The sequence below is a fragment of the Theobroma cacao genome, chromosome 1 (assembly GCF_000208745.1).
Source record: "Theobroma cacao cultivar B97-61/B2 chromosome 1, Criollo_cocoa_genome_V2, whole genome shotgun sequence".
NCBI classification, from domain to species: domain Eukaryota; kingdom Viridiplantae; phylum Streptophyta; class Magnoliopsida; order Malvales; family Malvaceae; genus Theobroma; species Theobroma cacao.
The window spans coordinates 28,498,518-28,570,606 of NC_030850.1; the positions used below are offsets into that span (position 1 = coordinate 28,498,518).

Sequence of the window (72,089 nt, forward strand, 5' to 3'; positions counted from 1 at the left end):
AACAAATTCAAGCTGTCGGTTGAAAACACAGGGGTGATCTTTCCTTTTTGCTTTATAAAAAGCAACTTTACTGGTTAATTCAAACATCGTGCTTATGATTTTTTTTTTCTTTTTCTTTTCTTTTCTTAGTCTACATATTTATCAAAAATTCATGCTTACAGAGAGCAAAGGAAATGGAAATATTTCATTAATTAAGCTTTGGTGACTTTGTATTCCACTTTTCTTTTGTCCATTTCCCTTTCTTTTTTTAATTCTGATGGTCCTATATTGTAGCTTTAATAGCCAATCTGTGCTAAGCTTGGGATTTAAGCTTGGCATCACACAAGCTGCATATGCCATCATTTTGGTGAAGGTTCTCCACCTTCCACCATCCCTTTCCCTTAGTGGCAAGCAAAAGACATATCCTTTACTTGAGACCTGAGAATAAACACAAGGTCAATGCCCTTAACAAGTAACAGTACTATCTGAGATTAATCAACTCCACCAATTAAGGCTTCATCACACTTGTTTTCTGAGACAATTTTCGCCAAAAAGAGCAGATAAACTAAAATCTACAAACAGAAACACTGTGGCCTGATTTGTTATGGATCTAATAAGATTTCTAACTTTATTTGCTGCTAAAAATCAAATATATTGACAGTGAAAGTTTTACTCATTGCTCTTGATCAATAAATGAGACCTTTTCCAACCATATTTTAATCAACCAGCTAGATCATTTTTTGACATTTATTAACCAGCAGCAGCTGCTATGGAAAATTCTTTACTGAAAAGCAAGCAGTTGACACTAAACTAATGCCGGTGCCAAAATCCTAATTTAGAGGCTAAAAGTGGCTGCTTTGAGTTGACCTCAAAATCATTAATAGAATAGCAACAGTTGGCTTGGATAAGAAAACATTTGCTACATACATACATATATATATATATATATATATATAATATATATATATATATATATGTGTNCATACATATATATATATATATATATATATAAATATATATATATATATATATGTGTGTCCAAGAGGCAAAGTCATCTTTAACTTGTTGGACGAGAAATTAAACAGATTCTTTGTTTGGCTTTTTTACTGGAAGCTAATTTATTTTTTATATGCTGATAAATCTTAACTACCTCCCCCTATGTGTGAAAAGCAGGGTTAGGGTAGTGTAGAAAGTGGACTCCATGTCATGTGACCCATCAAAGAATCTCTCCTGATCACTACGTATAAAAGGACCCCATGGAAAAAATAATGCATGGCAAAATCAAAACACTAATCCCATCTTCTTCTTCTTTCTCTCTCTCTCTCTCTCTTTTTCCTCTCTATCTGTCTCTAAAAACTTTGCCATGATTCTCTACCTCTCTGCTTCTTGCCCCTTTCTTTTCTCTTGCTCGTCTATAACATCAACTGTTGAGGGGAATGTTGTCTGGTTCGAAGTCATTCATATGAATCTTAAATGTCTTCTGAATGATTTCGGACCAGGCTTCATTCCCCCCAACTTGTTTTAATAGCTATATATTCGCTCAGCTTAACCGTATCAAGGATCGAAGCATATGCATATAGGCTCATTTGATGCAAATACAGAACGAAGAGTTTGAATCCAGAAATATTAAGCCAATGGATCAGACAAGCCAAAATTTGGCAACCTGGAATTGGAAACAGGTAAATTTGAAGGTAGAATTTCATATCCTCTTTTTATGGTTTTTTTCCTCCCTTGTCATAAACTGTTGAGTCAATGTGAACAGATTACTGCAAAAATTCGGTCTTCGTCAATCTCTTTGGTTTGTTTATTTTTTTGGGATTTGAAGTGTTGATTGTGGGATGTGGACTTTGCTTGCAGAGACTTGCAAAGAATATAAGTTACTAGAACTTTGTGTGCTGTCCCTTTAGTTTTATGTATGAGTGATGGAGAAAGAGAGAAAAAGGGAACTTTAAATTTGCCTCATTTTTTCCCTTCAGAATTCAACAAAACAACTTCTTTGTACGTGCCAAACTATATCTACCTGGTGGGGCAGATACATTAACTCTTGGTGTGTCAAATGAACATGAAAAAAAATACCAAAACTTTTCCATGTGAAGCTCATAATTCTGTGGGTCAGATCTGCCCGGCTGGGGTTGTCAAAATGTTGAGCGACTGTAGCTACGTGGCTGCAGCTACTGAGTGTTTGAGTGTTTGTCAGAAGGCAAAAAAAAGAATTGCAGGAGGTTCATCTTATCTCCTTGAGCTGAAGAGAAGACGCACTTGCAGTTTGTAAAAGATGAGGTGAAGACAATATCAAAGGTTTGTTAGTGATATCATGTTTTTCGTAAGTTAGGATTCTCATGTTGAAAATAAGGTTGAAAAACTGGAACCAAAGTACTTCCTTTGTAGGATTTGATAGGACTTGAGAGATGGAGATTGGAGATCAAAGATTACAAAGTGAAAAAAAGGGAGGGGAGCCACCATAGGGCCTTGTCTGCTTATGTGTTTCCCATGTTGTGATAACTTTTTCCATGCACCAAAGGAGGGCTACATCCCCTTACTGCCTAGGGCTCTAAAGTCATGCACTACATGTTATAACAGTGAAAATCTATCTCTTTTCTCCTTTTTCCTTTTCCCCTTCTGTTATTGTTCTTCATGTTAGATTATGTCCCCATCTACATGTCATCTTATAATTAATTAAATTTACGTTTACTTTCTGTTGTTTCGTGTACCTTGATCACGCATCCATTACCACTAGTCGCATATACACTGCAGCACTGTATGAATTCCATATTGCAGATTTGGGCAGGTGCTAGGAGCTTGGCCCCTAGTTGTCGTCAATTCTCTGCTAATCCTTTTTAATGTTTGGGGGGTGCCACAGTCCACAGGTGATCTCTGTTGGATTAAATTAAGAATGTAACCACTGTTTTCATACACGTTATTCAACGATCAGTTATATATTACTCTATTTCTTAATGAAGTTAAGGTTCTCGGGTCTAAATCAAATTAGCCCCAGCAAATTAAGGGACTGCTTTGACAAAATCTTGTAATCATTGCTCTTCCTCAAATATATATTTCAGCTCCTTTTTCTTTCAATGAATTGCCATGTGTAATCTTGTTATGATTGTATGCTTCACGATTAGGGCGCCTTCTAATAATTATTACAGCTAGGGAGTCAACGGAACGGTTGAAATTAAGAGCAAGTTATAGTGTGCTGTAAACTATTAAAATCAATAAGAAACAACGATATGCGGCTTCCTATAACATCATTCGATAAAGATAAACTGCATGTCTTTTCGAAAGTTTCATTGCTTTCTATGCAAATGCTGACACTAGTCTTCCGATCCGTATCTTTGGATGAAGCAGGTGCATGCTATCCACCTGTTCATGAGCCAGGTTCAGTGCTGCAGGTAGACTTGAACGTTTTGATGTTTATGGTATAACATGCCTTTTTGCAGCAGCTCATCCTTCAAAACACGCTTACCAATTCATGTCCTGGTTGGTTCAAAGGCGTGTGAATACAAGACTTGCATTCTAGAAGTGCCTAAATGTGTAACATCCTCCAAGTCTTTAGACAAGTATAAAGAGAAAAAGAAAAAGGAACATATACTAGTATTATAAAGCTACATATGACAAGGCCATTTCCTTAAGTGAGAATTGGCTTAGATAAAGTCTTCCTTACATCCTAAAGCAATACAAAGGTTCTCATATAATTTTATTAACTTTTTGACTTGCTCACCAATGATACTTGGAAAAGCATTCCACATGAAATATAAAACTCCATTCAAAAGACAGATTTTGTTGGGCATCACAATCACAAGGCATTGCTATATGAGAAAACTAGCTAGACTGACCTAATTAAGTTGTTCCCAATATAAGTTAACGAAGAATCACATGGTCTGCATGATTGATTATGCAACTGTAATTTCCTGTGAAAACTGTGATCTCCTTTTATCATTTAGCTCTGCCTAACCAAATGTAAGCTAGCTTAGCTGCTGAAAGCAAGACCCATGAGAGGAGAGGGAGAGAGAAATATTTATGATGAAGTGAAGGATCTTGTCAATAAGTTGGTGATGATCAAGGGGAGACATCATGATTCATAAAGGTCCATCTGATGGATCACAAAAGGACAGTTTGTCATATATGTTGGACATTCAACTTCTCCAGCTGGTATAAAAAGATGCCTAACAGAAGAAATCTGCTAAGAGAAAAAGCCACAAGCCATGTTGCCCACATAACTGCTCTCCTTATTAATATGTAAATCCCTCTTTATCACATATAGCTTCCCCTGAATTCGAAAGACAGCATAGATCGGGGAGGGGAAATTTGACAGGCTGCGTATCCCTCTTCCTGTTTTCTACATTTGGTGATGGCTCACATATAGCTCACTTACAATTTGGGAATCAAAAACAAGCATTGATTGAGCTAGTAATTAGCTAGAGAATCTAAAAATTAATTGGACCCAAAAAAGATGTTAAACTTATGATTGGACTTAATGAATAAGTTTAGAGGGCACAAATACCCAACAGTGCACCCCCTCCATTATGAACAGCGTGCAACAATACACATATAGACCTACTTTAACTACGAGCCGAGCCAACTTCAGATGGCAACAGGCACAAACCTTTGATGAATTTGACAGGGTTTGAGGGCAGCCAGGGGGTGTGCCTCTCCAGTTGTGGGTCCCTGACCCCATGGCATCTGATGACTTGATAAATTTGCACAAGTACTATTTATTGTAGTGTCATTATTAGGAGGACAATTGCTGAATGACACATAAAAAAAAAAAAAGGTTTGTAAATGATTTGGATCCAAACTTCATTGAAGAGAGAGTGGGGAAATGCAGAGAGAAATGTAGGCAGTTAGGTAAGGTAGGTTTTAGCCTTTAGATTCTTTTGAAGATTTTGTCCCAGTGTCTTTTTTTGTAGCCTAATTCCATCCAAATCTGTGAGAATAGTTCTCTCTACTCTCCCCACTTAACATTGTCAAGAAGAATGTACCAACTACGAACACAAAGCGCAATCATTGAACTTTTACGACATTTTGGTATAGAAACAGTTTTCATTACAAGATTCCAAATTTACCTGCATTATTCTTTCATTTTTTTGCCCAAATTTTGCATGTGCTTCTCCCTACACAGTCAGACTCTCTCTCTTTCTTCTTTTTCTTTTGTTCTCTTTCACTCCATCTACTAAACTGTTTAGCAACAGATATTGGACTTCACTTGATATATAATTGATAATTGATCAAATAGAGTTATGCTTAGCAGCTCTAGATTTTTCTTAGGATCAATGGCCTCCAGCTTTTTCTTCATCTTGTTCATCAATAAAAAATACATTTTTCTTGCCTTGCCTTTTTCAGCATCACGAGCTACAAATATGCCAATAAGGTGGCTGGCTGTGACATGGAGAGCTTGAGGGAAGCGGTATAAAAGAGCGTGCCTTGTCGCTAATACTCCATTGCAGAGCACTGCTTGCAAGTTGAAATCATTGAAGAAAAATGGAATCTAGCGGTGTGCGTTTTTTCCCCCATTAATAAGCTCAGCCAAGGGGACCCCTGCTTGTTAACAAAGCTGATTTCCTATAAACATTCATTTTTTGGAGGTTCTGTACTGCATAATTAGTGCAGGCATGGCTCGTGTACAGTTGCGAACAAAAAAGCTTGTCCTGTTCATACACCAGATAGCTGTCCAACTTAATCAAAGCCAACTGCTACAGAGCTCCTCTTAATAGCTCGCACGGTTTGTTGAATCATCAAAATGAGAATGGCAGTTGTGACCAAAATCAACAGCATGTACGGGATCTCTTGAAAAAGACTCAGTTGTGAACTGCATCAATTATTTTCTATATAACAAGACATGCTTGCAGTGTGTTGTTTTCTAAAAACGTATACAAGCATTACAGAAATTCACAAAAACTCTTACAGCCTTCACCACTCTATCAATTATCCAAGCATTACATAGTAATTAAGTTGGGCAGATACATCCGCCAGAAGAAGAAGTTCCATGCCTCCTGGACATTCTGGATCAAGGGCTTTTCCAGAGAGCTCCTAAGTTTCTCAACAATATGGCAAGCCTTTTTATTGAACTTGTTCTGATCTGAACCTGAACCAGGATAATTGAAGCTTGATTGCAGGCTTATATACTTAACCTAAATATCATAACCGAAGTACCTGAACAAATTTCTGTAAGTTGTCAGACAAATATTAGTTTCTCAGCTGAGTTCCCAAGCGCCTACTCCACAACATGCACCTGTCATCAAAATAAACTGTAAGCAAGTAATCTCATCCCACTTCTAGAACTAATCTAAGCTTCTATCATTTTGAATGTTTGCTCACAAACAATCACATTATTCCCACTGTGAGAAGAACATAGTTTACATATTGCAACACAGAAAATAAAAACCAAGTGATGTAAGTTCTCACATATATTCCAACTTTTGACTTATATCTATTTCCATAAGAACTTTTCCGCTGAAATACATCTGGAAAATTCCAAGCAATCAATAGCCCAGCATATATGGTCGACGACTAAACAGCCTGGATTTGAAAGCATACACCAAATAGAAGATTAACACTGAAGCACTGATGTTAGAATGTGACTATGTCCGTACCTTTGACTCAAATGAAAAGTGATGCAATAATGTGTGTAAATCATAATAATCACTCACAAGGAAAATAAGTACAGGACATGTAGTGATTGGGAGCACATCTTAAGTCTGTTCCTGTTAGAGAACAATTTTCATTCCAAGGAGCAGTGGCATTTCAGCTTACTGAACCCGATTGTAACTATAGACCCACAGCTTTCTTTTTGGCCAAGAGAGCCACAGCTTTAATATGTCTGCCAATGCAAACTGACCTCACTCATATCTGTCTATAAAGAAATAGAAGCTGGAGCCTCATAATGCACCATAGCCACAAATTTTGCAATCCAAATCCCTGCTTCTACTCCTTTGAAGAAGCTAACCTGACAGCACAGATGGTTTTGCACAGACTAGGACACAAGGGGCAAGCCATCACATTTTGAAACCTCCACTTATGTTAAGCTTCTGGGGAAGTTCTGTCCATTTAAGGATTTTGACTGGCACTAAAGCACACAATGCTATTTTCAGTTTGCCATCATTTAGGCTCTTGGACAGGAAATGTTGGTAGCAATTTCAGAGTTTCATGATAAGCTTCATCCTTTGAGAGTAAATCTACAACTGCAGAGATGGTTGATGCATCAGGTGACAACTTTTTCTCCACCATTTTCTGAAGAAGTTCGACCATTTTTTGGGTCTCATTATTCTGGGAGAAACCATGCATGAGTGTATTAAATGTGACTACATTTGGAGAACAACCTTTTTCCTCCATTTCAATTAACAAATCATTTGCTTTTTCCAATTGCCCTTCCTTACAAAGCCCGTGGATCATGATAGAAAAAGTCACAACAGTTGGTTCCAGGCCTTTGTTAGGCAATCCATAAAATAGCTCCCAAGCAGTTTTAAGCTTCCCTGTTTTACACAGCCCATCAATAAGGGAGTTAAACATTTCAATGCTAAATTTGAACTTGCAATTTTCTAACTTATGAAACAGTTCCAGTGCCTCTGAGACACAACCATTTTTGCAAAGTCCATCCACGAAGGTATTATAGGTGCAAGAATTGAGTGTGATGTTATCGACCTGCAGCTTACCAAACAGTTCTCGTGCTTCTTCAACCTTGCCTGCCTGGAAAAAACCAGTCAATAAGGTGTTATAAGTGATAACCGTTGGCCTAATCCTCTTGCATATCATTTCCATATAAAGACTCATAGCTTCATCAACCTTCCAGTTTTTGCAATAACCATTGATCATTATGTTGTAGCTAATAGCATTTTGTCTGTTCTCCTTACTCTGCATGGAAACAAACAGATCCCTTGCAACATTAAGCTTACCAGCCAAGCAGTACCCATCCATCAATGTGTTATATGTGAATATATCAGGATCTACTCCTCTCTGAATCATCAAATCCAATAATCCATTTGCTTCTTCCAATTTCTCCACCTTGCAGAGAGCATCTATTAAAACATTGAAAGTGACCACATTAGGCTGCACTCCTTGATCTACCATCTCAACAAACAGACCTTTAGCCTCCTCCAAATCACCCATGCAACAAAAACCATGAAGTAGAGAGCTATAAACAACCACATCAGGATGAATTCCCTTACCCTTCATTTCCAAAAAAATTTCCCTTGCCTTTTCTAACATACCCTCCTTACATAGGCAATCAATAATACTACCATAAATAACAACATTAGGCTCCAAGACCCCATTTCCTCTAACCATTTCCTCATATAACCTAAGTGCAACACTCGTATTCCCCATTCGACACAGACCATTAATCAAAGTCCCATAACTAACAATACTAGGCTGACAACCAAATACAACCATTTTCCTAAACAGTCTAGTTGCTTCACAAATCTTATTCTCCATACATAACCCTTTAACCAAAGATGTAAAAGTTACAGTATTTGGTCTATAACCCCACCTAAAAACTCTCCCTAAAACGGCGAAACCATCACTAACTCGACTCATATGACATAAACAATTAAGCAAAATATTCAAGGTAATAAAATCAGGTGAAATCCCAATTGATCCCACTTTCTTGTAAAGCACAACCACGTGATTATGCTGCTTAATCTTAACAAGGGCACCTAACAACAGATTAAATGATGACATTGGAGGAAAAGGTTTCATTTGGGTCATTTCATCAAAAAAATTCAATGCTTCATTGAGAGTAATGGTGCCTGACTTACAGCTTGTTTTGAGAAATTTGTTAAGTGGGTCTTGGCTTTCAACAGTTTCATTGTTGGGGTTTGAAGATTTGGGATTGTTAGAAAATATGGGATTTTTCGGGTGAGTGAAGAGAGATGAGAGTTTACCTTTTGGAGTAGATTTTGAGGAGGAAGAGGATAAGGCAGCTCCATTAGCGGCTGAAGCAAAGCGGAGCGCCGTTTTGGAGACCATTTTTTCAGGGTTTTGGTGGTTTTGTTTGTTGCAAGAGGTAATAACCCCGGGAGATTGCAACCGCCGATGCTCGTGTAATAACAGCAACTCAAAACTAATGGAAATGGATCTTAGTTTTCTCGGGTCCATGGGCCATGGCTCAACTAGGGGAAAACTGGACTTGAACAATTAGACAAGAAAAGAAGGGGAAAATATTGGACGAAACAAAAAGGAAAAAGGTCGTGACTATTGGGAAAAAAAAGTAAGGTGTAATTTGATATTTTCTCACATAACATTTTGATTTTTTTTTTCAAAAGAAACTTGTACTTTACAAATGTTTTCACAAAATCAATGGTGTTAAATTTTTAATAAAAAAAATAAAATCTTTATATTTAAAAATCTTATATTTTGCACGTAATTCTAAATTGCTATATCCTTTTTCACATTAGATTCTATGCAAGAAATCCATCAAAAAAATTGCTCTAAAAAGATGAATGTTGGTCATCACTTTCGTCAAAATTTTTAGCTATATATATATATATTTGGCCTTAACCATTTCAACTTAAATGACCATATATTCCACTTGTCTTCGCCTGCTCAATGAACAGAGTATCCCATTAGCCTTAACCATTCTTTTTCAAACTTGTTTCTCGTTATTCATTTTTGGTATGCAATGAAGTACTTTATATCATATTTAAGTTGAAGTTGACTAAAAAATTAATTTGATCAAATTGTTCAATGTGAGGATCACATCAATATAATAAGAGTAACTTAAGCCCCGTGTTCTGTGGTTAAAATAAAATATTATCAGTTGCGATCGATTGAGTCGAAAGTGTAAAGCTCATTTGCAAGCTCCATGGCTGGAAAGAAAAGCCAAGTGTGGTGTTTTTGTGGACTCGTGGCTTCAATATCTTTGGTTTCTAGATTTTGCTAAACTAATCACTTGTGTTTGCACACCAAAAAGTTGCAAATATGATGCAAATATATAGCTGCCAGAAATTCTCACAAAATTATTTTGGTTTGAATTCAAAAAAGAAAACAGTCTAATTTTTTGTTTAGACGGTGAGAAAGTGAGGAGAGAAAGGACAAGAAAAAAACCCAATCAAATGTACAATTTTTTTAATTAAACAATAAAAAAAGATTAAAACACAAAAAGGTTTTATTATCATTTTATAAAAAACTAATTGAAAATTTAACACTATTTCTACTTTTCAAAAAATAAATAAAACGCAAAGTTTTATATGAGAAAAAAATAGCTGCAATGTGCTATTTGAGAAAAGATCATATCACAAGGAGTCTATGTAAAGTTTACCTAAAAAAGTATTTGTTAGAATTTTCTATTATGTGGGCTTTTATTAATCGGTAATTTTGGTTTAATAAAATAGACTAATAGTTTAGTCCTGTTGTGAGACAAGCATGAGCGCCCAATTAATATTAAAGTGATTAGTTAATGATGGGCTTTACAAGTCTAATTGGGTTAGTGTGATTTGGCGGTCGTGTAGGCCTTTGCCCAATACGCCTTTAATGGGGTAGCTTGTACAAGGGTTTTGTTTATATATATATATATATGGCTCGGTCTCCTCTTCCTTTCTAACCTAACGGTATCTGCCCATTACGAGCCATCACAAACAATAGAGAAGTGCGAAGAGGAAGATCTAACCTTAATTAGGAATTCTCTATTTTTCTGTTACAAACAATGGCTACCTTTATGAATCAAACAGGTACACAATAAATAGTTGATGCATTTGGTGTTTTAATATTCACACATAAATCTAGGATTCAACTTACATATAGTATTAGAGTAACTTGTGTGAAATTAGAACCCAACAAAATTTAAAAATTTAATGTATTTATTTTGTAAAATTGTATGTTAGGGCATATTTTTTTTTTATTATCAGAAATCTATTTTCTGGTTATCGTTTCTAGATATAAGGTTAGGGCTTTTCTTCCTTATAATGTATAAATTAATTCTATATAAACCTCTTTTTTTAACTCATGCCATAGAGATAATAATTAGATAATAAGGTTTGGATTTAAACATAAAACCTAAAATCTAATCCTTGATTAATCACTTATATTATATGTTTTAATTTAAATTGGACTCTTAAAATCAACTTGCATATGTTATAGAGTCGATATCTAAGTTTAATTGTACAAAATTTAAGTGTATTGAAACCAATTTTGAAGAAAACTTTTCAAATTTAATTTTCTTAATTAATTGATCTTGGTTTTGTATTTTTTGATGAGTTTTAATGCATGGGTATTATAAAACAAAGTCTTAATTGAGATTTATAAAAATCAATTTCATCAAAAATACTTAAAAAGCCAAAAATTAGAGAAAAATTAGCATAAAGACCCAAATGGGTCAAATTTGATCCAATTGGGTCACATTTGACCCAATTAAAAGCTAAGGAAATAAAAAAAAAAAACCTATTGCGCAACGAAGCCTACTCTCAAGAGTGAAGTGTGAGGCGCATGGGGTCCATTAAGCCCATGATTTTCGAAATATTTTTTGCCAGTTCATCTCCATTTGCCCAACTTTACATATTGTACTATTTTTATGAATTTTTTAATACATGTTTAATATTTATTTATTTATATGTGTATTTAATTAATTATTCTGAATATTTTGATGAGATATTTCTAGAATGCATGTGATATGAAAATAATATGCATATGCTTGAGTTGAATGGCTATATATACTCTCCTTAGATTAGTCTCTAAATTTGTATACTCTCGAGTTGAAATTGTATACATAATTTAGAGAATAAATTGTATTTATTTTTAAAGTTCAAGACCCTAAGTTTTAATGCAGCGAATACTATTTGAGACCAAATGAGATACACCTAGACTTAGTACCTTAGCAAGAATGGCCATTGCATACATTGGGTTGAGTATGCAAATTAAGAAATTTGGGTAAATAATTAATTCTCAATTTAAGAAATTTCTTTATTAATTGATGTAAGTGTTTGGCTACCAAAATAGCTTATTTACTAAGATTAATGGATTATTTTCTTAAGCAAAAGGTTACGGGATGCTTTTTTAAATTGCTTTATACAATTATCTGCCCAAATGGGGTTATTGTGTAGGGTAATTTAGAGTGAGACATGAAACATCATGATTGAGAGTAAATAGGTCTTTTTTTTTTAATAATTGGAGGAGGGGGGATTCGAACCCTACTCTTTAGGCAGGAGGATTCGAACCCTGCTCTTTAGGCAGGGGGATTATGCACCAACCAATGAGACAAATGCTCTAGTGCTTGAGAGTATATAGGTCTAGAAGGTCTGTCTGCCCAAAAGGGATAGGCTTTTTGAAAACTAAAATATTCTCATATTAGCTTTATGTAGAGAGTGAATATTAACATGTCATATTCTCTACCCAAAGGGGAGTCTGTGATGATGCACCTGAACTCTTCAGTTATTTTCTTTTAGCACATTTTGGACTATTACTAATTATTTCGTTATTGCCCAATTAACTAATAGTTGCATTTCTTGTCTTGAACAGTGACATTTATTGTGAATAATAATCAAGCTACTATTGAGACTTGATAATTCTATTTTATAGAATTATTTTATTCCAATTTTGTTATTAAATATTAGCTAAGTCCTCAATTTTTTATTATAATTTATTTATTTTTAGTTGTTTTTATAATTAGTTTATTTTTAAGTGAGTTATTTTAATTTTATATTATTCTTTTTAATTTGGTTTTTATTTATTCGTTTATATATTTTTTGTAGGAACTAAAAGAAATTGGGCTTAATTTTGGAAAGTGAGATGTTGAAAGCCTTGAAAGTCTGTTTGTATATACTTTAGTGTTTTGGCCATAACTCAAGCTACAGAACTCTAAATGATGTGATTCTTAGACCATTGGAAAGCTAAGAGACAGAGCTACAACTTTTATGAAGATTATTTTACCCAGTTCTGCATCAAAAATAGAGAAAATTGTGTCAAAAAATGAATAGATGTACTGTGCCGGGAATGAAAATTTGTAAAGACTGACAATTGATTTTTGGGCCTCTCATTACACTTTTAAGCCCAATTAAACCCTAGGTCAATTTAAGGAAGTATAGGTTAAGTTATTAGTATAAATAGGATAGTTTGAAGAACATTAGAGACAACTTTTGGGATATTCAAGAAGCTAGGAGTTGAGGTTGAAACTTGGAGATCAAGGTGGCAAATATTGTTTTGTTTTCTTTCTTGGCTTTTATTTTTTTCTTGTTACTCTCAATGGTTGAATTTATTATAATGTTATTTGTTTTTGCAATCATGAGTAGCTAATTTTCTTTTTCTAAGATTGCAATTGAACTCACATGTAATCTAAATTTTTAATTTTTTTCTTGCTTATCTTTAATGGGATTTGAGTTGTTTATTCCAATTTGTTCTTAATGCTTTTAATTGCTTGGTCACCAATTAAATTGATTTAGGAACCTAAACAAACTTGAAAAATGGAGTTTTAAGTATACTAAAATTGGGATAGCATATGATCATATTAATTGATTTGCTTATAGAATAAGGATATACCTATAGGTCATATGTAGCCAAATTAGAGCCTGAACTTAATGAGTCTGTTTTAATTTCAATTCACATAGGGATATAGTATTTTGGTTAAAATATATATTTTTATAAGATGAGTCGGGAGACCCTTATAAATAATTTAGGATTCTAGGTTAGCAATTCAACTCATTGAAATAAGTTAAGGAAGAGAGGTAAGATTTATATGAAGTGTGAGGGATATTGTAATCTTAGGCTTGTTTGATTTGATATTTTCTCAAGTTATTATTATTTTGATTTTTTCTTGTTAGTTTAAATTTTAGTTAATTAGTTTTAGTTAATCAATTAATTTTGGGTGTTTGGATAAGATTAATTTGTTCTAATTTTAGTATTTAGTAAAGTTTTAGATCAATTCTCTATGGGATCGATACTCTGCTTGCTAATATACTGTCTATTCGATATGTATACTTGCGTAGTAGAATTTTAACTGACAAGTTTTTGGCGTCGTTGCTGGGAAATTATTTCTAGAATTTTTACTAATACTAATACCAAGCAATTTAGTGTCTCTTCAAATTTTATTTTTCTTGTTTTAATATTAGATTTTGTTTGTTTGCAGATATCTTTGGTCATTGTATGCAAAGAAGAAACAACTTGAATCTTGTTCCTTTTGATCCTGAGATAGAAAGAACTTTTAGAAGGCGTCGAAGGGAGAATTTACAAGTTGCAGCTTTAAGTCAGACAATGGTTGAGGATAACAATAACAATGGCAATAATGCCATTAATCTAGTTCCCGAAGCAAATAGGGCACTGCGAGATTATGTTGTTCCTCTTTTGCAAGGTTTGCACCAAAGCATTAGGAAACCTTCCATCAATGCAAATAATTTTGAAATTAAACCAGCTTACATTCAAATGATTTACTCTTCAGTCCAGTTTGGTGGGTTACCCAGTGATGATCCTAATTCTCATTTAGTAAATTTCCTGAAAATTTGTGATACCTTTAAATACAATGGAGTAACTGATGATGCTATTAGATTAAGACTGTTTCCTTTTTCTTTGAGGGATAAAGCAAAGAGCTGGCTTAATTCACTGCCTAATGGTTCTATCATTACATGGGAAGACTTGGCACAAAAGTTTCTAGCAAAATTTTTTTCGCCTGCCAAGACTACAAAGATGGGAACAATATCACCTCATTCACACAATTTAATGGTGAGTCCTTGTGTGAAGCCTGGGAGAGGTTTAGAGAACTATTGAGAAGATGTCCACATCATGGGATTCCTGATTGGTTGCAAGTTCAGATATTCTACAATGGGTTGGTTGGGTCAATAAAAACCACAATTGATGCTGCTGCTGGTGGGGCATTAATGAGTAAGAATGCTACAGATACTTATAATTTGTTGGAAGAGATGGCTTCAAATAATTATCAATGGCCTTCAGAAAGGTCGGGTCCGAGAAAAACTGTTAGAGCTTATGAAATTGATGCACTTGGCACCTTAACTGCTAAAGTAGCTGCAAAAGTGGCTGCACTATCTAAGAAGTTTGACACACTGGGAGTTCATGCCATTAAAAATTCATTTGTAGTCTGTGAGATGTGTGGAGATAGTCATTCAAGTGATCAATGTTCATGCAATTCTGCATCAGTCCAATTTGTGGGGAACTTCAACAGGCAGCAGAATAACCCTTATTCTAATTCATACAATCCTGGTTGAAGAAACCACCCCAACTTTTCATGGAACAATAATGCAGGGCCTTCCAATCCAAACCCCAACATGCCTCCTGGTTTTCAACAACAATCTAGAGCACCAATTCCTGAAAAGAAGTCCCAAATGGAAGAACTTATCTTGCAATATATGTCCAAGACTGATGCCATATATTAGAGCTATGGAGCCTCCTTGAGGAATCTTGAGACTCAAGTGGGACAGCTTGCAAACTCCATCAACAGTAGACCCCAAGGTGCCTTACCAAGTGATACATAAATCAATCCCAAAGGCAAGGAACATTGTAATGCAATTACCCTTAGAAGTGGCAAAGAAGTTGAAGGGGTGAGTGGAAAATCTATTGAATCTTCAAAGGAGCATGTAGATGATGACAAGGCAATTGTTGAGAAAGAAGTTAAAGTGGAAAAGACAGATAATGGGCAAGCTAAAAATCAAGAGAATTCTGAAGCAAATTATCCTCCACCACCATTCCCACAAAGGTTGAAAAAGCAAAAACTTGATAAATAGTTTGAGAAATTCCTCAATGTCTTCAAGAAGCTCCACATAAATATCCCTTTTGCTGAAGCTTTGGAAAACATGCCAAGTTATGTTAAATTCTTGAAAGACATCTTAATCAAGAAGAGGAAATTAGAAGATTTTGAAAGAGTGGCACTTACTAAGGAGTGTAGCGCACTAATTCAAAACAAGCTTCCGCCAAAACTTAAGGATCCAAGGAGTTTTTCTATCCCTTATATTGTTGGTGGATTTAAATTTACTAAAGCTTTATGTGATTTGGGTGCAAGTGTTTCAATCATGCCTTTGTCAATTGCTAAAAAACTTGGACTTAATGAGATACAACCTACCACAGTTTCTTTGCAATTAGCAGATAGAACAATCAAGTACCCTATTGGGATTATTAAGGATGTATTGGTTAAAGTTGGGCATCTCTACATTTCGGTGGACTTCATTGTGCTTGAGATGGAAGAAGATCTGGAAATTCCTTTAATCTTGGGACAACCATTCTTGGCTACTGCAGGCATAATCATTGATGTAAGGGAAGGCAAGATAACTTTTAAAGTTGGAGAAAAAGTAGTTGAGTTTAATATTTTCAATGCAAATAAACATCCTAGCTCTACAAATTGTTGATATGGAGTGGAATTAATTGATGAAGGCAAAGGTGAACTTACAAGTGAGTAAGAATCAATCTTTGAGTCTAAGCGACCACCTCCACCTGTGAGATCTAAACAGTCACCAACGGAGCATCCTCCACCACCATCTAATTGTTTTTTCGAGATTGGACAAGAAGTAATGATGCTTTCTCGATCATACTTCAAGCTTTTTCCATGAAAATGCAAAGAAAGATGGTGGGGTCTTTTCAAAGTAATAAAGGTTTATCTTTATGGAATAATTGAGATTGATAGTGAGGATATGGGTACATTCATGGTTAATGGGCTAAGCCTCAAACCATGTTTCGAGGATAACGAACTGAAAAATGGGGTATTATAGTCAAGCTAGTGACTATAAACGAGTGTTTCTAGGGAGGTAACCCAAGTTTTTAAATTTTACTTATTTAGCCTTTATTTTATTTAATTTTTTTAGTTGCAGTTTATTTCTTTTAAACTAATTTTTTTATGTTTCCTTTTTGTAGGTAATTGGTTAAAAAAATTCAAAAAAAAGAAAAAAATTTTAAAATAAAGTCAGAGCCGCAACCTTCAAAGTGGGAGCAGTAACCTTGAAATGAGGCTACCATGTGGCTGAAACAGAATGTTTCAGTGCCGCGATCGTCCAAGTGAGAGCCACAGTGCTAAACAAAGAAAAAAAACAGAATAGTTGAGCCCCGCGGCGCTCAACCCTAAGAGCAGCGACGCTCAAACCCGAAAAATATCGCTTCGGGTGGAAAAAGTGAGGGTCGCGGCACTGGGTCAGGGCCCAGCCCCAACCCTTTAAAAACACTCCATTTTGTTTTTCTTTTCTTCACCTTCTTTCATTATTCTTCTTCTCCAACCACCAACCCCACTCCCATTCTTCCTCCTCTTGCCAATCTCTTGCTTTCCTCTCTCTTTTTCACTCTAACTTTTTGCATATTATTTCTACTTGGATTTTTTTTTGAAATCTTGCACTCATTGCACACCTAAGGTAAGTACTCCTCCAAACACTTGGTTTTCAATTATTTTGTGTAGAGAAAGGATGAGGTTGGTGTTAATGGAACATTTTATAATTTTTGCACCTTGAATGAGTCCATTGTGCATGTTTGTTAATGGGTTTTTCATACTTCCTCATGATTAATGCTTAGAGTGTCAAAAATTTTGAAGATTAGTGCCAATTTCTATTACCCTTATAATGGATTCATGGACTTTTTGTTTGCTACATATATAATTGATGAATGCTTTGTTGTTGAGAGTAGATGATGGGTGGTGACGATACGGAGGACATGTAGACTGCAGCTTCGGAGTTAGAGGAGTATCTTTGTCCTTTCTCTTTTATTTTCTTTTATCACATTGAGGACAATGTTTGTTCCAAGTTTGGGGAAAGTGGTTTAGAATTTTGTTAGTTTATTTTTTTAGTTAGCTTTATTTTAAGATATATCTTGCATATTTATTTATATTTTGAATGTTTTATTGTGCAATAAAAAAAATTGAGATAGTTGCACCTCATTCATGATTGTCCCAATCTTAAAATGATATTTTAATTATCTTTTGATTCTTAGCTTTTGGGAAGCATATAGTTATGATTTAATTTTTGTGTGATTTAGAGAAATTTTATGTTGATGAAAAAGTATAGTGAAGTCAAGAATTCTAGAATTTATTTGATTCTCTCTCAAGGCAAAATTTTAGATAACACTTAGGATAGAAAGTGATTAGGCCATCTTTGGATCGTTTGAGCCTTTTGAGCCTACCTTGTTATATTTTTGGGCATTTTAAAAAAATAGTCCTTAAAAATAAGATGTTTTTAAAAATAGCCCTTTTTATAATTTTAACTATTTTTAGCCAAGTTGGACAAAATTACCCATAATGAAGTTACACGCTATGATGTTACACGCCATGTACAAAAACCTGTGACAAGCCATGATTAACGTGTTACACGCTATGTACAAAAATATATGACACGCCATATATAAAAATCTGTGACAAGCCATGGTTAGCGTGTTACACGCTATGTACAAAAATATGTGACACGCCATGTACAACAATCTGTGACAAGCCATGGTTAGCGTGTTACACGTCATGTATAAAAATATATGACAAGCCATGGTTTGCTTGTTACATTCCATGTATAAAAATATGTGACAAGCCATGTACAAAAACCTGTGACAAGCCATGGTTAGCTTGTTACATGCCAAGTACAAAAACCTGTGACAAGCCATGGTTAGTGTGTTACACGCTATGTACAAAAATATGTGACACGCCATGTACAAAAACCTGTGACAAGCCATGGTTATCACGTTACACGCTATGTACAAAAATATGTGACAAGCCAAATACAAAAACCTATGACAAGCTATGGTTAGCTTGTTACACGCCATGTACAAAAACCTATGACAAGCCATAGTTAGCTTGTTACACGTCATGTACAAAAACCTATGACAAGCCATGGTTAGCTTGTTACATGCCATGTTGAAAAAAAATACTGTTGTTACACGCCATATAAAAAAACATGTTACACGCCATGGTTAAAAAAGATTGTTACACGCTATATTGAAAAAAAAATATTATTGTTACATGTTATGTTGAAAAAATATTGTTGTTACACGACATATTCAAAAACATTTTGTTACACTTTAATGCCTAAAATGTTGTTGTTACTTACAAACCAAAACTTCAAATTCTCTCAACTTTTTTCTTTTTTTTTTTAAACAATTTGGCACAAATTAAAGTGTTTCTAACATGTTTTCATAAATCAAAATACAAATGTTTTTTTATCTAAAACACCTACTTTGACTAAAAATTAAAAAAATTCTTTGAAAGCTTAGATTTATAAATTTCAAAATTTTGAGTTTATTGGTATCTAGGTCCCAAATTAATTTAATTAAAAGCTATTTCATACATTTGTGATTATTTCTACTGTTTTAGTTTTATCCAAAATACCTAAAAATCAAATTTTCCTAACAACCACCCACCCAAGCACGTCAAAACCATTGCTTAGTGTCTTGAAAGCGTAAGAAAGAGAAATTTGAAAATGCAGAGAGAGAAATTGAAAGCATAGCATACGCATACCGAACAGAGAAATCGATAAAATTTGAGAGACTGAAATGGTGAGAAAGAAATCCGAAGCACAAATGGGGGGAAATAGAGAGAAATTGTGATGAATGATTTAATTTATTTGAAATAGTTTAAAGGGTATTTTCATCAAGTCATGACTAAATATGGTTAAAAACAGTTAAACTTATTTTGATGGTTACTTTTAAAATGTCTTTATCAAGAAAGGTCATTTCTCACAATTTTCTCTTATATTTATCTTTACCCTTTTTTAGCCTAATTTACCTTTTCTTTGTAATTACACAATTATGTTAGCCTTGACCTGTTTATTTAAATTCAACAATTTGAACCTTTCACCCTCTAAGTATTTTAGTCTTTCTAAGGAATGGTTTAAGCTTAAAGATAAATTGAGGGAGAATGGTGAAAAAAAAAATGAAAAAAAAGTGATGGTTGTTAGCTCAATTACCCCGTGTTTATAATTGTCAAAAATAAGTTTGGAGGTTCAAAAAAAAAGTAAAATGTGTGGTACAAAGGAAAGTTTATTTCAAGTTTGGAGGTATTATAAAAAAAAAAATCGAGTTCTTTATATGTCCTAGATTGATTAAATGCTTAGGGTGAATTTGAGCCTAAATATATCATTTATCATACCTTGACCCTAACCTTATATTACAAGCTTGATAAAGACCTATTGATCTTTGAATAAGTGTTAATCTACTTTAGTGGAAAGAAATATGAAAAAGAAACTTATGGGATCCTAGTACTAATCTATGCTTAGATTTGGCATAAATTAATTTGAATTGCATGATATTCTTTGTAAGAGAGCATTCACACACACACGGGAAGTCCATTTGAAAAGTAAATTTTCACTTGAATTAATGCATGAATTTAAGGATTAGTTGTATGTTACCTTAAGTTGGAATTTGAGTTAATTTCTGAGGAAAAATTGAGAAATCATGATTTGGTACTTCTATCTCTTGTTCAAGGATTTTTATGTTTAGTTTTCTTTTTATGATTTTCTTTTGCTTGAGGACTTGCAAAATCTTAAGTTTGGGGGTGTGATAATTCTATTTTATAGAATTATTTTATTTCAATTTTTTTATTAAATATTAGCTAAGTCATCAATTTTCAATTATAATTTATTTATTTTTAGTTGTTTTTATAATTAGTGTATTTTTAAGTGAGTTATTTTAAGTTTATGTTATTCTTTTTAATTTGGTTATCATTTATTGGTTTATATATTTTTTGTAGGAACTAAAAGAAATTGGACTTAATTTTGGAAAGTGAGATGTTGAAAGACCCGAAAGTCTGCTTGCATATATTTCAGTTTTTTGGCCATAACTCAAGCTTGAGATTGTTGATTATACTGATTCTGACTTTGCTGGTTGTCAAGATGACATGAAGTCCACCTCAGGGTATATTTTTATGTTAGCTGAAGGAGCTGTTTCTTGGAAGAGTGTTAAACAAAAGTTCTTAACTTCCTCTACTATGCAAGCTGAGTTTGTTACTTGTTATGGGGCTGCCACGCAAGCTATTTGGCTTAAAAATCTTATTTCTAGACTATGTGTTGTTGATTCCATCTCTAGACCTCTTAAAATTTATAATGATAATAGGTCTGTTGTGTTGTTCACTAAAAACAACAAAAGCACTAGTGGGTCCAAACATTTAGAGATAAAATATCTAAAGGTTAGGGATTTTGTTAAAAATGCTGACATTGTTGTTGAGCACATTGACATTGACACTGACAACATGTTGGTTGATCCTTTGACTAAAGGGTTAAGACCTACAGTTTTTAGTAGACATGTTGAAAGCATGGGTATTTTAGGGTCTCTTGATGTACTTGATTAGTGGGAGTATGTTATTTATATAACTCTCACATCATAGCTTACATTTAGTTGTGTTGAGGCCTTTTCTATTTGTTTTTAAACATTCATGAGATGTCTGATTTTATATTTGTTAATGATCATCATTAATTAATAATCCACACTTTTTTTTTGTACATGTACATTTAATTGCTATTTTGCATATATGCTTTATGAAACTTGAGATTGATGTCTATCTCAAGAGTATTTTACTGGTATATCTCATGAATGATACCAGCAAGAAACCTCGAGGATAAGTGGGAGACATACAGGCATGTTGTTAATGTCGAATAGATTTCTCACTAAGTTTAGAGAAATCAGCAAAAGGACCAACAATGAAAATAACACATTAAGATCACATTTAGGTGTTAATTTCTTGCTACACAGACACACTAAGATCCATTGTTAATAGGATCAATGGTACTTCTAACTATGGATTGGTCTTATGATAATAAATGGCATAATGACTGCCATAATTCAATATTAGATGTTTCTATTGGACAGGATCATTAAGACGTTGTCACTAAGGGCTAAATATTTATAAATTGTGGCACATCAAAATTAGGTCAATCAGTTTGGAGTCTTGTTTTCTAAAGTATTTTCTTCAGGCCAAAATAAACTTCAATTAATATTGCCCAAGTAGGAGAATGTTAGAATGTTCTATTATGTGGCCTTCCATTAATTGGTAATTTTGGTTTAATAAAACAGACTGATAGTTTAGTCCTATTATAAGACAAGCATGAGAGCTCAATTAATATTAAAGTGATTAGTTAATGATAGGTTTTGCACGTCTAATTGGATTAGTGTCGTTTGGCAGTTGTGTAGGCCTTAGCCTAGTACGCCTTTAATGGGGAAGCTTGTACAAGAGTTTTGTTTATTACATATATATGGCTACGTCCCCTTTTCCTTCTAACTTAACAATATATGCCGATTGAGAGCCGCCACAAATAATAGATGTTAGCTTTAAAATTATTATAGTTTTGATTATGACAAAATGATCAAATTTGCTTGAACATTATTTGAGTGATCCTTGAAAAGTTCTTACATACATTTGTTCTGACATAGTTACAAGCTTGACTCTTGAAGTTATTGAACTATATCTATAAGTTTGTATGACTTAGGTGTATGAGTACTTATGATTATCATTCATTAAAGTCTAATTTGAAGATTAAAGGAAAATCTAGATGCACTCATTAAAAGGGAATTTTGAATATATTTTTTAATGATAACCAAAAAGGAGAGAAGGAAGACTAAGTTAAATAAAGTTTAATAGACTCCATGTTTAATTTATGTGTGTTATGCTTAGTTATGGTTTTGTTGAATATTATATACTAGTTATTATAGATATTCAATATATCTTGCTTAGCTACTGTGGATATTGTATATTTTGTTTAGTTATAATGGATATTATAAATATTTTATTGCAAATCTTCAAAGAAAACTAGATGCATTAATTAAAGGGGAACAACTCATTACGCATAACGATTTGAAGCATTCATATTGAACATAGACGCTGCACTCTTAATCTAGGAGTGTTTTGTCATCATCAAAAATAAGAGAGAGAGACTATTGACTCTATATGTTTTTGATGATAGCAAAACATTCCCATTCATTTATATCTAATTATATTGTTTAAGTGTGCAGGAGAAAGCAAGTCAACATGCTTGTTCAGTTGCAAGATGGATTGATTGGTAAAACAAGCAAAAAAACAGAAAGAGCTTTAATGAAAACAAATTAGTCTTAACCGATTAACACAAATCCTTAATCAACTAAAGTAATTATGGGAGTTACACTAAGAACAAACAAAAAGGTCTTAACTGGTTAACACAAGGTTTAATCAGTTAAGCAGGTGCTAGATGCAAATCAGAAGCCTTTTAATCGGTTAAAGGAAAAGGGTTAACTGGTTAAAGGTTAAAGATAAAATGTCAAGAAGCGTCAAAATTCAAATTCAAAATATTGATGACCGTCCAAGGGACCAAACCAAAAAATTTAAAGTTGAAGAATTCTTAATTGGTTGGACTCCATTTTAATTAATTAAGGATGAATGGAGAGAAGTTTCAATCAATTAAAGAGAGTATTAATTTGTTGAAAGGAGGTTTGCAAAAAACAATGCTTGAAAATAGAAAGTTATTAATCAATTAAAGCTGTCGTTAATTGGTTAACACAGAGAAACAGACTGCGAAACAAAAAAGACTTAATTGACTAAGAAGTATGGTTAACCAACTAAAAGCTCACTATCAGAAATTTGAATTTAACCACAAAAGGACAAAATAACGACAAAAAACACCTAGTTTCTGTCTCTAACGGCTAAAAGTGACTTTTCAAATATTTAAAGCCTCTCCAACAGTCAAAAATCATATAGAAAAGTTATCCAAAGTGATTTTAAGCTTAAAAGACTAAAAAGTTTCTCTTTACACTTGTATTTCACTCCTTTCCTATGAAAAAGTGTTTAAGCTTAACTTTGTACATCTTAGATCAGCTAAGTGATCATTTGTACTTCATCTTTTCTTCATTTTTCGTTTACTTAGAGTGTACGAGGCACTCTAAGGGGTAGATCAAGCTTGGGTTAACTTGGTTATTATTATAGATTCTAACTTAGCCTTAGAAAAGTTAGTTTTGAATTTTGGTTGATTCCGTGAAAAATCATTGTTAAAGATTGTGGTTGAGCTTGTGAAAAGCCATTGTAAAAGCTTGGTGGAAGCTTGGGAGTTCCACTAATTTTAGTGAATTGGTTTGAAAATCCTTGATTGGGAAATCAAGGTAATGGATGTAGGTCAAAGGGACCGAACCACTATAAATTATTATGTTTTGTCTACTTTCTTTTATTTTCTTCTAACTCTTAGCACTTAAATCATTCCTCCAACGAGCTTTAAACTTCCATTTTCAAATTCCTTTAATCAGCTCTTTACTTGAAAAGAATTTATATGCCATTCCAAAAGTGTTATTCACCCCTTTCTAACACGCTCTTTAGGACCAACAAGTGGTATCAGAGTCTAACCTTCATTTTTAAGGATTAACATTCTTAGGGGAGATCCAAATGGCTCTACAAAAATCTTTTCTTGCTGAGGGTCAATCCACAAATAGACCACCTCTATTTGATAGATCAAACTATTCTTATTGGAGTACTAAAATGTCTATTTATGTTAGGGTTTATGACTATGAGATATGGGATGTCATTAACAATGGTCTTTTCATTCCTATAATTACAAATTTGGTAAATGATGAGAAAACTCCCAAAGATAGAAATAAGTGGACAAAAGCTAAAATGAGGAGAGTACAAATCAACTTTAAGGCCATGCACACTCTCATTTGTGCACTTGATTATAAAGAATACAATAAAGTATTCATGCGTAAAGATGCCAAGGAAATTTGAGAAAAATTAAAAAAGTTATATGGAGAAACAAAGAAGGAAAAGGAATTGGAAGGCAAGTCTTGTGAGAATCAATGCTCAACAAGCAACATGGCAAATGCAGACAAGGGATCAAATAAAGATGAATCCTCAAATCAAATTGAATTATGCCTTATTGCTCTTAAAGAGATAAAGGTAATTTCTTCATATTGTGAACTTAATTCAAATGCTTTTGATGAATTGCATGATGCTTTTGAGGATTTAGCATTTGAGTTTGAGAAAATGAATATGAAGCACAAGAAAATTATTTTCATACTCGATGTTGAAAATGAAGTTTTGATGAGACGAAAAATTGACTTGGAAAAAGAAAATGAAAATTTAGAAAATGATTTTAAAGCTTACCAAAAGAAAATTGATATTTTGGAAAAAGGAAATTTTGATGTGAAAAGAAAATTTCAAGATTTATTAAATGAGAAATAAAAGGCTTTCATGAATTCCTCATCTTCCAAAATGACCAAATGCAATCATTGCACCTTTTTTAGTTATTATTCATACATTTGTCCAATTAAAAATATTTACCTTATAAATTTAAACAAGTGTGGGTTCCAAAAGGAATTTTGTGTGACGATTGTAACTTTCAAGGATCCAAAGCAATTTGGATATCAAAGATCAGATGAAAAATGTCTCTTGTAGGTATGCTACAGCAAGAAGGAACAATTCTTGAAGAATGAATGCTCTTTAGTCACACATAAAGGAAAATGGGTGATCTCTATACTAAAACTCTTTTATTTGTTTAAATAAGAATTTTGATTGCTCATTTATTGAAAGTTTCATTCATGTAGCTTGGTTTCTAAAATTGTTTGCTTTTCTTAATTGAAAACTTTGGTTGCCTATTCTTACTTGAATATTAAGCGCATAATTCTTTGAGCTTTATTAATAAATCTTGGGTATGCAACTTGATTTGATATGATACATGCTATAAGTTGCAAGGAAGTATGAATCTTAAGATTGAGTATGTACTTATATTTGATCTTAAATAAATATCATTCTTATTTTAAGAATATTGTTTCATTAAGATTGCTTGATTATGAAAAATTGTTACTATAAAATTTTCTCATGTATTGTGAAATTGTTTTCATACTACTTCTTTGAGGAAAAATGATTTTTTAGCATAATTTTAAAACATAAAAGGTTGGATAATGTGATAGAAATATGAGCATACTTAATGACTTACATTGACACCTATTCAAGCAGCCTAAAACAAGGAAAATTGAGTTAAACAAAAAAAGCTATCCTCGATTTCTTTGTGCCTAACATAAGTTGACCATTTGAACAATCTTGAATTACATACTAGAACTTGCTTGAATAGTTCAATATGGTTGATAATGAGCTTGAAAGTTTTAACTACTTTAATTGGTACTTTTAAAGCAAAATGAGCTTATATGAGAAAAATGTTGTCATCCATTAAGTTTAGAATGATTTATGAATTGAACAAGTTTGTTTTATAATGAAAATACTTATGACTTGTTCTTATTGGATGTGGCTTGCTTGTAAGCTTGTATGATCATAAGGGCATTTTTGGCACATGATTGTGAGATATTTAAAAATGATCCTGGACATGCATAAACATAATTCATTATGCTTATTACACATTTCATAAATCATTTAAAGCATAATTGAACAAAATTGAGTGACATTGAGCTCATGATTTTTCACAAAACATGTCTAATCTTAAATGTTTCAAATTGAAAAGTTTGTAAATAAAGATTAAATCTTTATCAATTGATTTCTTGCAAAATCTTTTTATTCTCTTTGATTAAAATTGATTTATTGTTTTTGATGATATAGCATGGTTGAGCAAAATTGATTTGATACATGAATTGCATAAACCCATTTTGCTTGATATTTCCTTCATGAGTGATGAAATAGATTGAAAGAGTTTTCTTAAGCATAATCATGAGTATTATAATTAGACATTGATGATATTTTAAGCAAATGAACAAATCTACTTGTAATGCTTGAGGTTACAATGATTTCAATGATATAAAACTTGAACAAGTATGCCTTATGTTAAAAAATGCTATTATAACTTATTTTTATTGCAAATGAATGACTTCAAGGGCATTTTTTTCTATATGTTGGGAAAATGTTGAAAATGTTAAATTTGATACTTATTATGCTTAAACGTTGCTTAAAATGCTTGAACATTTTATAAGTCATATTCACGCATCATGATGAAAATTTATTATGCTTGAGTATATTAGAGACATGATTCTTCAAATGAGTATTTCAACTTTTTAGAACTTGTGAACAATGAGCAATAAAAGCTAAAATTTAAGTTCATATGTTTTTCTTGAAGAATCTTTGATCATACATGTCCAAAATGATGTTCTAAACATGGTTGAAATGAAATTCTAAATTGTTCTCACACAAATTTATATTTTGAGATCATTGTACCTTGGAACATTGCACGTTTTGTATTTTTTTTTGGCTTTTTAATGTGCAAGGATCAAGTATAGTCGACTATTGGAGAACAAAATGCAAACAATACTACTGGAATGATAAAAAGTCGACCTCAGGGATATGTAGTCAACTCTTGAGTACTCTTAAACCAAAATGGACAAGTTTTAAGTGCCAAAATATCTTTTTACTTTACTTTTTGTCCATTGCAATATTTTCTTCCCTGAATTTCCTTTTCAAAGATGATTCTTGACTCTTAAAAACATGCATTATGAATACTTTCATGATCATTTGTTGCAAGTACATATTCTTGAAATTGCAAAACTTGCAGAAAAATGAGAAATCCATTTTGATTACTTAAATTTATCTATTCCCAAGCATGATACTCATATTGATTCCATAAATCCTCATGTGCTTACAATGAAAAATCATGTCTTGAGAAATGAAATGTTCATGTGCTTATGTTGAAAAATCTTTACAATGAATCATAAAATCAATCTTTGAAATATGCTTTATGATTGTGCTTAAATGATAGTTTCAAGATTGATTCTTTGATTATACTTATGAAATTGATCATGATGAACTTGTTGAACTACATGAATATAAATTTTGGTTCATCTATTATATTGGTCAAGACATATGCTTACATGATTTTTCATTTTGCTTGACCTTAAGGTTTAAACTCTAAAACTTAACTTGAGCTATGCATTTGAATATGAATTTAATTGTCAAGTTTGATCATGGCATATATTATGAGTTGACATAGTTGAACTTTATTTTGAATATGCATTTAAATGTTAACTATGTGTTCATTGAGCCTTAACGTTTACATGATCTAAAGATTTTGCGTGCATCCAACTTTAGCTTATAGGTCACCATAAACAACTTGACGTGTCAAATAAAATATAGCCTATGGCTTTAGTTAGCAATGAATGCCTAATGTGCTTAGATTAAATATCTCTTTCTTGAATCTTGATAATTGGTATTCATTGATGATTGAATGTTCACTTTGAATATATTTATGAGTTGAGTGTTTTATTTTCAAATTTCTTTAGTATCATTCATGAATTATGAAAAATATTAAGAAATAGCATGTACTACGTTAAATTCAATGCTTGTATTTTTTTTATATATGTCTAGATATTTGTGAAAAATGAAATCATGATTAATGAATATAGCCATTTTATTTTTTGTAATCATGATTGTGTTTATTTGATCATAACTCTCATACAATATTGCAATAAATGCAAAATGCTTTAGTCATGCTTTATTAATAATGATACGCCTTTTGTGAAAGTTTTCCTCGAATTGACAATTTCATATATAATTTGGAGAATACATCATTCAATGCTTGCTTTAAAATGACTTGAATGAATGTCAGCTTGAAAATGATTTGAAAGAATACTTGTTAAAAATGCTTAATGATTATATTTTTTTAAGTTCTCCTTAAGTTGCTATTTTTATATATGAATTAGGGAATTCCCTAGAAATGCTTGATTAATGCTACTTGGTTGATTGATATTGAGAATAAATAATGAATGCTTGATGATGATTGAGAATGATGTTTGAAGTCTAATGATACCTTAGACATGCCTAGGAACTACTTTGCAAATATTTCTTGAAAATATGAGTATTTGATGCATATGTTGAACATCTATTCAAATGCTCATACTTTTTTAGTTTCGTGAATACTTGAGTATTAGGGAAATAAATTGAATATCCATTTGAATGCTCATTTATTCTAGGCTTATGATTTCTCTCTTAATATTTGATCTATTGAGGATCTCTAACAATTTGTGTTGAGTTTATGATTTCTTAAGGGGGAGTCAATCATTGTCCTTGATATCGTAAGAAATTAAGATCTTCAACAACAAGGTTTGGTGAGTTCAATATTTAGTGCTTTTTGCTACCGGTAACATCTTTCTAAACACCAAAATAGATATCGTGCCTTATATTGCTTCTCACTTAAACTTGAATGTTGAAATGCATAATTGGTATCAAACCTTAAGTTTTCTCAATTAGTGTCTAGCTTTAAAATTAGCATCAAGTTTTATAATTGTCTCTTCTCACTTTGTGCTTTAAATTGATCATATCTTTCTTAAATGTTTTGAGACTTGAAGTTGATATGCTTGGAATGCTTGATGATAAAGGAAGTCTTTACTAGTGCTATACCAATTGATCTAATAAGCTGTAAAATGATTCCATCTCTCATAATTGATATTGTGCTTGTACAAAGGGAGAAATTTTACTTGTATCTATCAATTGGTATATTGAGTTTTAACACTTGGTATTGGAGTTGAAATTTGGCTTATGTGCTTATTGAACATCTTTATGTTGATCTTTCTTGAACTTCATAAATGTTATGTCCACATTTTGCTTACAGAGATATATACACGTGGCATTCTTATTGATGATTCTCTTGATGAATTAATACTTGAATGCGCTTAATGAGTATATTTCTTAATGACTTGGTTAAGGATATTAAGTGCATATATATGATGACTTGGTGACTTTCTGGTTACATATTCACGGTCTTAATGCTTATATTCTTGATGGATTTTGCTAACCATTATTTCTTGAGCTTAAGTGTTTAATGCTTACTTTTCTTAACCTTTTTTATATAACAAAAAGGGGGAAAAGGTTTATAAGCAAATTTAATTTTAGGGGCATTTTAAAAAGTAGTCCTTAAAAATAAGATGTTTTTAAAAATAGCACTCTTTATAAGTTTAACTATTTTTAGCCAAGTTTGACAAAATTACCCTTAATGAAGTTGCACGCTATGATATTACACGCCATGTACAAAAATCTGTGACAAGCTATAATTAGTATGTTACACGCTATGTACAAAAATATGTGACACGCCATGTACAAAAACCTGTGACAAGCCGTGGTTAGCGTGTTACACGCTATATACAAAAATATGTGACACGCCATGTACAAAAACTTGTGACAAGCCATGGTTAGCGTGTTACATGCTATGTACAAAAATATGTGACAAGCCAAGTACAAAATCCTGTGACAAGCTATAGTTAGGTTGTTACACGTCATGTACAAAAACTTGTGACAAGCCATGGTTAGGTTGTTACACGTCATGTTGAAAAAAAATACTGTTGTTACACGTAATGTAAAAAAACATGTTACACGCCATGTTGAAAAAAAAATATTGTTGTTACACGCCATGTTGAAAAAATATTATTATTACATGACATATTCAAAAACATTTTGTTATACTTTAATGTCTAAAATGTTGTTGTTGTTACTTACGAACCAAAACTTCAAATCCTCTCAACTTTTTTTTTTGTTTTTCTGACAATTTGGCATAGATTAAAGTGTTTCTAACATGTTTTTATAAATCAAAATACAAATATTTTTTTATCTAAAACACCTACTTTGACTAAAAAAAAATTTCTTTGAAAACCTAGATTTATAAATTTCAAAATTTTGAGTTTATTGGTATCTAGATCTCGAATTGATTCAATTAAAAGCTATTTTATACATTTGTTATTATTTTTACAGTTTTATTTTTATCCAAAATACCTAAAAATCGAATTTCTCAAACAGCCACCCACCCACCCAAGCACGTCAAAAACATTGCTTGGTGTCTTGAAAGCGTAAGAAAGAGAAATCTGAAAACGCGGGAGAGAGAAATCAGAAGCATAACAGATGAATGCCGAACAGAGAAATCGATAAAATTTGAAAGACTGGATGGTGAGAGAGAAATCCGAAGCACAAATAAGGAGTAATGGGGAGAAATTATGGTGAATAGTTTAATTCATTTGAAATAGTTTAAAGGGTATTTTCGTCAAGTCATGACTAAATATGGGTAAAAACAGTTAAACTTATTTTGATGGTTACTTTTAAAATGTCTTTATAAAGAAAGGTCATCTCCCACAATTTCCTCTTAATTTTATGCATATGTTGAGGGGGAGATTTTAAAATCATTTCAAATGTAAATTATGCTCATAGTTTTGCATTTCAAAAAGGGGAAGATTGTTAACTTTAAATTTATTATAGTTTTGACTATGACAAAATGATCCAATTTGCTTGAATAGTATTTGAGTGCTCCTTGACAAGTTATTGAAATGATTTAACTCCCATACATTTGTTCTTATATAGTTACAAGCTTGACTCTTGAAGTTATTGATCTATATTTATAAGCTTGTATGACTTAGGTGTATGAGTGCTTTTGATTCTCATTCATTAAAGTCTGATTTGAAGATTAAAGAAAAATCTATATGCACTCATTAAGGGGCAGTTTTGAATATCTTTTTTAATGATGACCAAAAAGAGAGAAAGAAAACTAAGTTAAATAGAGTTTAATAGACTTCATGTTTAATTTATGTGTGTGATGCTTAGTTATGGTTTTGTTAAATATTATGTGTTAGTTATTATGGATATTCAATATATCTTGCTTAACTATTATGGATATTGCATATCTTGCTTAGTTATTATGGATATTATAAATATTTCATTGCAAATCTTTAAAGAAAACTAGATGCATTGAATAAGGGGGAGCAACTCATTATGCATATAGATTTGAAGCATTCATATTCAACATAAACATTGTAGTCTTAATCTAGGAGTGTTTTATCATCATCAAAAATAAGAGAGAGGGAGAATATTGACTCTATATGTTTTTTATTATAGCAAAACATGCCCATTCATTGGTGTCTAATTATATTGTTTAAATGTGCAGGAAAAAGCAAGTCAACATGCTTGTTTAGTTGCAAGATGGGGTCAAACAAGCCAAAAAGAAAGAGCTTTAATGAAGACAGATTAGTCTTAACCGATTAACACAAATCCTTTATTAATTAAAGCAATTTTGGGCACTACACTAAGGACAGACAGAAAGGTCATAACTGGTTAACACAAGATTTAATCAGTTAAGCAAGTGCTGGATGTAAACCATAAGCCTTTTAATTGGTTAAAGGAAAAAAAATTAATTGGTTAAATGTTAAAGATAAAGTGTCAAGAAACGCCAAAATTCAAATTGAAAATATTAATGATCGTCCAAGCACCAAACCAAAAGATTTAAAGTTGAAGAATTCTTAATTGATTGGAGTCCATTTTAATCAATTAAGGATGAATGGAGAGAAGTTTCAATCAGTTAAAGGGATTATAAATTTGTTGAAAGGAGGTTGGCCAATAATAGTGTTTGAAAGTGCTCGAAAACAAAAAGTTGTTAATTAGTTAAAGCTGCCGTTAATTGGTTGACACAGAAAAATAAACTGCAAGATAGAGAAGACTTAATCGACTAAGAAGTATGATTAACCAGCTAAAAGCTCACTATCAGAAATTTGAATTTAAGCACAAAAGAACAAAATAATGGCCAAAAATAGCTAGTTTTTGTCTTCAACGGCCAGAAGTGATTTTTTCAGTATTTAAAGCCTCTCTAATAGTCAACAATCATATAGAGAAGTTATCTAAGTGATTTTGAGCTTAGAAGACTAAAAACCTTCTCTTTACACTTGTATTTCACTCCATCTTTTGAAAAAATGTTTGAGCTTAACTTTGTACATCTTAGATCAGCTAAGTGATCATTCGTACTTCATCTTTTCTTTATTTCTCGTTTACTTTGAGTGTGTGAGGCACTCTAAGGGGTAGATCAAGCTTAGGTTAGCTTGGTTGTTATTATAGTATCTAACTTAACCTTCGAAAAGTTAGTTTTGGGTTTTGGTTGATCTCGTAAAAAATCATTGTTAAAGGTTGTAGCCGAGTCTGTGAAAAGACATTGTAAAAGTTTTATGGAAGCTTAGAAATTCTACTGATTTTAGTGAATTGGTTTGAAAATCCTTGATTGAGAGATCAAGGTAGTGGATGTAGGTCAAGGGACTGAACCAGTATAAATCATTGTGTTTTGTCTACTTTTTTTTTATTTTCTGCTTACTCTCAGCACTTAAATTATTCCTCCAACGAGCTTTAAACTTCCATTTTCAAATTTCTTTAATCAGTTTTTTACTTGAAAAGAATTTTCGTGTCATTCCAAAAGTGCTATTTATCCTCTCTCTAGCACGTTCTTTGGAACCAACAATAGATAAATGTGAAGAGGAAGATCTATCCTTAATCAAGAATTCTCTGTTTTTCCACTACGAATAGTGGCTATCTTTATGAATCAAACAGGTACGCAATAAATAATTGATGGATTTGGTGTTCTAATATTCACTCATGGATCTAAAGATTCAATTTACAATATTATCATAAGAAAAGAAATTAATTTTTTTCATTTATAACAATATAAAACTTAAACTTCATTTTTGTCTATATTTCAATATCGAATTATTGTTACTTAATCTTTAATTTAGTCGACAATAAAGAAAAAAATAAAGTATTTAAAGCAATCAATTCAAGATTAATCAAGAAGTTAATTACAAGCTTAATCAAGTTTACCTTTTCAAATTAATGGTTTGCATTTCAAAAAAAAATTCAACCATATACGTACATATTTTTTCCTTTCAAGCAAAAATAACGAAAATCCGATTCCCCTTGCTAGCATAACCACCTTGTACCCATATCTTCGCTAAAAAAGATTCCATCTAATTAATTGTATTGCACAAACATCAAAGAAAGCACTCCACAATCAATCAATGAATTCCTATTTTGCAATTATACCATACAAGCATGCATGCAACTGCATGTGGATCCACCTTTGCGTTGGACATGTTATCAACCTATATCCTCCGTGACCCGGTGTGTTTATATATATATATATCTAATAACATCCCCGAAGTTATATTGAAGCTTATGGATCTAGCTACGTACCATAAATAGCACAAAGTTGAGAATACAAGAAATCATCTTGTTACATCTGTCATTGTTCGATCTCAATGAAGATCCATGATACCACCTGTCGACTTTTACCACTGCCTCCAAACAGATAAAACGATTAACATGCAGCTTCAAGGTCAGGGATAATGGCAAATCTGTTTCTCGTATTGGGGTTATCAGACCAAGAAGAAAATTCTCGTTTCTGGAATTCTAAGACATGCAGAGAGGTAAGCTTCTAACAACAAAACCTGTCAGCCTCCTGCTAATTACGATCCTTTCCTTGGCCATATTATTGCTTTACGTAACGCATCTATGTGAACTTTCATTCCACACCTTTCCATTTTCTTCAGATCATAACAGCAAACCCACTTTCACACAGATCATGGTTGCCTCTTCGATTGGCTTCATCATTGCAGCAGCGGTGCGGTATCATCTTAGGAAGCTAAGGGATCAAAAGATCATCCCACGCCTAAGATCAAGGGACAAAGGCCACGGCCGCATTGAAAAGCTAGAAAGGTTTCCTCACTACGTAGGTAAATAATATATATGATCCCATGTCTTCTCCTCATCCATTTACATCTTTCAAGTCACTGTCTCATTTTCTTTCATATCTTCCTATTTCAGCTAGGCAGATGGGATTTAAAGATAGAAGAGAATGCCCTTTGCTTTGCAAGTTGGCTTCAGAATACATCAGGAAATCCGAGGGTTGTGAAGATGATATATATACATTCTTTTCCAATGAGCCGGATGTGGATTCGCTCTTTGTTAAGCTTGTGGAGGAATTTGAGAGATGCATTCTTAGTTATTTTGCATTCCACTGGAGCCATGCAGATCTTGTGATTAGTCAGGTAATCAAGATCTATATACATCTTGGAAATGTTAGAATTTTGATGATTGATGAAGAATGAATTCATTCTTCTTCTTCTTTTTTTTCTGTATTCTGATGGGAATATATGTGTGTGTGTGTGTGTGTGTATATACATAGTAAATTAATTGTTTTCTACCGCATTATTTCAGGTTTTAAGTTCTGATGTTGAGCCCAAGAAAAAGCTCAAGCAGATTGTCATGGCAGCAACTAGGTTGGGCAGTGTTACATTACTAAAATTTGTTCTGTTCATTGTTATTGCCAGATCATAATAACGATACCGAAATATTATAATGAGGTAGACAACCTTGAATATGCATCCAACAAAGAGAATTGCAAAATATAATTGGAACAAATCTCAACTCTCTACTTTATTAATTTTTTATCTTGAACAAGGCTGCCTGAATGAGAAAATAAAATGGGGCCTTCTGCCTTGATAATTTTGATCTAAAAGAACCCTTATGCATGTTCACACCAGCTTCACAATTTCTAGTTCAACTATAGTAAGGAACTGCATGTGTTTCTTTTCCGGGTACAGGGAACAGCACACTTTAGCTATAGCTGTTTACTGCAAGAAACTCTAATTAAAATCTTTAACTAGCCACGATATAGTCTCTTACCATTGTTTTCATTGCCACAAGTACTAATTTCTATACTAGAAACTTTCTTTCTTTCTTTCTTTTTTAAGAAAAAATATATTCTTGCTTTTCTAATACAGGGAACAGAGATTCGAGAGGGTGACAAAAAATCTGAAGGTGGCTAGAGTTTTCACCACATTGGTGGAAGAAATGAAAGCAATGGGCCTCACATCAACCGATGACTCTCAGTGTACAGAGGTGATGGCTCCAGTGGCTCACAGTGATAGAAGTCCAGTGCTGCTACTCATGGGAGGTGGGATGGGAGCTGGGAAGAGCACCGTGCTTAAGGACATTCTCAAAGAGTAAGCCCTGTACCCCCCCAAAAAAAAAAATAGAAAGACTGAGACCAACTGAATAATATTATAGTTTTTAACGTTTCAAGAGATGGAAGGGATTTAAATGCAAAAGGGTAAGAAAAAGAAATAAGATATACAAGCACTCCCACACACAGCAATTTTTGCATCCAATAAATATTTAAACTTAAGCTAAAGCACTCTTTGATTTAAAGAGGCTTTTTTTGGCCAGATGCTTAGAGAGCTTTTAAACATTCTATGTTGAATACCAAAGAGTATTTAAGTACTGGAAAAGATAAAATGTCTATAACAGAATGTAGAAGATCAGGTTATACACAAACCAATATTCTCTTCTTTTTGTTCCTGCTACAAGTAACCATTGTATGGATAGACCATATTTCTGTCAGGTAGTTGTTCTTTATAATTTGCTTTCCAAGTAGCAGTAAATATGAGCAATTACTAGAACTAATGTCAAGTTTTTTGGATAAAATATAAGCAGACCATTCTGGGCAGGAGCAGCAGGGAATGCAGTTGTGATTGAGGCAGATGCATTCAAAGAATCAGACGTCATCTACAGAGCCCTCAGCTCCACAGGTCATGTGGACATGGTCCATACAGCTGAATTAGTAAGAATTGCGCACTCAGCCCCCTCTTCTTTCCAATGTTGTAGTTCACCCCTGTTCCTTTCTTTAGCAAACTGAAATTCTATCATTCATATGATATCATTTCAGGTCTGTTGACCTTGTTGTCTCATAAAGCAGCATGATGGTTAGGGGAATGGATCTATTTAAGGACACTTTGACCTATAAAGAATCACGTATTAGAAAAAAATTCAATGACATAGACTTAATGAGTGAAACTGGTTTCACAATACAATAGCAACAAACTAAGTTTCCTCCCACTGTGCAGGATGGGTTATATTGATTTTAAGTTTTAAGGGAAGCTTTGCAATCACACAAGACTTCAATTTTCTCCATTTCACTCTTCCCACTTGGATCCTAAGAGTTGCATCCTATCACACAAGCTGGCTGCAATTTAGGCCTAAATTTTGAGATCAAACATCTCATAAGATCAACTTCCTTTGCTTTTCTGTTTTATGAGCATACAGTTTAGTAATTAACTAGACTCAAAACTAAAACATAAAGTCCATGAAGCCTGATGACACATGGTTGGGCTGCAATATAAACATAGAAAATATTAAATGTCAACATTCTCAACAACTGCATACCTGAATGGCATCTGATACAGGTAATTTTCCTGCCTCCCATATTGCAAGGGTCCCATGTAATTGCTTTGTGAGCTACTCTGGGGACAAAGTTTCTTCCATCAATATGTAACCAATGACCGTCATCCCAGAAACCATAACCTGTAATATCCTACCACTGCCACTTGTGGTCCTACAAGAGTTTTCCTTCCACATCACTTTGCATTTAATAGCTGGTCCATTCCTGAATAAGTATCTCTAACATTCTACGGTTATAAATCTCTCATTTTCTTATCTCCACTAAGTCATCATAGACTCATAGTAATATGACAACCCAAAAGAACAACACACCTTAAGTGTTCAAAGCAACAAAAATTACTTCATACAGGTATATGTATAATTCCGTAACAGTTTGATCACCAAACTGGAACTTGGTTTTTATAGAACTCTTATAATGATTTATCAGAATTTATGACCAATAATAATTACTCCAAACAGGTGCACCAATCATCTACAGATGCAGCATCATCCCTTCTAGTGACAGCACTCAATGAAGGGCGGGATGTGATCATGGATGGAACACTCTCCTGGATACCATTTGTTGTGCAGACAATAACTATGGCCAGATGTGTCCATCGCCGCCGATATCGTATGGGTGCTGGTTACAAGGAAGGACCTGATGGCACTGTAACTGAGAACTACTGGGAACAAATCGAAGAAGAAGATCAAGTGCAAGAAGGAGGGAAAATGAGGAAGCCATACAGAATAGAGCTAGTTGGGGTTGTCTGTGAAGCCTATTTAGCGGTTATTAGAGGCATAAGGTATGGCACACATGGAAAAATAATACGGTTGGTTGTCTTTCTTTTTTCATTATTCAACTAGTTGGTAAGAAGTCTTTTCCTTTTTACCCTAAGATATTGATTTTATCAAGGACTACAATATTTTCAGGAGAGCTATAATGTGTAGACGAGCAGTAAGGGTGAAGTCACAATTGACATCCCACAAGAGATTTGCAAATGCATTTCCAACATACTGCCAACTGGTTGACAATGCCAGGCTATATTGCACCAATGCTTTGGAAGGTCCACCTAAGGTGAATTCACTATCCCTCATCTTCGTTCTTAATTTCTCGTTTCTTTGGGCACTTTATCAGTTGACATAGAGCTGAAAGGAACATCATAGCTCCCTTAAGAAGTTTAAATCTGGAACCTAAGGTCAGTACGTACAGAACAGAGCGTGATTATATTAGAGTTGACCCATCTTGAATCACTCAGCTTGGCATAAGTTCAGCAAGCGCTGCTATTTTGCACATCATCAGACATTTCAATACAGAAGGTTCGGTGGCTGGCTTTAAATTAGGTGAGGAGAATTGGCAATTCTGTTAAACCCTTGAACCCAACTCAAGCTTTCAGGAATACCACAAGCAGGCTTAACTCTCTGCTAATATGATTGGACAAACCATCGTAGTATGCAATCTAGAACAGTCATCTCACTGTTTTAAAGTAGTAATCTACAAATAGGATTTCTTCTAGGAATGCAAACTCGCATTTTCTTGTTCGGGATGGAACTCTTATAAGTGTCTGATCGTATATAGTGGAGATAGTGGTTTTGGACCCTCACAAGTCCAAAACAACTAAGTTGGGTTAAAACTGAACCTCAAGAAAGGTAAATTCCAGCTGAACCTAGTTTACTCCATTACAGTCCTAAAACTAAAATGTAAAGGGGGAAGAAGAAATAGCCTCGTAAACAGAGATAGCTGCCGCAGCATCCAGGAATAAACAAATAAATTATGCAGGAACTTTAATTGCTAGCAAAATACTCCTTGAAATCAAATACTTGTTATATTGACATAGCAATGGCTGTGAAGTTGATAGGATGGAAAGACAGAGACAAGACTTTGCTGGTTGATCCAGATGAAATTCACTGTTTAAAGAAGGTTGGCAGGCTGAATGAGAAAGCAGAGTCCATATACGAACTTTACAAGCACCCCAACCCTGCTTGTGAAGCTGGTTCAATTTGGAAAGACATTGTATTATCACCTTCTAGATTAAATATTCAACAGGAGCTGAAGTATTCCATCCAGAAAGTGGAAAGAATGGCACAGCTGTAATGGACTTTCGAGCTTGTGAACATCGACAGACAAAAAGTTGAAAGCTGAAGGAGGTGTCTCAAACCTTTTGCTATATTTATGAGAAGAATGCTTACCAAGGTTGAATTAAGATCATGACGCTCATTTGTAAAATTGTCTTTACTAGATAAGCTCAGTTCAGATTGTGAAACTGAAAAACAGAATATTTCCATTAATTGTGATAGGTGTTTCAAATAATTTGCTAGTATAGGTGCAGAACTTATCACATTGTAACTCCGAAAGGGAATTAAAAAGAAAGCAATCACAGCTGAATCTTAAGCACAGCTAAAATGTTCTTACCTATCAATTCAATTAATGCAGACTGAGCATGGTTCTATTACAATCAAATTTAAAGATTTTCTTAGATTACACATGCATCCACACAAACAGTGCATAACAGCAACCAAAGGAAGACTACAGATCTAGCTTTCAAGTTCAAGCAAGAAACAAACAGAATAAATATAATAATTACCAAAAGATGCAGGTTCTTTTATGACCTTTTTTATAATTATTATTTCAAAGCTGGGAATTAACTGGATTGCACTTCTCTTTCAAGCATTCAAGTGTGCCATTTATACACACGTAGCATTATCAAAGAGACAAAAAAAAGTTTTATCAATTATCTAAAAGTCTAGGAAGGATCTTCTATTATCTTTTGACTACAAGATCTATAGTATGTTTTTTAACATTTTCTATTAAGCTTCAATTCATATATGCTAAATCATTGCAGCAACTATTTCTCCTCATGACATGTTTGAAATCCATCTCTTTCAAGACATAACCTTCACTGTTGGAAACAGGTATTGAACCCAAAAATTTCAGAACCATAAAACCTTCCTCTATGATACCAGATGTATAATTTCCTACTGCAATACAATGAAAGAAGCATATTTAGCTCATTTTCATTGGGAAGTTAAGCTCATATCTCCGGATAGAGTAAAAGAAATCCCCTCCTGCGTGAAAATTGCTCTGATCTAGACTAATAAAGTAACAATTCACTGATCAGGGTTAAATCCACTAAGTTTTTTAGGTTTACTCTGTGACAGCTAAGACAGAGGAAAATTAAATTAGACCCCTGAAGAAAATAACTATAGCTGTCAAAATATATGCACTAATAAGATCCGTGATATCAGCACCCTTTTTTATATTAAGTTGTTTAATGGGTACTAGCTTACTCAATAGGCTCAAATTATTGTGACAGAAATGACCCTAGTCAGTTGTACTACCACATGTATTCTTGTAATCGAATCACTTGTGTCAACAACAACTTTCCTCCTTCCAATCAGTGACTTGAGCAAAATATATTAGCCGCTAGAGAAAATGAATTACTTAGACTCTGTTTGGTTGATGCTTCTCTTATTTGCATTTTACTTTTTTTTGCAAAAACTTAATAGAAAGAAAAAAGAAAAAAAAAAGGAAAATGAACAGAAAACAAAAGATAGATAGCAAAATGCAAATGCAAAAGTATCAACCAAACACAGCCTTAATGATCCAAGGAAAGAATATGACTTCTTATTTCTTTCCAACATGATTGCAATTGGATCATTATTCCAATTTTTTAAATCAAAGGATTGTTTTAACACGTTGGAACAGCATCTTAACTATCTCTCACCCCTTTGATCCACCATTCTTTCCGAAATCATACATATTATAAGCTAAACCAAGAGTTTACTTGTGAATGATTCAGTTGGTGGAACTTGCCCTTGGTTCGTAACAGCTTTGCTTCCTTTGTTACCAAAAAAGACTTAAAAAAACTATGAAAGGGTAGTGCAGTGAGAATTGTGATTGAGAAGTTACTCGGTTTCCTATTATTTCTGCACAAGTGAACATTCAAGTGCGGTTTAATTATCTATTAGCCCAAAAAAATACTGGGGAAAATAATAATATTACCACTTACTGAAGAGCTTTAAGGAAAGCATTCTAAATAAGTATATGAAACTTTCTTCAGAAGTAGGAACCGCTGCTTCCATTTGTAATAATAACAGAATTAGCAGTAATAAATATTTATAACTTTGGACCAGTAGATGCACAAAAAAAGAAAGAAATAGGAAAATGTGATCCTTACTTCTTCTCTGTGTGGTTGTTTTTGCTACATTACTTTAAAGCAATTCCTGTCCCAAGCTTGTCATGTTTAAACTCACTAACCACAAAACATGTAACAACAGTGAAGATTGACATTGAAGGGAAAGATGAGAAAATTCACCTTACCAGTAACTTTGGCAAAATGGACAGCACTTTAAATGGTGTTAAAAGCAAGAAAGTTGAGGAACTAGAAATGTTTGAGATTCTTGTAGGAATGGCTTGAAGAGCATCCCACAAGCGTACATTAGCTGTAGCTGCACAAGCACCAATCAGAAGCAACTAGTGAAACTTAAAGTAACACAATGAACATTCAAAGCAACTTCACGAGTACAGCATATTTTACTAACTACAATATCAACATACCATGTGCAGATAAAGCCCTTGAAAAATCTGTATATCTAATCCCAATAGGTTTCAAACTGTTACCACAAATCACCATTAACCATCAGTCTCGTATATCAGAAGCAAAGCCATACATAATACTGTTCTCCAAGAATTACCTACAATCACCGCATTAGCCAGCCATGACTGCTTAGATCACAATCGGTTGTTACTTAGACATTTCTTAATCCTTATAAGACAATTGAATAAACTCCCTCCTCCCTTAATCAGGATCAATAAACATAGAACAGTAAATATTATATGCATTTCTTATAATGATATCACAAACAATGAAACAAGTGCTAGTTTCCAAATTGACGCTTTTGTGAGTATAAAGGCAGACTGAACAACTGCAACGAAGTTGGAAATTTTGAAGTTACTAAAATAGTAATATCTCAGAATATCAACAAGAAACATAACAAAATGACTATGGCCAGCAGCACATCCATAACTCTATCATCAGCATATGACAGATAACAAAAACAAAATATTTAAGCCTTTTAGGCAATGTTATGAGAGGGAGAAAATCAAAAGAATAGTTGCTAAAATTTAGTAAAATCTTTTAAATGTCAATAAATACATCCATGTAAAGGAAAGTTTCAGTTGATCATTTTTGAAAAGTTCTGCCCTGCTTACTCCTCCCAAAATTTAATTTCCTGGTGAAAGTTTAAATAGACACCTCAACAGTCAAACAGTGGCAGTTGGGGAGGATGTTGTTGGACAGGGAACAAGTTTTAGCATGTAATTAACTGTTTGCCAAGATAAAAAAACTCTTCCAAAATCAACTTCATATTTAGATTAATGACAATGAAACATTTATCCATGTTCGTTTCTGAAATTACCAAACACTTTACAAATTTTCATCAGAGCGACCAACATTCCAAAAACTTCAATGTTCCCACACTGCAACCACAGAAGAATATGATGATACTAGAGCGCATTGCATCATTGTGTAAAGCAGACCACTCTCAGCAAACATGGGCAGCAGTCCAATGTTTTTCTTATTTAAAACCAAATCTGTCACTCACTGACATAAAATATGAAAATAACATTATCAAGTGTTTATCTACATACGACCTGATTTTAGAAAAGAGGAGCTTTTAGGCATCACCCTACCCATAAACTTGAAGGAAAAAAGGGTCATCCAGATTGTGATTGCCATATCTAGCTAGGATCACTCTCTAATTTTTATGACAGCCGGCATAATTCATATTTAAAATTACAAGAATCACTACAACTGCTCACTTTTATTTTTGGCTCTGTAAATACAATGAAACCAGGAGGATTTTTTTTTTATTTTCTCTTTTGAGCCAATACCATTCAATTTTATATTTTTTATTGGAAATTATAAGGCATGTCTGTACTTCCCCCCCTATATGTGCATTCCTTTTGCGGTTTTGCCGGATCCCTTCTCTTTCAATTGGATGTATCAAAAGGAAAAGGCACAATTAACTAGTTTTCACTCCATGAAGAGCATAAAAGAAATGAAAAGACAGAAGCATGTTGCTCAAATTCAGCTCACAAAATGAAAAAATATCGCATGTAATCGAGAACCAACCGCGTTAATAAGCATTCAAGTCTAAAGCAGACTCTAAGCTTAATTCAATGTGTACAACTGTCCACCAAATTAGGTAAATTAATTAAGTTGGAAACCAACATGGCAGAAATAAAGATGTAGTAATTCATTCCAAACAAATGCAGATGTGAAATTGCTTAAAATGTAGAAGCAAATCCCCCAGGTTGAATCAAACAGGCATGAATTTTAAAAAATTAGCTACTTCCAGCAGCAAGTACCTTCATTTCCCTTGTTTTGAATCAATGTTTCTGCGGAGACGTTGAAACCTTCAATCTTTCCTTTCCACGCAACCTCCTTAAGATTTCCCCAAAAATCAAAACCCTAATTTCTGAACTTGTAATCCACTTACTTGAGAATGGGTGAAGAGGTGATAAAGAAAATGAGCAGAGATGTAGAATGCAGAATAACAAGATAAAACTATCAGAGCTCTAAATTCATCTCATAATCCATTCAACTGAAAATTACATCTAAAACCTGTTTTACCAACCCCTGACGAAATTAGAAAATCAACGTCGACAAAAAAGAAAAAAAAACTAAAAAATTATAAAAGACTCGAACAGTTTTTAGAAAATTAAACAGAAAGAACAGAGATTAAGATCCGATGTCATATTTTCATGGGTATCCATGGACCCAAATACACCCACTAAGCTTCACTCAAATTTACAAAACTACCCCTACATCAACTAGCCTCTCCTTTCTCTCCTTTTCTCTCATTTCTTCCCCCTCTTCGACGTGCCTTTCTTCGCTGGTGACTTGACAGTCTTCGGCTTTACGCTCTTCGCCGGCGCTCGCGCAGGAGCTTTCTTCGGGGCTGGCTTAGGGGCAGCCGCCTTCTTCCCCGGAGACGTCCTCGTTGACGTCCTTGCAGCCTTAACCGGCTTCTCCTTAGGCTTGGGCTTGGGCTTGGGCTTGGCTACAGCCTTTGACTTCGCAGCTGCAGTAGCCTTCGGCTTCAAAGTAGACACCGCCTTTGTCTTTGTTGTACTAGACTTAGACTTACGAGGCGCCTTTGGTATAGCCGCCGCTTTAGTTTTTGCCTTAGAAGCAGCTTTCGTCTTGGCCGGAGCTTTGGAAGCCGCTTTTGTACTCTTCCCTTCCTTTGCCTTTGAAGCAGGTTTAGGCTTTGACTTAGTAGCAGCCGGCTTCTTCTTTGCCGGAGCAGAAACAGCCGTAGACAGCTTCGAAGACCTAGCCGATGGAAGTTTAAACGAATTCTTAACCTTAACCAACTTCCCGGCAGCCACGAGCTTCTTCAAATGGAAAAGCAAAAGCTTCTTAAACGTTCCAGGAAGATGCTTTTGTTTCTCTTCAATGAATTTAGTAATAGCGTACTGACTCGAACCTGTCTTTTCTTTCAAAGTAACAACTGCATCTTTGATCATCTGTAACAAAGCAATCAGATATTAACACGTAATCAGATCCTGAACTGCAAAAGTAAGAAAACCAAAACAAACGAAGAAAAAACGTTTCAAATTTTTGAATTATGGAATACCTCTTCGTAAGGAGGATGAGAAGGAGGAGCTCGCGGTTTCTTAGGAGCTGCAGCTTTCTTGGCTTTGGATTCTTTGCTTTTCTTTGTTTTGCCGGATTTCCCACCGGATTTGTTCTCGGCCGGCTTGTCTTCTGCCGCTTCAGGTGCAGAGTCAACCGCGACCGTTGGTTCCTCGGTGGCCATTTTGAGCGAGAGAGAAGGAGACTTTGGGGAATCTGGTCTAGGGTTAGGCTTCGGAGGAAATTGGGATATCGAAGATAAGATGAAGGAAGAGAGATTTGGATCTGATCTCGAGGTTGAGCTGTACTGGTAATATCGTTGTGTGAGGAAGGTGACGGGGATGAAGGGCTTTAAATAGTCAAGTCTGAGAGAGACGGTATCCATAAGATGAAATTTGATTGGTGGAGACGACTAGCACGCGGATCGCTGTCTTTCGTAAGTTTAAATGTGGGCCGTTGGATAAGGCGCTATCTACGGTTGAAGATATGAGGGTTGGGAAGGGAATGGATGGGGAGGATTGGGGAAGAATTGATGTTTTGGGCGGTTTAGGTGTGCTTTTGGTCTCGATTGATTTGAGCATAACTTGAGTGATACTTGATGAAAATTTATGAAGCTTTTCTTATTCTCTAGGTTATTATATAAGCTTTCTAATGAATATTTTTACGTATTTTTTAGGCATTTAGTTTGGGAGTAATTTGATTTTGAAGCTACATTGGTCAAAACTAGGGCTTACCATGATGTTATTGTGGTTTGGGAGGATTTTAGGAGAATGCTCGGGATGAATCCCAAATTTTTGCATCTTATTCGATAGCAGATTAACAAAGCAAGCAAATGCTTCAAGAATCGTAGAAATCCGTTAAGATTTGGATGGAAAATTATCGCTTGAAATGTTGCTCAAGTTGAACATGTCCTATTGATGTTTCATATGTGTTATAACACACATGTTATCTAATTCATAACAAATTAGATTGAAAGAAAAAAAAAATTGCTTTCTTACACTCTGCCTAAACATTAAATTTGTTAATCATGAACATAAGATGTGAATCAATTAAAATTGCATATTCATTACTCAATGCAACATCCTAAACTTTGTGTGTGAACATTTGCTTAGCATGTATAGTCACTTATGTAGTATGACATCATATTTCTTACATTGAAGCCTTCATCTTACTAAATTTAATGTCTACCATATCATCTAATTCTATGACTATCAACATAGATACAACAAATTTATGAAGCTAAAATGCATGTTTGAATGATGTATTGTTGACATGTTGTATTCTTCTTTCTTTCAATGTACCATGGTATCATGATGCTCATCAAATTGACCAAAGAAGGGTTCATTATGCATAACATTTCTCCCAGCAAGTTTTCTTGTCACTCTGAATCCTTTTGTGTGCTCTCTAAAACCTGGGATACAAGTATATATGCAACAACAATGTAATAAGTATGTTAATCATGTTAATGCAAAACCTACATTTTTTATAATTAAACTGTTATTTGGATGTTATCACAATAGACATAGAGTATGAATTGATAACTTTTTCTTTTCACTACTATGCAAGAAATAGAAAACACAGAAAACTTAAATCCAAGACGTCAACTAAAAATATGTGCAATTTGTTATTGTAAACACATGGAAAAGTGTCGGCCTCATGGCAATATGTATAAGAAAAGTTTAATTTTATACTTATCATTAGCATGCAATCAGAAATGTCACCAAACCGAATACTTGTATAGCAATAGTTACCATCCAATTACTTGCTATAATGATCAGTTCTTCAATATTGAACCTTTTTTTGTATAATGAGTAATAACTTTGGAGAATTGAAAACAGTCATTTAGTTAAGAATTGCATTCCAATATGTTTAGTGTTTAAGAATATGGTAACCAAACATCTTCCATGGCTTGTTTGATGTTTCAAGCATAGCATTTTCGATAAAATTTTTGAGTGATATTGTTATTTATATTTGTAGATAATTCAATCATAATCTTTCTTATCTTACCAATCAAAGAGTTACTGAAAACTCAAAGTGAATATTTATGCATTCAAATATAAATATTATAGACACCTTTAAGTTTAACTCACAAGTTATTAAATTGGTAATGCTTCATATTTGAATTCTCCATATTGTTTAACTTTTAGACTTGTCCATATCTAACAATAAAATGTTATATAATTACTTATCACTTAAAATTAAGATAAGATATTATAAAAATTTTAGGCATAATACTTAAAATTGAAAAGACTAATGTTGTTGGTCAAAATATCACTTATCTTTTTATACTTTGTGCTGCTGACATGGTATGTTGACATGTTATAATAGATGGTGACGTAATATACTGATATGGCATAATCACATGGCCACGTGGCATTTTTCATCATTCACGTCAACATCATGTCATCATCATATGGGTATAAAATGATAAGTGATATTTTGATTAATAACAGCTAGTCAACCATTAATTATGAAGGTTTATTTTATCCATAATAAAAGTATATGGGTTTGATTAAACGTAATAAAAGAATAAAAACTTATTTTAATTTTAACATAATACCTAAAAAATTCTAAATTATTTAAGAATATCCAAATAAACTCTTATTCTTTTATTATGTTCAATCAAGCCCCTATACTTACATTTTGAGCCAAATAAGCTCTTATATATTTATTTTAAACTGAATAAGCCCTTATGACTAATGGTTGGTCTAATCAAAATGCTACTTATCATTTTAGGTCACATAACACTAACATGACATGTTGACATGTTATAATTAATGATGATGTATCATGTTAATATGACATGATAACATAATCATGAAATATTTTTCACCATCCAAATCAACGTCGCATCAGTGCCATATAGCATAAAATAACAAGTTGTGTTTTGACTAATTACAATTAGTCAATTGTTATTCATAAAGACTTATTTAACTCAAAATAAAAATATAGAAACTTGATTGAATGTAATAAAAATAAAGATTTATTTAAATTTTTTAAAATAATTTAAAAGCTTTTTCGAGCATTTGAATTTTCTTATATAATTTAAGAACTTTTTAAAATATTACACAAAAATTTTGTTAATTTATAGATGGGTAAAAAAATCCCTTAATCTAGGGTAGATTCAATTTTAAGGCTCTTGCTACGACTATATCCCTAACCCATCAATATATAATGTAAGTTATGATAATATTTTTTTTTTGAAAAGTGTAAGTTATGATAATTTACCTTTTATTAAATGAATAATTAAACAAAAACAACAATCATACATCGTTGTTAAGGCCCACAAAATTCTATAAAATCAACTTTATATATGTTAACCTGGTAAAAGGCCCGTGCCAAATTATTTATACCATTTTTAACATAACACACTTATTAATAAAATTATTATAATTTTGACATAATACTAAAAAAATTCTCTAAACTATTCAATAAAAGTAAAATAAGCTCTTATTTTTTTATTACATTCAATCAATCACATATATTTTTATTTTGGATTAAATAAGGCTTTATAACTAATAATTGATTGTCATTAATCAAAATGCCCATTGTTATTTATATCCACATGGTATTGATTTGACGTTGATGTGAAAGGTAAAAATGTAATATAACCATGTCATTATACAATATCAAACAAGTCGCGTTATTATCCATTATCACATATCAACGTATCACGTCAGCGCCATATTAATACTAAGTGATATTAAATGATAAGTGATATTTTAACTAAATTAAAAATCAGTGATAAAGGCTTATTAGACTCAAAATAAAATATAATAGCTTATTTAGCTCAAAATAAAAATACAAAAGCTTAATTGAACACAATAAATGTGTAGATGCCTATTTAAATTTTTCTAAATAGTTTAGGAACACTTAGAGATATTATGCCTAAAATTTAGAATACTGAGTTTGAACTACCAATTCAATCTATTAAAACGAGAATTGGATACTTTTTTAGCTAGGAATATACTTTCTTAACCTATTTATACTTAGTGACTATTTGACCTGATTTTTTTTTCAACTTATCTACCTTTTAAAAGTAGAAGTCGGCCCAAATAAGATTTTAAGAAGTTCTTAAAAAAAACATCTTTTTCTTTAAAGAACAAAATCTAAAAAAAAAAGAGCTTAAAAAAAAAACTCATTTCTTTTCTATTTTTTTAAAAATACAGTAGCTTTTTAGGAGATTTTTTCTTTTTGTTCCAAAATTATCCTTATCTATTAAAGATAATCCCAACATTACCCTCTCAAAAAATACCCCTCCCTCTCAATTGGTGGAAAGTAGAAATTATTGATTTATAAGTTATTTATGAATTATGTGTTACTTATAAATTATTTGTGAAACCCTTTTTCATGATTTACTATTAATTATAAACTTTATGTTATATAAAAATGCTTTCTATATTTCTAAAATTTTGTTTTAAATATATAAAAAAATAAAGTTAAACTATTTTCCATTGCAAACAAAGGAATTCATGATTAATAGAAATTTATTTATTAAATACCTTTTATGGTAATTTTAACAAATATTAGAGTTAATAGAAGTTGTTTTGCCAAATAGCTTATTTATAAAAAAGAGTTTATAAAAGTACATTTATAAAATAGTTTTGGCTTAATTTTAAAAGTTAAGATAAAATACCCAGACCTTTCAAAGTTTTGACTATAATTCCACATGGATCCATTAGCTTTCAAAATTGACATTCCACTTTAAACATGTAAACGACGTTAATACCTAAATGTGAAATGTTCAAAATACTATTTTTTTCAATTATTTTCCTTTCTCATGTCGCCGATGCCAAATCTGGTCGTGCAATGCCAAATCTGATTAGATCAACTCCCCAAGGAAGTACCAAATCAGTGCTCCCCAGGAAAGTGTCATTCATCTGCCTAGATATGACGTTGCCTAACCAGATCTGGATGAGATTTTTTTTGAATTTAAGAAAAAAAATTTAAAAATGAAAAATTATTATTTATATAACAGTAATTTTAAAATTAATGAAGGATAAATTTATCCAAAAATATTACCATGTTATCAAAATAAAATAAAAATTAAAGGTTGAACTTATATCTCTAGCGAAAGATATTCTTTTGGGATAAGCTGTTTATTTTTAATACTAATGGACTTACGTGGAATTACGGTCAAAACTTAAGGTGGTGAGGGTATTTTATCCTAAAAGTTATTATTTTTAATAAGAGCTTCATAATAGTTTTTAAACTAAAAAAAAAACAAACCATAGGCTCTAATTACTAATTATATTTAAATCAAATCATATCTTTATTATTATATATACAAATATTTAAATAATTTGTAATGAAGGAAAGTTTAAAAATTGATCAAATTATGCAATTAATCTTTGTATTTTATTAAAATGGTGGATTTAGTCTCTCTCCAATAATTTGTAAAATTCAAATCTTTATATTTTTTAAAATTGAAAATGTTAATCCAATCCTTGATGGTGTTAAAATTTTTTCATTATTTATGCTGACGTAGCATTTGATTAACTAACTTGATATTTCTTTTACTGATATGATATTGAATTTGATGAATGGTGTTATGGGACTGATACAATAATAGTGTTGACATGGCTTGACTAGACGATGACATGACAACGACATAGCATTTTGGGTAATTTGAAAAAATTTAAAAAATAATTTAACAAAAAAAACATAATAAGAGATAGAAAATTAGAACCAAATAGCTTCATTTTCTTATTGGTTAAAAACAAATTAGCACCATCTTCGTCACTTGTTGAGCTCAACCTTTCTCCCTATCACCACTCAGTTTTCAAAGTGGACATATTCTTTTGGGGATCCCTTCTTTAAGTGCATGTTTGGCTGAGGGGAATGGAATAGCCAATTTCTCCTATTCTTGATCTTTTTTAAGAAGTTGTTTGCTTCACGAAATGGTCATTCATTGAAATGGATTAAAAATATTATTGGACAACAATACCCTTAAACAAAATTGAAAAGTACTATCCTATATAAGGTCCAGTTTCTTCATTTTTCACATTTTCTTTCTCTCTCTACCAATCTACCTCTCTCACTTTTTCTTTAAATTTCCTCCACCACTAAAAGGTAACACAAAAAGACAATAGCACTGGTGCTTCCATGGTTGAATTTGGTCGCAAGAAGCATCAATTTGGTGCTTTATGATCAGATCCAACTAAGGAAGTGTCGGATCTTGTGTCCACCATCGTATTTGACTAAGAAAGTGCAAAATTTTGCATTCTCGGGCCAAATCTCCGCTATCATATCTGATTTCCACAACCAGAACTATTTGTAGGAAACACCGATCTAGTGCTCTAACAATCATATCCGACCACATGAGTGCTAGATCGACGCTCCATTTCATCAACCACATCTTTAGTCGTCAACTAACTGAGAAGAAAAGAAAAAAAAACTAAAATGAATTTAAAATAAAAAATGTTAAAGTTTTAATTATAAATTATAAAAAGTTAATATTTTAAATTTAAAAATTAAATTAGAATTTTAATTATAAATTATTAAAAATTAATATTTTAAAGTTAAAGTTTTAATTATAAATTTTGAATATTTTAATATTTTAAAAATAAAGAATAAAAAATAAATTGAAATAATCTTATTAATGTTTTAATTGTAAAATATTAATACTTTAAATGAATTATAAATTATTAATATTTTAAACTATAAAATAAATGAAAATAAATAATCATATTAAAGTTTTAATAAAAATTTATTAATATTTTTATTAAATTATTAAAAATAAATATTTTAAATTAGAAATCATATATCATAATAAATGATATTTTTATATTTTATCAGTTATTATTTTACTATTTCAAAATTATTTTTACTGATCAAACATTAAAATAAATCATAATAGTAATTCTTATCATATTCTATTTCATTGAAACTACATATTCTATTCTCACAAAATATTATTTTTTTCTCTTTGTATTTCATTCCATGAAGCAAATATTCCATCAATTCTCTTCTTATTTTCTTTCGCCTAAGTCTCACCTGTCCAAATTTCTCTCCGTTGTCTCCTTTAAGGGAAAAAACAAAGCCATCTTGGTTTCAGAATTTAAGCTCATTTTCTCATATGCGTTTTCCGTCATTTCCTTCGATTTCTCTATATTTGTTTGGTTGCTTTCTTTAAATGTTAAACCGTAGTTGTAGTTGCTTTAGAAAATTTTAGACCTTATCTCATCTGGTTGTCCCTCATTTCCTGATCAGGAAATTAAATCCCACTTGAGTCTGCAATTCGTGAATGTTTCTTATCTACTTAGCTCTCTTTTCTTCGCTTGTTTTGTTGATAAAGCAATTATTATCTTTTTTGGCGGATGGGCTGCAGGCTCATGGCTCCTCTCGAAAGTCAAGGTAAGTTGTTGCCTTCCGGGATCTTGTGTGCTCTAGGCAGATTGTTTCTGTAAAATTCTTTTAGTATCCTCTATAATTGTGCTAGGTGTTTGAAACCTACTGTTGCAAAGACAGAGCTAATTAACTTTTGTTGAAAGATTAAAAACGAAGAAGAATAAAAGTTATAAAATATATTGCACTTAAATAACATTCAAAAGATTCATAATAAATAATAATTTTATATAAAATATAAATTAAAAAGAATAAAAACAACAAAGATTTATAAAAAAGGTTATACTCGACAATATTTTCTAGATTCATAAAATATAATACATAAAATATAAATAATTAAATATGATATACAGAATTTTAAATAATAGTTAAATATATAAATAGTTAAATAATATAAATAAATAGAAAAAGATAAAAGAAAACTTTACATTCTCTTAATTTCACGCAATAGTAGTGAGTGTTCTTGTTCAAACTTACAAGCTCATAAATCTTTTTTAAAGAATGAAATGTGTTTTGATAGTATAGGATAGAGTCAAGTAAAATAAAAGAACAAAAGAGAAGAGAAAGAGAAAAAGACAGAGGGGGAAAAAGAGGTGTGAATATACTTAAGAATTAATGTAAAGTTGATTAAGGTTTGTGAGGTCATTTTATTATTTATATTAATTATTAAATAAAAAATTATTTTAAAAAGTATTAAAAATATATATAATAAATTAAATATTTCAAAATTTTTGAGAAAGTCATAGCTTCCATAAATATACTACTGTCTAAGAATATTAAAAACATTATATATAATAACTAAAAATTTTCAAAAATTATGACCCCAGATAAAAATATGACCCTTCGCCCCGGTACTGCTGTCGACACTTTTTGTGGGTGTTGTATTTGTTATGGCAGCTGCAATATGGGTATTTCTAGGGTAGTTCTAATGTGAGTTTAGACATTTATTTGTATATGCTACCATTTTGAGCATTTTGTGAGTATAGTAGTCTGTCTTCTCCCCTGTTTTGTGTCGTATGACGTGGTGATGCAACTGCTAAGTGCATTTGTGCTCCCAATCTATGCATAAAACCTTTGTAATTTGGTTTACATTGAATTTAAGCACCTTGTTGTTAACTAAATCATTATCCATTTTTTTTTATTTTTTTTTCAAATGGTCAAAATGCCATGACATTGGTTGCTCAAGGCTAAATCAACACCATGTGAGAAATGTTATTTGTAAAATTTCATGTCATCAAATTTAAAGTCAATAAGAAAAGGCCAAGTCAGCTCAAACAAATATCATGTCAATGAACTAACAGAAGAATTTTAATACAATTAAGGATTAGAATAATATTATCAATTTTTGTAAATAAAAAATCTCAATTTTTATAAATTATTGTATAATAATTAAAACAATGACTTTGACAGAGTACGTGAACTAACAACATAATTCAATGTTTAAAATTTATGAATTTAAAAATTGACCTCCATAATTAAAATTTTATGATCATGTTAAATGCATAGTCAAGTCACATAATCAAACGTTAAATGCTCAAATTTGGGCTAAACATTTGGACACTTTTTTAATTTTAATTGTAACAATTAATAGCTAAACGTTTTCTATTTCTTATAATTAAGGACTAAGTTGATAGGTGGATAGAGCGTGTATCACACGCGACAGAAAATCACGTGAACTAATGACATGACAGCTCAAAAATATTTTCTAAATATTTTTTACACGGCATGATGGAAAATGTTATTGTTACTTTTTGTGGAAAAAATATTATTAATGTCATATTGAGAAATGTAGTGTTACGTGCCATGTTCTAAAATTTAGCTGTTAAATGTTATGTTGGAAATAATTGTTACACGCCATGTTGAAAATATAGTTGTTACATGCTAAGTTGAAAATTTAATTGTTACACGTCATGTTAAAAATGTAGTTGTTACACGCTATGTTGAAAATTTAGTTGTTACATATCATGTTGAAAAATGTAGTTGCTACATGCCATATTGAAGATTTACTTGTTACATGCATGTTGAAAAATTTAGTTGTTACATGTCATGATGAAAAAGTTGTTACACGCCATGCTATAATTTGAACAGTTTTGACTTGATAGAAAAAACTTTTTGACAAAACTATCTTTTCGTATTTTACACGACAAGATGTTTCATCTCCCTTTAATTTTCAAATTGATCAGATGCCAGGTATATTACACGTCGTCTTCTATTGAGAGCAGAGCATGCACATGTCCTACACGCGGTAAACACCTTTCACCTTAATCTTTAATTGTAAATAACATAAAACATTTAACCCTTAATTGTTACAATTGAAACATTTGACCCTAAATTGACAAAAACACAAAATTTTGACCACAAATTGAGCATTTAATTCATAATCAAATAATTGGGAATAAATGTTTTATTTGGATGCTGAGCTGAGCTGAGCTCTCCTATCGAATAAAACATACTTTAGATAATTAAGACGATGTAAGGTTACTCACTATTTCGGGAGTCGAATTCCAAGTACTTCTATTATTGATCCTCAGGTATTATCTCTTTACTTTTGCCAGAATGCTCACCACCTAGACATAATACACAATAAGCCATTTACTACATGTGCTAAATTGTTATAAAACCAATTCAGGCTTTATACTAATGTATGAAATGGGATGCAAATTGTTCGGATTATCGTCTAAACACGATGTTCTACATAAATTCAATTGTGTACCTAGATAAAACGGTATTGACCTAATTCGATCTATCACTCTATTAATTGGCCAATACGTCCAATTCAACTCCAAATAATTTCATTTTTCTCCCAATACTCCAAATCATCAAACACAAATTAAATAACTTGAAATATGGCAAAATCATCCTCACATTTTCTCTTGGAAAATTCGGCCATGGTGGGTGCATCAACATTATAATTTTTTCTACTTGATTCTCACACCATAAATCACTAATTCTTAACCAAATCACTTGAAATAAAATCAAAATCATCCTCAATATTCCACATGGAGAATTTGGCCAATGATGGGTTATGGGAGAAAATGAATTTTTCTTGTTGGCTTTTCATGCTACACATCACTAACTAACTAAAAACACTAAAATATCTTAAAATCTAACCAAATCAAGCATCAAAACCTCTCTCTAAGTGTTTAGCCAGCAAGATACCTATCATGAAATCATGTGATTCAACCATGGAAAATGCAAAATAATGCATGGAAAAGGTAGATCACAAGTCAAAATCAAGAAATTTTACCTTTGATTGCTTGATTACTTGAATTTTCACACTTTTCCCTTGAATTTTTCCACCTAGGGTTTGTGTTCTTCTTTTCTTCCTTTGTTCTTGCTTTGGCCGGCCATAATGAAGAGAAATGGGCTGATTTTGTGCTAATTTATAAGGAAAATAATGAATGGATGAGATTTTGACACATGTCACCATTCCATTAGTCCATGTGTCATACTAAGCCATTAAGCAATCTCTCTCCACCACTTAAATTTCCTCAATTATCCATAATAATATTGGGTAAAATCCATGTGCTGGACAAGTGTTGGGTGGTGAAAAATTATAATTTTGCCCTTGAGCGGCAAAATGACTATTTTACCCCTATGCTCAAAAAAATGCCGAAATTAAAATTTTTCGCTTCTCAAACTCAAATTATGTTTTAAATAGTCAATCTTGATCAAAAACTTCTTCAAACATTCCAATTTTTAACCTTGGGTGGCAAAATGATGATTTTGCCCCTAGGTCATGAAAATTTCAATTTGACTCTAAATCGATCCTCGAACTCCGAATCACCATTTTAAGTTATTCTGGGGTTTTAAAACTCTCAATTTCATCTTAAAATCTCTATTTGGACTAGTTCGAGGCTTAATTCAACTTAATTGTACCATTTGGTACATTGCCGTCCTTTTACAATTTTTGAGGTACTCAAGTAAGCAAACATGCATTCTTACGTAAGAATGACATAATAAACATATTGTAGAACCAAGCTTGACAGTGGGTGCATCAACACTATAATTTTTCCTACTTGATTCTCACACCATAAATCACTAATTCCTAACCAAATCACTTGAAATAAAATCAAAATCATCATCAATATTCTACATGGAGAATTCGACCAATGATGGGTGATGGGAGAACATGAATTTTTCTTGCTTGATTTTCATGCTACACATCACCAATCAACTAAAAACACTAAAATTCATTGAAATCTAACCAAAACAACCATCAAAATCTCTCTCTAAGTGTTCGGCCAGCACGATACCCATCATGAAATCATGTGATTTAACCATGGAAAATAAGCAAAAAATGCTTAAGAAAGATAGATCACAAGCTTAATTGAAAAATCTTACCTTTTTTCACTTGTTTCCTTGAATTTTCACACTTTTCCCTTGAATTTTTCCACCTAGGATTTTTGTTCTTCTTTTATTCCTTTGTTCTTCCTTTGACCGGCCATATGAAGAGAAATAGGCTGATTTGTGCTAATTTATAAGGAAAATAATAAATGGATAAGAATTTGACACTTGTCACCATTCCATTGGTCCAAGTGTCATACTTACCCATTAAGCAATCGCTCTCCACCACTTAAATTTTCTCAATTATCCATGATAATATTAGGTAAAATTCATGTACTGGACAAGTGTTGGGTGGTGTAAAATTATAATTTTACCCTTGGGTGGCAAAATGACTATTTTACCTCTATGCTCGAAAAAATGCTGGAATTAAAATTTTTCACTTCTCAAACTCAAATTATGTTCTAAATAGTCAATATTGATCAAAAACTTATTCCAACATTTCAATTTTAACCTCGGATGACAAAATGACTATTTTGCCCCTAGACCATGAAAATTTCAACACTCCAAATCAATCCTTGAACTCCGAATCATCATTTTAAGTCATTCTGGGGTTTTAAAATTCTCAATTTCATCTTAAAATCTCTATTTGGACTAGTTCGAGGCTTAATTCAACTTAATTGTACCATTTGGTACATTGTCGTCCTTTAACGATTTTTGAGGTACCCAAGTAAACAAACATGCATTCTTATGTAAGAATGACATAATAAACATATTGTAGAGCTGGGCTTGACATAGAAACTCACAAGTTTCCCTTAATCCCTTTTTAGTTTTGACACCTTTTGAGGGATCACCAATGATGAGCTCTTGAGGATGATTCCTTACGAATCTCTAGCTTCTAGGAAGATCATTGTGCTATTCTTCATTTTTTTGCAAGTTTTCTAATGGTGGTTCATTAACATCTTTCTCCTTCGAGCTTTCTCCATCATTTTCTTTGTTATCCAAGCTCATCTTCTCCATTTTCTTCTCAATGTCATCTGCATCATCATCATCAAGCATTACTTTTCTTTGTGTAGTATTAATCTCATAAAAAACAATATGAATGACTCTTCTATAACTAGAGTTTTTTTGTTAAACACTCTATATGCTTTAGAATTCAATGCATAGCTTAAGAAAATTGCCTCATCACTCCTAGCATCAGACTTTTTCAAGGTGTGTTTTCTATTATTTAAGACAAAACATTTGCATCCAAAACTCCTTAGATGAGAAATATTTGGTTTACTTCCTTTGTAAAGCTCATAAGGGGTTTTAGAAATCATGGCTCTAATGGAAACTCTATTCAGTATATAAACTACAGTGTTTATAGCTTCAACCCAAAAATGCTTTGGCAAGTTATTTTCACAAAGCATTGTTCTTGCCATTTCTTTTAAAGTCTTATTTCTTTTTTCAACAACTCCATTTTGTTATGGAGTTGTAGGAGCAGAAAAATTGTGATCAAAACCATTTTCATTACAAAGGATTTCAAAATTATCACTTTCAAATTAACCACTATGATCACTTCTAACACCAACAATGGTGAGGCATTTTTCATTTCGAACTCTTCTACATTTTTTAATAAAAACTGGAAATGCATCATTTTTATGAGTGAGAAAATACACCCATGTAAATCTAGAGTAGTCATCAACAATAACAAAGCCATATAACTTGCTTTCTAGACTAGCAATAGTGATTGGTCCAAGCAAGTTAATGTGAAGTAATTTAAGTGGCCTAGAGGTTGATATGACTTTCTTTGATTTGAAAGAACTTCTAACTTGTTTCCCAAATGACATAGGTCACAAACTTTGTCATTCTTAAATGATATCTTTGAAAGTCCAATAACTAAGTTTTTCTCAAAAGTTTTGAAATTGTGTGCATACTAGCATGTCCTAACCTTCTATGCCATAACCAACTATCACAAACATCATTGGCAATCAAGCATGATTCACAAGTTTTAATTTCATCAAGAAAAATAACATGCATATTTTTAATTATTTTGCCAATGAATGCTACTTTGTTAGTGTTAACATCAATTACTTGACATGCATGGGAATCAAAGCATACTCTAAAACCTCTATCACAAAGCTAACTAATGCTTAGCAGATTATGTTTTAAACCTTTAACAAATAAGACATGATTGATTTGTGTTTAAGATGTGTTAACAATGGATCCAATTCCTTGGATAATACCCTTGGAGTCAGAACCAAAGGAAACACTACCACACTTCTTCTTATCAAGCTTAGCAAATAAATTTTCATTCCTGGTCATGTGTCTCAAGCAGCCACTGTTCAAGTACCAAGGTTACTTTTTCTTTTGTTGAGCTTCAAAACATTGATCATTTTGTCCTTACTCAACTTACAAAACAGATTTTTATTTTTTCTTTAAAGGTTCTTATACTCTGATAGGTCTTTGGGATTTAGTAATCACATGAGATCTTTTTGGAACCTAAACCAATTTCGTTCTAGGAAAGATTCTATTAGAATGAAAACATTCATAAGACAAATGACCTTTCCTACCACACATATAACAATGACATAAGACATCATTAATTTTCCTTCTAAGGCTTGTTTGTCATTTAAACTCTTCTTCATCATTTGATTTCAATTTTAGTCGTTTTTCTCTATCAACTTTAAGTGCAACATTTTCATGAACAACTCTTTGTAATTCTAAACTTTTGCTTTCCAATTCAAGCTTCAAGAATTCAAAATCAGTTTTGAATTGTTCTAGTTCAATTTGAAGCATGTTCCTTTGATAAAAAATAGAGTTGTACTCATGCTTGATTTTTTCTAAATCTTCATTCAATGCAACAGCCTTTTTCTTCATAGTCATATATTTTAGAGCAAGTTTTTCAAATTCAGCATATAAACAGTGACATCCATCTTGCAAATCATCATAGGAAATATCACATGAATTAAAAGTTACCTCAATTTCTTCTTCCTTTGCCATCAAGCAGAAATTGGCTCTTTCTTTCAATTTTTCTTTTTCTTTTTCTGAACTTAATGAATCACTATCAGACCATGTTGCTGCCACCATTGCTTTTTTTGTTTCTTTATTTTCTTTGAGATTTCTTCTTTAAGTAATGGGCATTCTGATCTGAAGTGTCTTAGTTTTTTACATTCGAAACACACCATCTCATCTTTCCTATTAAAATCACCCTTATGCCTATTTTCCCAAGAAGGACTTTGATCCTTCTTGTAATTTTTTCTTTCAAACTTTTTGCCTTTTTGTTACATTAGCTTTCTAAATCGTCTGGCCATCATGGCTTGCTCTTTATCATCATCACTTGATAGCTCTTCTAATTCTTCCTCAAGTAAACTAATCTTGAGTGTCAAATTTTTCTTCTTCTCTTTGGCTTCTTTCTTTTCCTCCTCCTATTCTTCTTTCATTTCAAGTTCATGTGTGAGGAGTAAGCCACAAATTTCATCAAGTGTGACCACATTAAGATTTTTCGCCTTTCAAATAGTTGTGACTTTGGGTTTCCAACTCTTAGGGAGACATCTAAGTAATCTTTTACTAACTCATGCTCAAGGATGGTTTTTCCAAGTTGATTGAGCTTGTTTGTAATATTGATAAACCTATCGAATATGGTAGTAACATCTTCACCCGGTTTCATTTTAAACATTTCATAATTATGGGTGAGTAAGGCAATTTTGGACTCTTTTACTTGAGAAGTCCTCTCATGAATGACTTTAAGTTTTTCCCAAATCTCTTTGACTGTGGTACAACTAGAGATTTTGTTGAATTCCAAAGGAGTGAGTGCACAATGAAGGGTGTTGATGGTTTTAAAATTTGTTTAGACCTTTTTAACTTCATCCTTAATCCACTCGGCTCTAGGTTTAAGCATTTTCTCACCAGTGACAAAACTAGGTGAGGTGGGAACATAGGATCCTTCCATAATAACATCCCATATTTTATAGTAAAGGGCTCTAATGTATATGACCATCCTAGTACTCCATTAGGCATAATTTGATTTATCAAATAGAGGAAGCCTATTTATGGATTATCCTTTAAAAATAATTAACTTTTGCAAAACCATGTGGATCTTCCCTAAAGATATTAAGCCTTAAATTTAAGGGTATGGCTCTGATACCACTTGTTGGTACCAAAAGGAGTATTAAAAAGGGGTAAATAGCAATAAAAATTTTTTACTTAACCTTTAGAGCTTGAAGAGCACTTAATCAACTAGATGAAGGGAAGGACTAGAACTTGTTAAAATTACAAGACACCAAGTAAGGAAGGGTAAAGAGAAGTGGACAATACAAGAGTATTTATAGTGGTTCGATCCCCTTGACCTACATTCACTACCTTGATCTCTCAATTAAAGATTTTTAACCCAACTTCACCAAACCAGTGTAATTAATAGTTTTCACCAAGCTTTTACAAGGTGAGCTTCTAACCCAAACTCTAATCCCTTACAACAAGCTTTAGAGTACTTCCCACACTTTAATTTTCCAAGAAAAAAAAGTACAACTAAGTACCTTTACAAGTCTGGATAGATTAAAATCAAGCTCAAACACTTTTTCTAGATTTGGAATGAAGAACAAGTGTTTTTAGTGAAGATATTTGGTTTTTTGCTCAAAGTAGCTATTCTCTTCAAATCTCTATTTCTTTGATGGTTAGAGCTTCTTTTTATACTTAGGGAGTCAGATTTTTCTGTTGGAGACAATTTATAGCCAATAAAAATAACTCTGATGCACTTCTAGCTATTATTTTATCCTTTAGTGTTTAAACTTTAAAAGGCAGATAGACTTTAGCTAACCTGTTACAGGCAGCTCTAGCCAATTACAGTATTTCTGCCTTGCACTGTCTTACTGTTGTGTTCTTTGCTTTAACCAATTATAGGTGGCTTTAATTGATTAAGAGTGATCTGTCTTCAAACTTCTTTTCTTCAGCAGACTTTCTCTAACTAGTTATGGCAAGCTCTAACTGATTACAAACTTTCTATTTTCATTGCTCTAAGCAATAGTCTTCCTCTAATTGGTCAGTACTTCCTTTAACTAATTGAAGCTTTACTTTATTCAACCACAACCTATCAAAATCACCTTTAATCAACTAGAAGATCTTCGAATTTTGAACTTCTCCATTTTTGCTCCCTTTAACAGTCAACAATATTTTTAAGCTTATATTTGGCACTTGAAGATACTAGGACCTTATGCTCTAACCGATTAATTAGACCTCTTAATCGATTAGCATTTTTATGTTTTTCTTTAATTTATCACATAGCCATGCCTTAGCTGATTAAGGTTCCTTGATAATCCGTTACTAAGGTTTTGTTTTTGTTCATTACTTGTTCTTTCCCTCTTAATTGATTAGCTTTTCATTAAACTTAGTAAACTCCTTGACTTGCTTCTAACTAACAATTTTGTTAGGGGTATTAAATTAAATCTTACACACTTAAATAGTGAAGTTAGACATTAATGAATGAGGAATGTTTTGTTATCATAAAAAACATATGGAGTCAACAAACCTTGTTTCAGTAATGAACAGTCCGTTGCCAACCTAGGTGTCCTACCTAAGGGGTGTCATGACATTCCCGCATCAACTTCTGTCTTAACTCTCTCACTTTTGGAACAAATATCTGTGATCCTTTTGTTAGTATGAGTCAATTTTCCACCCAAAACTATTTTGCAATTTCATTCTCCACCAACTTCATAATGGTGATTGCTTGAGGATCTTGATGCAAGTTTTTCTCAATAAGATTACAAATATCTGTGGTCACCTTGCTGGTTATTATTGGTGTGATTACCCTAAGAGTTGCAAACTCGACCTTTCTACTTAGGGCATCTACTACACAGTTAGTCTTTCCGACTTTATGCTTAAAAGGGAAATCAAATTCAATTAGAAGGTCCTACCACCTTGCTGTTTACTTGTAAGTTTTGGTTGTGTGAGAAAGTCGCTTACAACGGTGTTGTCAGTCTTAACAATGAACTGATCCTAATAAGTAGTGTCACCATGCCTGAGGACAATGAATCACTGCTAGTAGTACTTTTTCTTATGCCATATATTTTCTCTCGGCTTCATTTAGTTTTTGGCTCTCAAAAGTAACTTGGTATCCTTCTTGTTGTAATACTCTTTCAAGAATAAGATCTGATGCATCTGTCTATACCTTAAAAGGCTTTTTGATTTTTGAGAGGGCTAAAACAGGGTCTGTCATCATTACCTCTTTCAGGCCTTAAAAAGCTACTTGGCACTATGGTGTCCAACTCCACTTCTACCCCTTCTTCAATAATTTCGTGATTACCACCATCCTTTTTGAATAGCCTTCCACAAATCTCCGGTAATAATTAGACAGCCCTAATAATGAGCAAAGTTCTGTTGGTCCCAAGTAAATGTGCTAAAGGGGGGGTGAATAGCATAATTTGGCTCTTAACAAGATGAGGAACTAATTTGAAAAGCAATGATAATAAAAACAAAGTAGACAGTGCGCAGGGATTTAGAGTGGTTAAGTCCAAGACTTACATCCATTACCTTGATTATTCAACCAAGGATTTTCCAAACTAATCCACTATGAACGGTGAAATTCATAAGCTTTCACCCAGCTTTTGCAATGGCTTTTACCAAGCTTAACCAAAACCTTTCACAATAGCTTTTACCGGGATTAACTAAAACCCAACACCTAACTTTTCAAGGCTAAGTTAAAACCTATACTCAATCAAGCAATTCTAGCTTGAATCAATCCCTTAGAGTGACTCGCTCACTCTAAGAATACAAGGAGAGAAGTAATAAAAGTGTACCTATGATCACACGATTGATCTAAGTGGTACAAAGTGAAGTGCAGATCACAATTACAAAGATAGGAGTTGAGTGCAGTAAATGAGCAGAGAGTATTTTCTGGTTTTTGAGCTCTTTTTGGTTTTTGGAAGCCTTCATTTCATTTCTAGTCGTTGAAACCCTCTTTTATACTTGAAAAATCAGCTTTGAAATGAGTTAGACAGTTTTTGACTGTTGGAAACAGTTTTGTTGCAGTTCTGGTCGTTAATCTGTTTTCTAGTGCACAATTCAAATTTTTTGGCAGAATGCTCTTAGTCGACTAACTTATGTCTTGGTCGACTAAGTTGTCTCTATTTTCTATTTCCAGTTTCTGGCAATAAGTATTTAATCAACTAACTTATTCCTTGGTCGACTAAGTCTTTTCTATCTCTCAATACTCTTTAGCCCGTCAACTTCTAGTTTAAATCTTAGCTAACTAACTCTTCATTAATCGATTAAAGGACTCTTCATTAATCGACTAAGGGGCTTCTGTCTTGTTGATCAATTGTGACTTCCTTATTCTTATGCTCTTTGATATGTGCATTTGAATGATTGATTAATTATTTGCATACAAGTTTTGTCCTGCACACTCAAGTAGAAATATTAGACACAAATGAATGAAAATGTTTTATTATCATAAAAAACTAATAGAGCCAACAATCTCCCCCTTTTTGATGATGACAAAACATTCCTTGATTAATAGCACAATGTCTTTTTATTCTTTTTCGGTTCTGCACAAAATGGAGGTTTTCCTCCCCCTTAGTGTGTGCATAGTTTTATTATTCATCTCTGCATGTTTCTATTCTTATCATAAAAAAAATGACAAGTAAAGGTTCAAATTTTTGATAGAATATATTTATACAGGCTCATGGAATAATGAGCAGTAAGTGACAGGATTACAGAACATTATTACTATTTCAGCTTGTTGTTTGTCATATTGTTTCCAGACTTAATTCATTCCAAAGCTAAATGCCATAAATCATCTAGTCAAAAATATCATCATTCGTATTTATTTTCATCCAAATTTTACTCACAATATTATATTAGTAATTACTATAACAACTCAATATTAGCACTAAAGCAGCAGCAGAAACTCAATGGCAGATTCTTCAATAACATATTTAAATATTTAACCATCAACTTATAAACATAAACAGTAATAAACCATAATACTATGTCTTTCAGCATTCAAAGAACATCTAACAACAAAGTTAAATTTAATTGTTCAACTGTCAAAGCAAAAACATCACAAAAACAATAAGAAGATAAAAAATAGTAGTCAATATTCCTAAATTACCCCTAGTTTTTTTCTATCCTTTTTCTATCTCCCCAGTTTCCTATCTCCTAATTTTCCCCCTTTTTGTCATCATCAAATCTGAGGGGGGTTTCAATCCTTTGAAAAGGCTGAAGGAGCAGATTCATCAGTGCCATAAAAAACATTTAAAGGTTCGAGAGAGGGTTTTGGTGGTGATTTTTGTAGTGATTGATCAGGGGATGATTTGTTAAAAATTTCAGGGGGTCTTGAGGAGAGGAAATAGTTGCTGGTCTAGCCTTTTCAACAATTTTGGAGGATTTTCTTCTTTTAAGGAATTTGGTCTTGATTGCCATTATCTTGATGCGTTTACCACGTGGTTTTGATTTGGCCTGTGGAGCTGTAGTAGCTTTCTCTTTTCCTTTCCCAGACTGCTTCTCTACTGTGTGTGTTGGTTCAGTAGATGCTGACTTCTAAACTTGTGCTTTGGCTGCTTCCTTTTCTGCTTGCTCTTCCCTGACCATCTGATTGAAGACATCCATAATCGATAGTTTTTCTAAATTTGAAGGAGAAGGCTGCTCTTTCTCAGGCTCTGGATGAGATGAGGGATTTTCATCAAGTGAACCAATCACCTTAGTCCCTTGTTCTGGACTCAACTTCCTTTTGAGGCTCAAGTTAGGGGGTGTTTCTTGGCTGATCCACTTCAAGTTCATGACCCTCCCCTTGAAAAGTAGAACCTTCAACCCCTTGCCTTTCTGCAAGACTTAGAGTTACAGAGGTGTCTACAGCAGCAGGTTCATAAGGCATTTTTCTTTGTGCCTTTAGCTCTTTTTCCAACTTTGCTAATCTTCCTTCAATTTTCTCTATCCTCACAGCTTAGTCAATCAGCTTCCCATCTATCCTTATAAGCAAATTCAAGAACATCTCATTTGAGAATTGAGAGGAGGTTGGTTCAGATTATGCTGGGAGTGAAGACTCTTTTCTAGAAGTGGCCTTAGGGGTTTTAACATAGGTTTCTCCATATAGTTTATACCCCATTTTAGGTAGACTCCCAAGATAAATGGCTTAGTCTGCTCTTCACCTTGTCTGTTTCATACCTAGAGCACCAAATACCTTTCTTCTGTACCAGTTAAGTAATGATATTTCCATATGGCAGATTTATCTTGTCCCCTGTACAAGCTTTTCTCATCCTTCCAACCATAAATCGACCTAGATTCAGGGGAGTACCATTGAATGCATGCTCCATTAGCCATAAGTCCTAAAGGCTAATGTAGCTAAAACTGTCACTTTTGCCATGAATGTTTGCTGCTATAAAGTAATGCAAAATCCTAATTTGAGGACTGGTAATCAAACCGACATTACTTTTTGAGGGGTATTTTTCTTTCTACCCTGTAATTATTTCCCATAGGGATGATGGGTCATAATTTTCAAGAAATTCAAACTCACCTTCCTTAAATTTGATTTTAAGTAAACTGCCTCTATCAATAGCCGTAACAACAAATTCCTTACCATTCGTAAACACATTCAGACCATGATCAATATCATCATCAGAATCTTCAAGTTCCTCCTTTCCTAATGCAATACTTGCATAAAACTCTTTAACCAAACAGGCACTGTAAGATCGATTCTTAAAGGTACTATACTTCTTTAGTTTTAATTCCTCAAAATAATCAGATAAAACTTGTCTGAATTTTTAAGGTTTCATTGAAACTATCCCAGTCTATGAATTTACCACAGGAAATTGAGGCATTTTCTATTTTCTTGTATCTATCCTCAAAGGCCTTATTCCTAAACTTGGAAGATGAGGAGTTACCCTTCTTAGATGATTTTCCCTTTTCTTTCTTCTTCTCTATTTTGTGCCCTTCATGATCAGCATTTTTCAGATTTTTCGATTCCAGATGCATGTAAAATCTTTTTCTTCTTCTTCTGCATTTCGGTTTGTGAGCTTTCCTCCAATGGCCTCTTCCCTTTTTTTTTCGGGGTTTCTTTAGATTGCCTTGATTTTGCCATTTGATTTGAAGGATTTTTTGACTGAGGGTTTTGAGAATTTGAGAGGAGATGGTTTCAGGTTTAAGTGGGTTAGTTTCAGAGGAGAGAAAATGTAGAGGAAATGAGTTAATGGCAGTTTAATCTCTCCAAAAACTGTTTGTCTCCCCTTTAAATATTGTTAGTTTTTCTTCTGTTCAAAATTTGAAAATTGCCTCTCATTTTTATTTTTCAGCTAGGCGGTATTTTGTGCCCATTTCCTTCACCTGGTATATTATTTCTTTTTTACTATTTTATTCATTCTCCTCTAACTAACTGAGTCTTATTATTTAAAGTGACAGAATGCTCTTAGTTGACTAAATGCTTCTTTTAGTCGACTAAGTGCCTACTATCCTTTGAGAAAATTTCAAAATTTTTCCTAAAGCTCCTGCATACTAACCATTTCTAAATTTCTTCTAATCTCACAGAATCTTTCCTCATTTAAGGGTTTAGTGAAGATGTCAGCTAATTGTTGTAGAGTATTCACAAACTCAATTTTAATGTCACCTTTAACTACATGATCTCTAACAAAGTGGTGCCTAATCTCAATATGCTTAGTCCTAGAATGCTGCACAGGATTTTTTGAAATGTTGATTGCACTTGTATTGTCACAATATATTAGTATATTATGCATTGATATTCCATAATCTTTTAGTTGTTGTTTAATCCACAATATTTGAGCACAGCAATTGCTTAGAGATACATATTCTGCTTCAGCTGCAGACAGAGCTACTGAATTCTATTTTTTGCTTGACCATGACACAATCATACTACCTAGAAACTGGCAGGTTCCACTAGTGCTCTTTCTATCTATTTTACTGCCAGCAAAATCTGCATCAGAATATCCAACTAAACTAAATGATGATTCCCTTGGATACCATATTCCTAAAGTTTGTGTATCTAAAAGATATCTAAAAATTCTTTTAACAACAGTCATGTGTGATTCTTTGGGTTGAGATTGAAAACGAGCACACAAACACACACTGAATTGGATATCAGGCCTATTGGCTGTTAAATAAAGAAGTGATTAGATCATACCTCTAAAGAGCTTTTGATCAACATCCTTTCATTTTTCATCTAAATCAAGTCTGGTGGATGGACTTATTGGTTTACAAATTGATTTCAGCTTCAACATATCAAACCTTTTGAGCATGTTTTGAGTGTACCTTTCTTGGTTGATGAAGATTCCTTTCTCACTTTGTTTGATTTGAAAAGCAAGAAAGTATTTTAGCTCACCCATCATGCTCATCTCAAATTCACCTTGCATTTCTTTAGCAAAGTTCTTGCATAAAGCCTCATTAGTTGCACAAAACACAATGTCATCCACATAAATTTGAACAACAATTAAATCATTTAAGTATCTTTTGATAAATAATGTTGTATCAAAATTACCTCTAACATAACTTTTTTCAACCAAAAATTTTGAAAGCTTTTGATATAAAGCTCTAGGAGCTTGTTTCAATCCACACAAGGCTTTGTGAAGTTTGAAGACATGATTTGATTTTTCAAAGTCCTCAAAACTCGGGTGTTGCTCAACATAAACTTCTTCTTGGATGAAACCATTTAAGAATACACTCTTTACATCCATTTGAAATAACTTAAAGTTCATAAAGCAAGCAAATGCAAGCAGTAATCTTATAGCTTTTATCCTAGCAACCGGTGCAAAGGTTTCATCATAGTCTATTCTTTCCTCTTGGTTATATCCTTGGGCTACCAACCAAGCTTTATTTCTAACTACATTCCCTTGCTTATCTACCTTATTTCTAAACACCCATTTTGTTCCAACAATAGGGTGGTTTATAGGCTTAGAGACTAATGACCATACATGGTTTCTTTTGAATTGATCAAGTTCTTCTTGCATGGCCAATATCCAACTTTCCTCTTTTTCTGCTTCCTCAAATGTTTTAGACTTAATTTGAGATATGAAAGCTGAAAACTCACAAGTCTCTCTTGTTGCTCTCCTAGTTTTAACACCTTGTGAAATATCACCTATGATTAGTTCTTGTGGGTGATCTTTTGCATATCTCCAACTCCTTTGAAGGTCATTATTATGATTTTTAGTTCTTTGTAAGGTTTTTATGGGTAGAGGTCTTGTTTCTCTTCCTAGGGAATTTTCTTCACTGTTTTTCTTATCATCTAAACTCATTTCTTCCATTTGTTTTTCAAGATCATCCGTATCATGTTCATCATTTGAAATTTCCTTTTGCAAGGTATTGGATTCATCAAAAACTACAAGGATGTATTCTTCAATCGTTAAGGATCTTTTGTTGAAGACTCTATAGGCTTTTGAGTTTAATGCATATCCTAAAAACATAGCTTCATCACTCTTTGCATCAAACTTTCCTAAAGGCTGTTTACCATTGTTCAATACAAAACACTTACAGCCAAAGCTCCTAAGGTGAGAGATATTTAGTTTCCTACCCTTGTAAAGTTCATATGGAGTCTTTGATATCATGGCTCTTATAGACACTCTATTAAGAATATAAGCTGCTGTGTTAATAGCTTTTACCCAAAAGTACTTAGGCAGATTGTTTTCACATAGCATAGTTCGAGCCATTTCTTTCAATGTTTGGTTTTTCCTCTCTATAACTCCATTTTGCTGGGGTGTTCTAGGTGCAGAAAAGTTATGATCCGACCCCTTTTCATTACAAAAATTCTCAAATTCATCTCTTTTAAACTCACCTCCATGATCACTCCTAATACTAACAATAGATAGTCCTTTTTCATTTTCAACCTTCCTACAATGACTTATAAATGCTGGTAGAGCATCATTTTTATGAGCAAGGAAATATACCCAAGTGTACCTAAAATAGTCATCGACTATTACAAAGCCATAAGATTTTCCTCCTAGACTAGTTGTACTTACTGAACCAAATAGATCAATGTGCATCAATTCAAGAGGTCTAGATGTGGAGACAACTTTCTTGGTCTTAAAGGATGTTCTAACCTGTTTTCCTAGTTGGCAAGCATCACATATCTTATCATTTTCAAACTTAAGATCTGGCAGTCCAACAACTAAATTTTTTCTAATCAACTTTGACATGGTATATATGCTCACATGTCATAATCTCCTATGCCATAACCAACTATTATTTTTAGCATTTGCTACAAGACATACTTTAATCTTCTTTAATATATGAAACTTTATATTCTTTAACCAACTAGCATTTGTCACAATCCATTTCAAGATCCTCAAGAAATACAACATACATATTCTTTAATCTTCTTCCTATAAATGAAACTTTATTAGTGCTTATGTCTATCGCTTCACATTTGGTTGAGTCAAAACATACTTTAAATCCTTTATCACACAATTGATTAACTGTCACGACCCAATTTCTCGGGCCATGACCGGCGCATGAGCTCAATGAGCATAGCTCACTAAGCCCAAGCAAGCCTATCCATTTACCTTTGCTTAACAAATTTATCATATCATGCATACACACACACACCTTTTTTCGGGTGTGAACATAGCCAAAACACAATGGCATTATCGATAATAATATACATGCACTATACCAGTCATGTATTTAGCAATTTACATTGCATACACATATTCACATTGTTAGATTGTATTCACAATACAAAAGGACCCATGACTTCCAGCGGAGACATTTACAATAAAAGGGATTACTATCGAATGCCAGACACATACCCAGGAGATGCACTACGGGGACTCCTCGATCTAGGGTCCAACAGTCACCTGATCTGAAAACATGAATTTTTATAAAACGTGAGTACAATACTCAGTGAGTGAACAAGAAGGGAACAAGCATACCATAAGGAATGTTTATCGAAATCATGATGCATTCATTTTCTCAAAACCATGCAATTGTTTTAGCTCCTTTAAACCCCTCATGTAAACCCCACATGAGTAAATCACTTTACAAAAATCCATGCTCAACTATGGTACCAAAGAAATGGGAAATATGGCAAAAACCCACAAGTTAGCAAAATGGACAGAAAGTTTCTCGCTGTAGCGAACTTCATTCTCGCTGCAGCGAGAACCAGAACATCAAGGAAAAAGTCTCCTTTTTCCCTTAAAACAAGTCATCCTGCTAAAATAACAATAGCAACATGTAACACATGTAAACTTCCAAATTTCAACAAAACAAATGCTTACATATTTGCATTTACAACCATATACCCATCATCAACATGCACACCATCCCATCATCATCATCATGCACATCATCCCATCATCATCATCTCATATGCAACGGCTTATGCTATTGTCACTAGGGGGTGGGAGATCACGAAGCATCCCCCCCTTCACTCGGCAAGAGGTGCACTTCACTCCGGATCACGAAGCAACGGAGCAGTCCCTTCCCTCCTCCTCCAAGCTCTTGGGTGGAGAGTCATACTTCGCCACAGATCATACCTATCAAAGCACTCATAGGGTGGAAGATCACGAAGCATCCAGCCCTATAAGCTATGGAGGCAACAACGGCTTATGTGCACTCCCACTCACACATAGCCGGGTCAGCAACGGCTTATATGCACTCCTACTCGCACATAGTCGGGTCAGCAACGGCTTATGTGCACTCCTACTCGCACATAGCCGGGTTCAAATCAACATGTAAAGAAGCATCCAATGCATATTATCATATTGTGATAACACATAAACCATTGTATAGCACATTTTCACAATATAAAATCATTTTACTAAAAGCTTGTTCCCAAGGTACATTTTCTAAGACAAGTTGGATAGAATCTTTCATATTTCCCAAAACAAGTTTGAAATGCAAGTCCACTCACCGGTATCAAAAATCCAGATTCCGGGTGCACTCGGACTAATAGCCCTCAGGCGCAATTCCTTTGCCTTTTCCGGACGTCTCACCACCTTGACAAATAACAAAGTCAAGGAATTTACTATATTGTCCCTAAATTGATATAAATTAATTTAAATTACTAATGCTTGATATGTAAATGCAAAAATATGTCTGATTACCGCTTAATCACGGTATCGATTAAATTCGACCGATCACCCGATTAATCGACGATTGTGTCCAAATCACCTCCAAATTAATTCATTTCTCCTCTAATACCTTAATTTACCACATACATTTAAATAAAGCCAAATTCAGCATTAGAACCCTCACAGTTCCTTATAGAAAAATTTGGTCATTTGGTGCACTAGCATCGAATTTTTTTCTACATAACCGTTTCACCTTAATTCATCATTTTCCATGCCATTTTCCTTGAAATAAAAACAATCCCCCATTGATATTCAGCCCTCATGGTTCGGCCAACAAGGAACCCTAGAGAAATTGAATATTTCTTTTGTGTTTTTGTTCATAACCATGCTTAACTATCCCTAAACACTAACATAGTCTAAAATCAAATTATTCCAACAACAATTCCTCTTCCATACCCATTTTTCAGAATTGAATTCATCATGATAACTCAATATTCAACCATGGAAATCAAGAACAAAAGCATGGGTAAGCTAGGTATCAAGGAGAATTAAAGAAATTTTAACTTACCTAGCTTGTTTCCTTGAATTCCAACACTTTCTCTTTGATTTTTCCCACCTAGGGCTTGTTCTTCCTTGGTTTCTCTTCTCTTCTGGTTTGGTTGATCACTATGGGAGAAATGGGCTGATTTTGATGCCTTTTATAAAGAAAATAATAAATGGATGAGATTTTGACACATGTCACCATTCCATTGGTCCATGTGTCATACTTAGCCATTAAGCAATCTCTCTCCATCACACATTTCTCATGTTTATCCATTTACAGGATGAATAAAATCCCTTGGCCTTGACAAGTGCTGGGGTGAAAAATTTACCGATTTGCCCCCGAGGTAAAAAAATTACGATTTTGCCCCTATACTCCGAAATGTATCGGAATCACATTATTTCTACTTTTCAACCTCAAATAACACTAACATTGATCAATATTAACCAAATGGGGCAAAAAACTCATTTTATAAAAATTCCCGTTTAGTCGTCTAGTGGCAAAATTACCATTTTGCCTTTGTGCTCTAAAAATACCAGAAATCA

General features: G+C 33.0%; 4 protein-coding genes and 2 long non-coding RNA genes across 10 annotated transcripts; 3 read left to right on the plus strand and 3 right to left on the minus strand.

Annotated features, from left to right (window-relative positions):
• On the plus strand, positions 1,338-3,054 carry LOC18613211. The gene is made up of 2 exons (XR_001926712.1): positions 1,338-2,277; positions 2,368-3,054. It is a non-coding gene; the product is annotated as an uncharacterized LOC18613211 (long non-coding RNA).
• LOC18613212 (putative pentatricopeptide repeat-containing protein At1g12700, mitochondrial) lies at positions 5,760-9,135 on the minus strand. 4 transcript variants are annotated; one of them, XM_007050327.2, is made up of 4 exons: positions 6,627-9,135; positions 6,382-6,495; positions 6,130-6,208; positions 5,760-6,061 (listed from the first exon to the last, which is right to left on the minus strand). In XM_007050327.2, the coding sequence occupies exon 1, from the start codon at positions 9,067-9,069 to the stop codon at positions 7,075-7,077; it is 1,995 nt and encodes a 664-aa protein (XP_007050389.2). In that variant the 5' UTR covers positions 9,070-9,135; the 3' UTR covers positions 5,760-6,061; positions 6,130-6,208; positions 6,382-6,495; positions 6,627-7,074. The 4 variants fall into 4 exon arrangements, with proteins under 4 accessions (XP_007050389.2, XP_017969777.1, XP_007050390.2 ...); XM_018114288.1 differs by having other exon boundaries at positions 5,760-6,208; XM_007050328.2 differs by having other exon boundaries at positions 6,382-9,135.
• On the plus strand, positions 15,702-21,145 carry LOC108661411. Its single transcript, XM_018118053.1, has 2 exons — positions 15,702-16,154; positions 20,645-21,145. Exons 1-2 carry the CDS (start codon positions 15,702-15,704, stop codon positions 21,143-21,145), a joined length of 954 nt encoding a protein of 317 aa, XP_017973542.1.
• LOC18613213 lies at positions 33,922-39,137 on the plus strand. The gene is made up of 9 exons (XM_018115819.1): positions 33,922-33,960; positions 34,084-34,266; positions 34,358-34,581; positions 34,751-34,812; positions 35,317-35,538; positions 36,029-36,155; positions 37,232-37,554; positions 37,682-37,826; positions 38,601-39,137. The coding sequence occupies exons 1-9, from the start codon at positions 33,951-33,953 to the stop codon at positions 38,841-38,843; spliced, it is 1,539 nt and encodes a 512-aa protein (XP_017971308.1). The 5' UTR covers positions 33,922-33,950; the 3' UTR covers positions 38,844-39,137.
• LOC18613215 (histone H1) lies at positions 43,305-44,737 on the minus strand. Its single transcript, XM_007050332.2, has 2 exons — positions 44,393-44,737; positions 43,305-44,282 (listed from the first exon to the last, which is right to left on the minus strand). The coding sequence occupies exons 1-2, from the start codon at positions 44,573-44,575 to the stop codon at positions 43,611-43,613; spliced, it is 855 nt and encodes a 284-aa protein (XP_007050394.2). The 5' UTR covers positions 44,576-44,737; the 3' UTR covers positions 43,305-43,610.
• LOC108661848 lies at positions 51,250-55,021 on the minus strand. 2 transcript variants are annotated; one of them, XR_001927724.1, is made up of 3 exons: positions 54,986-55,021; positions 54,225-54,305; positions 51,250-51,846 (listed from the first exon to the last, which is right to left on the minus strand). It is a non-coding gene; the product is annotated as an uncharacterized LOC108661848 (long non-coding RNA). The 2 variants fall into 2 exon arrangements; XR_001927723.1 differs by lacking the exon at positions 51,250-51,846 and adding an exon at positions 53,679-53,974.

Excerpts from the sequence above, each read along its gene's own strand:
- LOC18613215 (XM_007050332.2), bottom strand. The coding sequence starts at position 44,575 with ATGGCCACCGAGGAACCAACGGTCGCGGTTGACTCTGCACCTGAAGCG. Across the intron at positions 44,283-44,392 it reads CTCATCCTCCTTACGAAGAG|ATGATCAAAGATGCAGTTGT; the intron begins GTATTCCATAAT and ends GCTTTGTTACAG.
- LOC18613213 (XM_018115819.1), top strand. Across the intron at positions 36,156-37,231 it reads TGGTCCATACAGCTGAATTA|GTGCACCAATCATCTACAGA; the intron begins GTAAGAATTGCG and ends TACTCCAAACAG. Across the intron at positions 37,827-38,600 it reads CTTTGGAAGGTCCACCTAAG|TTGATAGGATGGAAAGACAG; the intron begins GTGAATTCACTA and ends ATGGCTGTGAAG.
- LOC18613212 (XM_007050327.2), bottom strand. The coding sequence starts at position 9,069 with ATGGACCCGAGAAAACTAAGATCCATTTCCATTAGTTTTGAGTTGCTG.
- LOC108661411 (XM_018118053.1), top strand. The coding sequence starts at position 15,702 with ATGCCAAGTTATGTTAAATTCTTGAAAGACATCTTAATCAAGAAGAGG. Across the intron at positions 16,155-20,644 it reads CTGCAGGCATAATCATTGAT|CTTGAGATTGTTGATTATAC; the intron begins GTAAGGGAAGGC and ends CCATAACTCAAG.